General features: G+C 34.9%; 2 protein-coding genes across 3 annotated transcripts; one reads left to right on the top strand and one right to left on the bottom strand.

The window, feature by feature from the left end:
* The first annotated feature begins 22,141 nt into the window (after positions 1 to 22,141).
* On the top strand, positions 22,142 to 23,190 carry LOC130463581 (uncharacterized). The gene is made up of 2 exons (XM_056832750.1): positions 22,142 to 22,319; positions 22,472 to 23,190. The coding sequence occupies exons 1-2, from the start codon at positions 22,142 to 22,144 to the stop codon at positions 23,188 to 23,190; spliced, it is 897 nt and encodes a 298-aa protein (XP_056688728.1).
* Positions 23,191 to 28,116: 4,926 nt separating this feature from the next.
* On the bottom strand, positions 28,117 to 52,976 carry LOC110776310 (serine/threonine-protein kinase 1). 2 transcript variants are annotated; one of them, XM_021980858.2, is made up of 18 exons: positions 52,074 to 52,976; positions 51,632 to 51,720; positions 51,430 to 51,537; positions 51,194 to 51,301; positions 50,835 to 50,925; positions 48,417 to 48,469; positions 44,610 to 44,672; positions 43,896 to 43,940; positions 42,950 to 42,985; positions 41,525 to 41,580; positions 36,903 to 36,984; positions 33,867 to 33,995; positions 33,455 to 33,605; positions 31,745 to 31,862; positions 31,034 to 31,208; positions 28,797 to 28,994; positions 28,589 to 28,677; positions 28,117 to 28,285 (listed from the first exon to the last, which is right to left on the bottom strand). In XM_021980858.2, the coding sequence occupies exons 1-18, from the start codon at positions 52,888 to 52,890 to the stop codon at positions 28,186 to 28,188; spliced, it is 2,508 nt and encodes an 835-aa protein (XP_021836550.1). In that variant the 5' UTR covers positions 52,891 to 52,976; the 3' UTR covers positions 28,117 to 28,185. The 2 variants fall into 2 exon arrangements, with proteins under 2 accessions (XP_021836550.1, XP_021836549.1); XM_021980857.2 differs by having other exon boundaries at positions 33,455 to 33,608; positions 52,074 to 52,973.
* Between the last annotated feature and the right edge of the window lie 19,113 nt (positions 52,977 to 72,089).

Here is a 72,089-nt window from a genome sequence, read left to right as displayed (position 1 = left end):
CTCTTGACCATTAGAACATCCTTATGTTCAGGTTCACCAGGTAAGTTCCCCTCGTCCTGAACCATCATACTATGCAACCTCCCTAATCTAGCATTCTTCTGAAACAAAGTTTTCAGTTGCTGGATTATTGTGTAGGCATCCAGACCATCAAAACGCTTTTGATACTCTGGTTCCATGCAAGCAAGCATCAAACATGTTACTTGCAGAGAGTTATCCTGGAGAGTTTGTTTAGCTCGACATTGAGCTACAGTAGCATTTTCTGGCAGGGGTTCAAGAGGGAGTGGATTTTCAAGAACACTTTCTTTTCCTTCCGCTCTGAGAACAATTCGCATAGCCTTTTCCCATTGTAGGAAGTTGTGTGCATTCAGTTTGTTTTCAATTAGAGGGCACAAGTTAAAAGTAGAGTTGTTGTTTGCACCAGACATGATAACCACAATAAAAGGTAAAGCAAGATTCAATATAATGTTTATCAAAAGTAGCAATTAAACAAATTTAATTAACTACTACCCTTTATTCAAAATTAGAAGTCCCCATTGAATAAAGAATTAACCAAGATCCCCTCCCACTACAATCAAACGGACTTTGGCCCTGCTACTTTAATTTATAGTATTCGAGGTAAGTAAACATTTTACTAATTATAACTGATTATAACTCTTGGTAGACAGGTTAACAACTCTTTGTATTTTCCTATCTCTTAGCTTCAAAACCCAAAACTTTGTCTTTTGATAGTTTTGTTCAGTTAAACCACACATTAACATGTAAGTTTCAAAAACCTACCCTACTATCCCCGGAATTATAAGCAACACCCTGCTTTGGCAGAACCTATTACTCATGATCTAAGGCTTTATAGGTGTTGTATGGAAAAGCACTTAAACTCAATATTATTTTGGGACCTAAGTTTACTATGTTGGTTAATTAAAAGTGAACACATTGCTTTAAATAACCACATACATAAACTCAATAAGCATTTTAAGGCAATATAAAATGCATAAAAATTAAATGTGATCCTAGTATGGCCCCTAAAAAATAAGCTCAAATCTTCTTGGGTTCCTGTTCATCTTTCTTGGATCTCCATTCTTGAATTACTGATTGAACCTTCTTACTCCATCGAGCTTATAATACGAACTTTATAATCTAATTTAAACTTTTAAATTAAATTACAACAATACAGAACGATGCACAGATCGTATTTCAAAATTTACAAGAATACAAAACGATACGCATATCGTATTTTCTATCCTATTTTGGGCCATACTAGTCACTTGCCTGTAACAAAATTTCATATATATTCCATACACGCATATAATGTCAAACTATATTAAACACAAATTATTTACTTATTAACTATTAATAAGCAAATAACATTTCCAAAATAATTATAAAAACTTAAACAATTTAAGTTTAACATTATTTAAGAAACTTTATTATTTTAATTCAATTACTATTTAAATATGGCTAGAATAATCTTATTAGTCAAGAATTTGCATTTATTGGAAACTTATGATTTATGCTCAACATACAAAATATATTTTCAGAGAAGAAAAAAAAAATCAAGTTAATCAAAATTGATATTGGAAATTATTTTATAATTCCAACTTTCATTTTCAATAAAAACAAATTTCCCAAAGCATTCAATAAAGACCATTTCCCAGAAATCTTTTGGAAAATAATCGTTTATTTGATAAAATCTCCATTTTTCCAAATAATGTAACTGCACAAAAATCGCAGCAACAAAGTCGCACAATATTATTTCAGTATTGCACGTGATTTAGGAGATCTGATATTTCCTTTTTTATTATTTTTTTTTAATATAAAGAGAACAGGAAGGCAGGCATGAGACCCGCCCCTGCCTCGCCGTGAAGCACGAAGGCCAAACCCAGTCACGCCGGCCAGCAGCCACCAGGACCGCCGGCCAGCGACCCAAATTTTCCAGTCACGCTGGTCGACCCAGCCACCAGACGAAGCCGGCAGCAAGGCCAACCAGCGCTAGGCCACGGTGGAGCTGCAGTGAGACACAGTAGCCACCTGCATTGCGTCAGCCACCGCAACCCCTGACCTCCGGGAACGCCGCCCCTTCTGCCACCCTAATCTCCCTCCATCGTGGCTCCACCGTTTCAGGTGGGGCCACCCAGCCATGGTGGGTTGTTTTATTTGTAAATTTGTGCAACAATTACCCAAATTTAATTAATCTTTATCCAACTTTTGTTTAATGATTAACAAATTTAATTAGGTGTGATAATCCGAAAATTATGGCAGAAAATTTGAATAAATTAACAAAATTAAAACTGAATTTTAGGTTTGTTAAAAGTTAGATTTCAATTAGAATCTTTATTCAAATTAAATCTAACAAGAATTCAAAATTTAGGGCATAATTATCTCATTTTATTCAAATAATTCAGAAAAATAACAATTATAATCCGAAAAATTCGAATTAAATTATGAGGCGGTTCTATTGAATTTTATTAACAAATAAAATTAAAAATTTTAATTGTTATCCTTAAATTTTATGATTAATCGAATTAAACATAAAAATTAACCAAATTCAATAATTAATATACAAAAATTCCGAAAATTAGTTAAAAATTACCAAAAAATCTCGGCTGTTGTATAAAAATTAGGGGATAATCAGTAGATTTATTTAACAAATTAAAAATCAAATCTTTAATTGTTAACAAATTATTTCCATGATTAATCTTATTAACCATTAAATAATTTAAAATCTGACGAATTTAATTTTAAAAAATCCGAAAATTTTTATGTGATATTAAATGTTAATTTCGACCCTGTGATAAAAATTTCGGAATTTTATAAATTTATTTTGAGCAAAAATTAATTAAATCACGATTTAATGATTCCAATCAATTAATATCATATATTAATTTTGCAAATTCAAGCCATAAATAAATCTTCCCTTAATTGAATCAAAATAATAATGTTGCATACAATCATGATCATAAAATATTATGCAAGAGGCTAAAACTGATACCACTGTAGAAACATATAGATGCATAAAGCGGAATTTCAGGAAACAATTTCCTAACATCTATCACAGGATCTCATGCATAACGATAGTACAGATCAGATTAAGTCGAAAGAATAATCACCTTTGAAGCGTGTTCTCCCGTTCGTATGCAAGCTTCGAAGATCTTAGAGCCCCACTTGTTGCTCCTCTACTCAGTCCACAAGCATGAATTGAATCCCACGTATGCTAGTACGGAAGAGAACGATCACAATTTGTCTCTTGCTTTGTTTGGGATGTACGGCGTTTAGAGAATGACCGTTAGGGTTTTGTGTTTGCTTTTTGTGTCAGATATTCAATGAACGTTGTTACTGAATCCCTGACATTATAACTATTATAATGTTTAGGGCTTTTAAGTTAACACAAAGCCCAACCTTATTTCTCTTAGCAGGCCGGTTGCCATAGGACCTTTTGGGCCCATTCCAATTAGTGCTTATATGTGTGACCTTATAGGATTAATATATTTTAGTTGTAGGTCCAATCAATATTGTCCTACTAATCACATTTATTCTCTAGCAAGCAAATATGATTACTAAAATAATTAATTTATTATCTTCATAATTAATTCCTATTTATATTTAGTAATTGCCGGAAATGTCTAAGGACATAATTCCTTCACACCGTACCTAAACCTCATTCCATCATCACTCTCTCCTCTTCAATCTTCAATTCTCCCAATTTGATTTTTACATACCCCAATTCCTTACCGCATTGATTGATTCTTCTTTGATCCAAATAAATTGGAATTCCAAAGATAATCATGTTCTGGTTTTTGTTTACAATTTCCATTGTTTTTTTGTTATTGATATTTTTGGTGTAGTATAGATATTTGAGTGTTTGATAAATTAAGGTAATTGGGTATGTTCTCTCGTGAAGAATGAAGCGTGCATGGTTATTCGATTATTGAACTTTATGAGCTTAATTAAACATCATGCTCGTAACAATGGCGAAAATGGCAACCCTTGGTGTATCTATTGTGGTGGCCAGAGTTGTGGACAGAGAAAGGGCGCGGTAGTCCGATGGAGGGCTATAGGTCATGAAAGGAGGAGAAATAAAGGGATAGTAAAGGGGAAAGATTTTGGAGGGTCTGAGAAAGGAAGAAGGGAGCAGGGAAAGGAGAGTTTATTAAATAATAAAATAAACATCCAGACCAATAAGGAAGCGGCATGTGACATGTTTAATCTTAACAAAATAAATATGACCTGCTATTGAGGTTGTAGGTAAAATGTACTGTTTTTGGAATATATCCTCTAAATTTTGGATTATTCCAGAATTACGCAAAATTGAGATTTTTTTAGAAGACTAGTCAAATGTTGGCTTACTTTTTTTACAAATTTCCCATAAAAATAAAAGAATTCAAATTCATTTTACCATCTTTTAACGGCAAAGTTAGTAAAACGTACAAAAAATTTAATATTTTTTAGGTGGCAAAACATGATTTTTTTTAGGTGGTAAAACACAAAAAATATCCTTAAATCAACGATAGTAAAAGAAAGGAAATTTTGTGAAACACTACCTTTAAGTTCGGTGGTTTTGTAAATTGCTACCTTATAAAAACTTTTTTTAATTTAACTACCTTATAAGTTTGGTTTATTTGACTAACACTACCATTTGACGTTTTTCGTTAATGTTTTCCGTCGTGTATTTCTTCTATTCTTTTAAATATCTCTTTTCATTTGTCATTTTGTGCATTTACCATATTAAATAACCGTTGTAGTGGAGTCCAAAGACGTAAAACATTAACAAAAAACGGCAAATGGTAGTGTTAGTCAAACATACCAAACTTATAAGGTAGTAAAATATAATTTCCTTTTTAAAAGGTAGCAATTCACAAAACCACCAAACTTAAAGGTAGTGTTTCACCAAATTTCCTAAAAGAAATATGGTACAACAACTTTTAGGAATGTGATGGTCAAAGTATGATGCAATTTAATTGTGCATACGACATTGCCACGCGGTCAAACGATTTAGCTCATAATTGTAAATCATAACTATTTTGGTTATGTGATTTGATTTTTGGTTGGTTGGTGAAATTTGTGTATATTTGATTGAATTTGGTTTGGAACTGGTTTGGAACTGGTGAAATTTATATTTTTAAAATGGCGCTGGTGAATTGATATATAGGGATGTCAATGGGACGGGAAGGATGCGGATATATGTCCCTCCATCCCCATCTCCACCTAAAATTTCCATCCCTATCTCCGCCCCATCACCCATGGTGGGTACAAAATTCATCCTCATCCCCGCCCCAACGGGTACAAACTAAAATCCATCCCCGCCCCACCACCCGCCTGGGTATCCATCCCTGTCTCATCCCCACCCCATATCCGCGTCAATACCCACCTTGTTTTTCTTATTTCGCCAACATTATGGAAAAAAGTAACTTCCATAACAAAAAAAAAATCAAACACATAAAATTAAAATTCTTGCCTTAATTCATAATATCACATACTATAAACCAATCAAAACGCATAAAAAAATTGTTCAACTTTTTTATGTTCTTTAAATTTTCAATTCACGTAGGGAATGATATTCGAATAGGGTTGACGAGTATCAATCGGGGCGGGTGGGGATGGGGCGGGCCGGGCGGGGATGGGGCGGGTCCAACACAAAATCCACACCCGCCCCATCACCCATGGCGGGTATGATTTGTATACCCATCCCCGCCCTATCACCCGTCAAACCTCCCTCCATCCCCGCCTACTTGGGGCGGATGCAGGGCGGGTCTCCTATAAAACCCGACCCACTGACATCCCTATTGATATATATATGCAAAATAAAATTTGCAACATCAGAATTTTGTGCGCAGGTGTTACAAACTAAAACCGCTATCTGACCGCTATCTCAGATAACGATTTTAACAGACCGCTACCTGAGATAACGATTTAACAGCATAATCGGCTAACCGCTATCTAAGATAGTGTTTTCTCAAACTAAAACCGTTATCCGAGATACCGGTTTTTCTTGTATAACCGCAATCTGAGACAGTGGTTTTACTGGTATATCCGCTATCTGAGATAACAGTTTTGCTAGTATAACCGCTATCTGAGATATGATAACGGTATTGCTGGTATAATCGCTATCTGAGATAGTGGTTTCGGTCTGGAAATTTTTTTAAAAAGCGGAATAACTTTCCCCGGTCCTACGTAGACAGTAGTTTGGTAAATAAGTTTCATTCTGATGCAAAATGAGAATAAGTTTTAAAAGAGCCTTACTTCGTAAATCGTTCTTAGTCATCACTCATGTCATGTGTGTGATGTGCTACCCTTTTTTATTTTATAAAAACACTGTTTTTAGTTTTTACATGTATTTATTTGCTTTTAAATTCTGATTTATTTTTTTTATTAATTTTGGTTTCAAAAATACTAAAACGAGCGATTTCCTTCAATATTGCATAAAGATCCAATAATTTCCAAAATACGTTACTTTCTAAGTTAATTCCCACCACATCGTCCACGTCAAAAAGGGAAAAAGATAAGTATTTTTTTTCCGGTTCAGCGTTGAACCGCCATCTCAAATGGCGATTTTGTTTTAAAGCAAGCCGCTATCTCAAATAGCAGTTTATACCATTAAACCGCCATCTGAGATGGCGGTTTGCTTTAAAACAGAACCGCTATCTCACTGTAAGTTTTGATTTAAACTATAAACCGCTATCTGAGATAGCGGTTTACTTATGTCAACCGCTATCTGAGATAGCGGTTTAGTGCCGCTTTGTTAAAAAAAAAAAAAGAACGGTTTTAATGCTGACATGAACGGTATGTTAAGAATTAAGTTAGAAACTGGCGCGTTTTGGGAATTTGACGTTTTTTAAACAAAATCGCTCTATTAAAACAGATCTTTGGGAGTTTGTAAGTACCGAATCGTCGCTTTTTCCTCTCTTTTTTTTCCTCTCATCCCGTATAGTTTTCCCTCATTAATTAGTAGGATTGTTTAAATCAACCTATAATTGTATGATGAGTTTATTAAGTGTTTTGAAGTATCCATTGTGTAAATGGATCATACATTAATTATTGATTTATAAGGATTGATGGATGATTGTGACACATCATTTGAAAAATTCTAGATCTGCCACTGCATATTGTACATAAAATTCCAGAACCGTTGGCCCGTTGCTAATCTAAATTGCTTTGGGGAGTTCCTTTTAAGAAGATAGGGTAAGTATCTTCCCTGAAATGTGACTAATAAAATAACTTCCACTTAATTGCTAACAAAAAGAAATTGATCATAAGATGAATTAACCTCTGTTAACTACTCCAAATATTACATAATGATGTATACAATACTTACTTGGTTTGAAAAATATTTATAAAATCGTAAAGTATTTTCAAACGCATGCCACATCATATATTGCAGAGGACAAACACCCCCACCCAAAAATAAAATATACTTAAAATAAAAGACAATTAAGCTAACCAAATAACTAAACTCATCCAAATTTGCAAACCCTTGATAGATAACCATTTAATTTTATCTTTTCAAAGGCGAAACTCTCGCCTCCATGACTCCGCCGTTTATTTATCTTAAACCATTAAAATAATTCAATTCTTTTTATCTCCATCAACAGGTTTCTGCTTGGAAGTAGCAGAAACGTAACGAGTAATGACATCCACATAATTACCAAGTTCTTCAAGATCCTTGTAATTGACATACAAACCAAGCTTGTCACCACTAGTCCCCGCTTTCTTCAATCCAATTTCACAAAACTTAGGGTAATGTTGAGCCATTCTTGTAAATTTATCAGCGGTTGTGCCGTAGTTGCTTGATTCAAGCCCCACGGCGTACAACCCTCTTAATTCATCGTTCATGTCTAGGAAAAATTTCACACAATTTGACAACGCTTTCTTAACTTCGACTTTAGCTGCATCTTCGCGCATTTCTTTCCTTGCCTTAATAGAGGCCTTAGCATACTCATTTTGAACATGCTTTACCACTTTATCGGAGAATTTGCTTGGTTTCACGTCTTTCTTGTCGCCACCGAGGGATTTGAAGAGGGTGGTGCATTTAGCCACCGCGGAACTGGTTTTGCAAACTTCGTCTATGTTAAATGTTGCACCATGGTTGTCACCTAGGGCGGCACTTGGTGGGGTGGCTTTTGGGACGTTTACGAGGGTTTCGTCGACATTTGCCTTTACATGTTTAGCTATGCAATGGGTGAAAGAGAGGGTAACGAGGAAGATGATTGAAAGAGCTTGGAGCTTCATGTTACGTTTCTAAGGAATTCTTTGATTAATTAATTATGTTTGTATGAAAGAATTGAATAATTTTATACATTCGAAGATTTCTTTATATAATTATGGGATAAGTAAATAACATATGAAGAAGTATGCTAAATTGAGATGTTTATAGAGAAGACCAAGGCTTGCCATCAATATTTTGCCAAAATTAGGAGGATTGTTATGAAAAGAGGATGCTAATGAAATTGGGGACAGCAATTAATTATATTTTAATTTTGCATCTAAGAAAGTTATTGAATCTAGTTTATTTTTAACTCATGAATTGACCCTTCTCAATAGGGACATATGTAAACCAGAATTTCGTAACATCAAGCTTTCCATAGTAAAATCAATTCCTTTAATAGAAAGTCAAGTACTCGATCAGTAGTGATAGCGAAGTACTAGCCGATTAAGATAAAACTAGTACACCAAGTATTCGATCAGTTCTTCCTTCTTCGTTTACAAGATAAAACGTACTACTCCGTTTCATTAAGTTATTTACGCTTAGAAAAATGTGTCTAACAGTCAAAATTTTGACAGTAAATTCTCAATATTTTACCTATCAAAAAATATCATGAGAAATCTGTTAGATTGCCTCGAAATGTATTTTATAAATATCAACTTTTATATTATTTTGTCATACAGAATTGGATATATTAACGGTCAAACATTGCACTGTAGTCCATACAAATAGTAAGTGTAAAGAACTTATTGAAACAGAGGTAGTGCATGTTATCAAACAAACAACATGTTTATAACGTATAGCGCATTTCCGAGGACAGGAATGTGTTGGAAGTCCTAGTGAGAATACAAAATAAAATGAGTGGGGAAAAGTGGAAATGTGAAAAGTCCACATGGAAAAAACACCAACTACTTTCAATGTTTATATTTGGGGACTTGAGGGAAACATTTGTTTAAGAAAGCATGTGAGTGGTATGGGTGGACACACAACACACGTGCGGGCGGGCTGGGCCGTGGGCCGTGGGCCTTGGTTCGCGGTCGTGGGGTGGGTTTTGTGTGCCGGGTTATTCCTTTTAGTCAAAAGTGGGTTTATTTAATTCTAACGGGCAGAAAGAATTAATCAACCACTAATCTCGTAACTGTCCCATTAACCCCCACTAAATGTCGTTTTAACTACCCATTAATTACCCAGTAAATGTTGTAACCTCCCACTACTCCACTACTAGCCGTTTATGGCTGTTGCAGCTCTCCTATAAATACCTCCCTTCATTTTCCATAAACACACAATCACAGAATGTATTATCTGCATTATTCTCTCAAATTCTCAAACACTGTTCTCGTTTTTCTGGGCAAGTATTCTAGTCTCCAATCGAGTCTTGTGAGTGCACACAAGTCTTGATGTCGTGTTAATCCTGGAGGACAACCGCTAGCGTTCTACTGCACTGGGGTAGCGCGGAATTGTCTTTTAAAGCAGTGGTTCGGCCACGGCGCGACAATCGTTCAAATCAGTTACCTCGTTCATCACGATATTGAGATAATTTTATTCTAATTATATTCCAATTATATTATTGTTGCAACATTATTCTTTTATGGTATTAAATTGCTACAGAATGTGCACCCTGGTTCTAATTTCTAAATTGCGCGTATAAGACGAGCATCATCTAATGGCAGCAACCAGTTGTGGAATAGCGCGCATAACAATCTCACCCATCCATCAATCAACATGGCGTATTCTGTAAAGATTTGTAAAGGCTCAAATCTTGGAACATATTATTATTGTCAAGTGTATTTATACAAGGAATATCCTTGGTCAACCAAAGACTCAACGAAACCGGCACATAACTCTTTGGTTTAGGAAATACTCCCTCCGTCCCTTAATACTCGCACCGATTTGACGGATTCGGAGTTTAAGACACTTGAATTGACTTATTAATTTAATGTGTGTTACTTGATAGTTGGGTATTTTTTTATAATATAGTTAGTGGGAATGTGTAAGGAGTGGGGACTGTGAATTTTTAAATGATTATTTGTAAGGAGTTTGGGTGCACTTGTTTTTTTTTTTTTTTTTTGGGTTTTGTTGTTCTGTTCTTTTATGTTTATTAGATATAAATCTTAATGTTCTTTTATGTTTGTTCTTTTTTCAAAAAGTACAGTATTGAAGAGCAAAGGAAGCTTTTACTTGACCAGCAACAAATGATGTTAAATCTTCAAAAACAGCTGAAAGAACAAGAAGAGAGGCTGGATAAACAGAGCAATTCCTCAAAAGAACAAAAAGAGGATGAACCTCAAAGAACATTATAAATAAAGAAAAAGAATATTATAAATACAGAAACGAACATATCATGTAGAACACTTATTTTAACCATGTAAAACAACATTACCAATAAAAAAACGAACAACAATAGAGCATAAAAGAACTAATAAGTAAAGAAAAAGAACATTATAAATAACAGAAAAGAACATATCATGTAGAACACTTATTTTAACCATGTGAAAAAAAAACAACAAAAAAGATAAAAGAACAACAAAAATGGTAAAAGAACAATTTGATCTGAAGTGTGTAATATCAAAAGAACAACAAGCTAAAGCAAAAAAGAACAACAAGCTAAAGCATAAAAGAACAACAAGGTAGAGCAAAAAAGAACAACATGTTCAATAATTATTTTCTGTATTATTACAATCTCTTAATACATATATGAGAACCAATATATAAAAGAACAAAAGATAAGACTAAAAGAACATATAAAATCGAAAAAAGAACATAAATCAAAATCATCAGAAATATATAATCAAGATACATTAATCATCAAAATTATCAAAATATAGAATCAAAATAAATTAATCAAGGTTATTGAGAAATGCAGAAATCGAAATGATCAAAAAAATCAAAAAAAATTGAAATGATGAAAATAATGAACATGGAAATCAAAATCATCATAAATAAATAATTCGTTTTTAAAAAATTGAAAAATTACCTTCACAAATCGGATTATCAGCAGAGGAATTCAAATTTGAAGAAGAAGAATCAATAAAATTTGATATTGAAGTAGAAAAATCAACCAATATCTGAGAATTTTCCATTACTTTCTCTCTCCTCTTCACAGTTTCTCTTTCCTTTCCATAGTTTTTCTCTCTCCTCTTCACAAATTCTGATTCGAAAATTATAAAAATGAAGGTATACATACCAGAAAAATGGAGCGAAAAACAAAAGCGCGACAAAAAAGGGACAGAGCAGTCATTGTTCTTTTTTTTAACAAAAGAACAACGTTTGTTCTTTTTTTATCAAAAAAAGAACGTTTGTTCTTTTCTTCTCCGGATTCAACAAGATATCCGCATTTTATATATGACAGCGTGTCGTTTGGACACCAGTGCACCAAGAGCACCATACACACCCCTGCACAATCGTATTTGCGCCTATCACCGATTCTTTGACCGTAATTTCTTATTATAGTTTATTAGTATAACAAGAAGCATTGAAATTTGAGAGAAAATTACAAATCATCATAAACCAAAAGCCAAGACAACCATTGAGTGAAGAGTAATTCCAATTCTAATTCTAATCAAATATTTGTAAACGCAATTTATTGTGATTGCAATTTCTATATTGACGACATTGTTACTTGTTGTTCAAGGTAGCCATTAAAATGTCAAGATATGATGGTTTGGGACAAATAACTTGCTCCTCTGCTGTAGACGTAGTCGTCTTGATCTCTTGTTTTTCCTGTGGGGGTGGTGGTGAAACAAGAGCAGCCTCACATTCAACAACTAGCTCCTCTGTCTTTATTTCTTGTATCTCTGGCTGCGGTGGTGATACTAAATAATGAAGGTCGACAAGAGTAGGCTGATATGCAGTTATATCGGCATAAGGGAGACATAGTCCCCCACGAATCTCCCTTAATAAATTTCTTGCAGGATCATAAACTACAAATGCCTGAATATCCCGTCCCTTACGATAAGCTTTCGTTTTCCAACAAAATGTTGCATGAATCAAAAGTTCTTTAGTAGGCATGATTCCAAGAAGATGAACAGAAGTGGGTGTCTTTACAAAATCACGGCGAGTAATGGTGAACATCTTACTCCACGACTCAGAGTTTCCATACTCTAACATAAGCCATACATCTAATTCCCAAGCCGGCCTACGTTGAAGTACAATCCCAATTAAGTTGTTGTTGACCCTTCAAAGCCCCCAAACCTAATATGTTTTCATCTTTAGCACCCTCGTGATTTGGCCGCGCCATCTGCTTAAACTTCCCCTCTTCCGAATCAAAGTAAAGAATCTCCTTGTGTGTAATTTGCGGTATTATCTGCTCATAATATTCAAACTTGAGCAACCAGTGAGGCACCCCGCCATTTTCTGTATTAATCGACAGTCCAATGTCGTAACGTCTTTACCTCTACCAGTCCGGAAATTTACAACGGCAACCTGCCTTCTTCTTCTTGATCGATCAGTAGCTAAAACAATACTGTATTCGTCACAAGACGCGTTATAACAGAGCCCTGCAAGCTGTGACCAATCACCCCTTCTATCTGTATACTCGTCCTGATTCGGGTTAATAGTGATGTTTTTATTTGTTATGGGATTCCACAACATAAATGTATTATACCTACAACCTAACTTCAAGGCTACTAACCCATTGAAACTTGAAAGAACCAATTACTTCAGCCCAAATATACATTCTATTGTCATCCCTGCAGCAAATATCCCCACAGTTATAAGGAACATTCAACATTGCGGACGCTGCTTCTGCTTTCGGATTCAACAGATTTCGATGCTTGCCATTGTATACGTAGCCAGATTCTATCATAAGTAATTCATCATCGATAAATTGACGAGTGCGACGAAGATGTGAATAATGTAAATGCATAAATCCAGGATTCGAAATTATGGAATTCCATTCCTTGCTAGCCGTCTTCAGACGAAATATACATTTATATGGTAATCTGTAAAATATTTCTTGCATTATTTCGTTTGGAACATCCGGCAAATTCATCTTTGCGACTTTTTGTGTTTTTGGGTAAGGTTTGTGTTTAGGGATGTCAATGGGGCGGGGCGGATGCGGATGTATGTCCCTCCATCCCCATCCCCACCTAAAATTTCTATCCCCATCTTCGCCCCATCACCCATGGCGGGTACAAAATTCATCCCCATCTCCACCCCAACGGGTACAAACTAAAATCCATCCCCGCCCCACCACCCGCCTGGGTATCCATCCCCGTCTCATCCCCGCCCCATATCCGCGTCAATATCCACCTTGTTTTTCTTATTTCGCCAACATTATGGAAAAAGGTAACTTCCATAACAAAAAAATTCAAACACATAAAATTAAAAGTCTTGCCTTAATTCGTAATATCACATACTACAAACCAATCCAAACGCATTAAAAAAATTGTTCAACATTTTATGTTCTTTAATATTTTCAATTCACGCGGGGAATGATATTCGGATTAGGGTTGACGAGTATCAAGCGGGGCGGGTGGGGATGGGGCGGGTCCAACACAAAATCCACACCCGCCCCATCACCCATGGCGGGTATGATTTTTATACCCATCCCCGCCCCATCACCCGCCAAACCTCCCTCCATCCCCGCCTACTTGGGGCGGATGCGGGGCGGGTCTCCCATAAAACCCGCCCCACTGACATTCCTATTTGTGTTTGTGGTGATAGGATCATAGATTCATAGGATGGCGGCTTGGAGTTTTGCCGTGCAACATTTAAGATGTATATTCTAGGTTTTTGGAAACCATTTTTTATTTCTGGAAATTTTTTAAATGGCCAAAAAATTGACTGTAATCTTTTAGGCTTTATTTGGTTGGGAGAAATTGGAAGGAAAAGAAAAGAAAGGAAAGGTAAGGTAAAATAAGGTTTCCTGTATTTGGTACAAATAATTATATGGGAAGCGGAAGGAAATGAAGGGAATTGGAAAGAAAGCTCCTTTATAAAATTTTCACTTTCCTTTCCTCCTAAAATTGGAGGAATTTGGAAGGAAAGAGAAAATTAAAAGCTGTCATTTATATTTCCTTTCTCTTCCCTTCATTTCTTTCCCTTAAACCAAACACAGGAAATAAAATCTATTTCCCTTCCCTTCTTTTCCTTTCTCTTAATCCCGATCGTACATTTTTAATTCTGAATTTACATCACATGGTTTGGTTGAGTAGGTAATTAAAACAAATAAATATTCCATACCCAATGGTATTTTTATGTCCATAGGTGGTTACCTATCTATATATTACATCCTACGTTCTAACCATTTAAAAAATGGTAACTTTTGTGTAAGACCGCCATACGGAAAGACCACTTTGATTGCTTAACTAATTAGTTTCATTGTTTAACTAATTAGTTCTAGTGCTTAGCTAATTACTTTCATTGGTTAACTAATTGGTTCTAATGCTTAACTAATTGGTTTTATTCCGTAACTTATACAACACCAATGTGGTCTTATATGTAATACCACCTTATATAAAAGTTTGTAAAAAACAAGAAATTCCCAAAATTTTCCTTAAGAATAGTTAAATTACTGCATGACCCTTACATTCCTTCTTGAAAAAAATTCATTTTTAACATTAAAATTACTGCCCTACCCTTAATTACATTTTCCTGTTTTTTTCTCTCATCCATTTTTTCTCTCTCATCGTTTCCCCCGTCTCTTGGGTTTCTTTCTCTTTGCAAAAATGGATTCCCAAAATACTCTTATTTTTGCTTTACCATCAATTCAACAACTTTCTTTGTTTGTTTTTACGGATCAGATTATTGATCTTTGATACTACTCAAGGTAATTACCCTAATTCCTATATATTATATTTTTTGAACAAATAAAATGTTTAATTGTCCCTGCCATGAAATTCCTCTATATTGCTGAACAAGAAGAGAATTGAATTTCATTTCAGTGCGTGTATTGATGCCCTGCACACTCTTTTTTAGTAATTATAGATACTTCTCTTTTGTTTTCTGTCCAATTTGTTAATATTGTCCTATTGAGTAGTTAAACACTTACTCACTTAGACATCCCTTAATTTACACGAATTGAGTTTGATTTATACAAAATGGGTTAATTTACGAGTAATTAATAATACTCCGTAAACAAATTTAATATCATCCGTACGTTGTACGAGTCCAAAGCTAGTTAAATTCTGCAAGGAAATCAAAAGTAGTAGAACAAGAAGATGTTTCTGTCAACCATGGAAATGAAGTTCGTGGTAAAACACGTAGTAGAGGACGCGGACGTGGTAGAACACGCGGACGTGGAAATGAGCGAGATGCTTCTACACGTGGTGAATAATATTTTTTTTAGTTGAAAAAACATTTTGAGTTTTAATGTAGTTAATTGTTTTTTTTTAATTACTCTTCAGAAGTTACAATTAATCTTACTTTTGATATAGTTACTCTTTCTGACTTCAGTAATTATTTGATATATGAGAGTGATTATTTAACATAAAGATTTACTATGAGATCTAAAGTATCTGTGTGATATTGTTGATTTTATTATATAGTATTTGTTTTACAGTTATAATTACCGGTCTTTTCTTAAGATATAATCCCTCCGTATTTATTTAAGGGATACACTTAACTTTTTCGGCCGTATTTATTTAAGAGATACACTTGCCATTGTTAGTAACTTATCAACCCCCACCATCTAATTAAATAGTCTTTCTAATATATTCTATGTCTCACCATCCTATTAAACAAATAATTTTAGAACTACACCCCACCCCCTAAAATGACATAGTCCCCACTTGTTTTACTTATTAAAATATCTACCCAACCCCACTTGTTTTATTACTTTGTTTCATTCAATTCTTCTTCTTAATACACGTGTCAGGCCAAGTAGTTACTCTTTAGATATTCTTTTTTATCCAAATGAAATTATCTTTTTTACATAGTTACGATTCTGAAAATATAGTTACTTTACATAGTATATAGTGACTATCATATATTGAGTATTTTTTATACAGTTACTCTTTCTGATAACATTAACTATATAAAATTCAAAGAATAACTGTAGAATATAAAGAGTTACTACATTATATATAATGGAAAAGTTGATTCTAAAAATACAACTTTTAATTAAGCGATCTGTTTAAAAAGGGCCGACTTTATGAAGAGTTACTATATGATAAACAGTTAATAACTTTGTGTATAAATATTTAAGTAACTATATTCTGATTATAAAAAAAATAAAAAATAAAAATAGTTGTTCTTTTGGTGTCATGGTGTGAACAATTGAATATTTGGTGCATTAGATCCAAATTCTTTGTGTTTCTTTTTCCTTTTTTTTGGTGGCCGCTTGTAATTGTCATATTGACCCTTTACTCTCTGCTTACTTTTCCCTTTAGTATTAGCGCGACTAGGATCAATCATGGTTGTTATTTCAAAATTAGGTGATTCCCCTTCTTGTGTTTCTCGTTGTGCTTCAGCTTTTGCCTTTTCTTGTTCTGCTATCTTTGCAGCTTCTTCTTTGGCCTTCTTTTCTTCTTGCTTTTTTATGATATCGTCAACTACTTTACTATCATTTTTAAAATTCTCCTCGATAAATTTCCTAGCCTTTGCTATCTTATGTCATTTCAAGATTAAGTTATAGTATTTGTCATTTAAAGTTTTAGTGTTAAATAAAAAGTATAAACTGTATTGGTAACTATATGAAAATAAAGTAAACTATATGGAAAGAATAACAATCTGATCATATGTAATCTCCAACCAGTATAATTGTTGATTTCATCTTTCTCTTTTTTTTTTTTATTGTATCAACCCTTTCCCATATTTATTTCTTTGCATATCTAGTCCATCTTAAATGCAAGATTCTCAGACAATGGAAGCATGTGCAATTAACGGTTGAATCTTCAATTTTGAATTGAACTTCTTGCCTTGATCCTGTTAGAATATTAAGGTTGTAATAGAATTTAAAAATTCAACTTTTGTTTCAAGAGAGCAACCAACAGAAAACTCACAAGTGAAAAACATGTCTATTGAGTGAGCTTGAACTAAACAAAAATGACAAGATAACAATACAGTATTGCTTTTTAATTAAATGAAATCAATAGTTAGCCAAATTAAAATTGAGTCAAATTGCAATCGATTTCTTATTAGTATAACAAGAATCATTGAATTCAACAGAAAATTACGAATCATCATAAATCAAAAGCCAAGAAAACCATTGATTGAAGAGTAATTCTAATTCTAATCAAACTTTTCTAAACGATACTTGTTGTGATTGCATTTTGTATATCTGACGAAGACATTGTTACTTGTTCTTCAAGGTACCCATTAAAATGTCAGCATATGATAGTTTGGGACAAACAACTTGGTCCTCTGTCGTCTTGATCACTTGTTTTTCCTGTGGTGAAACAACACATTCAACTACTAGCTCCTTTGTCTTTATCTCTTGTATCTGTGGCTGTGGTGGTGATACAAAATAATGAAGGTCGACAGGACTAGGCTGATATGCAGTTATATTGGCATGAGGGAGACATAGTCCACCCCGAATCTCCCTTAATAAATTTCTAGCAGGATCATAAACAACAAATGCCGACTGAAAATTTGCACAAGTTTTCCTTTTAACATTAAAGGTTGCATGAACCAAAAGTTCTCTAGTATGCATGATTCCAAGAAGATGAACAAAAGTGGGTGTCTTGATAAAATCAAAGCGAGTAATGGTGAACATCTTACTCCACGACTCAGAATTTCCATACTATTAACATAATCATATCCACACATCTAAATCCCATAACGGCTTAGGTTGAAGTACAATCCAAAGTTGTCTTTCCCCTTCAAACTCCCCAACCCTAATATGTTTTCATCTTTATGATATGGCCGGCCTTGCCATCTGCTTAAACTTCCCCGTCCGGAAATCTACAACGGAAACCTGCCTTACTGATTCATCAACATCGTTATAAGTTATAACCATCATAATCCGTATTAGTAGCTAAAACAATACTGTATTCGTCACGAGACGCGTTATAACAGAGCCCTGCAAGCTGTGACCAATCACCCTCTCCATCTGTATACTAGTCCTGATTCGGGTTAATAGTGATGTTTTTATTTGTTATGGGATTCCATAACATATATTTATTATACCAACAATCTAACTTCAAGGCTACTAACCCATTGAAAGAACCAATAACTTCAGGCGGACTATATATTCTACTGTCGTTAATCGTTATCCCTGCAGCAAATACCCCCACAGTTATAAGGAAATTTCAATTCTCCGGAGTCCGGACGCTGATTCTGGTTTTGGGTACAAGAGATTTCGATGCTTGCCATTGTATATTTTGTGTTTGTAGCGAGATTAAATGATTATTTCATCATCGATAAATTTACGAGTGCGACGAAGATGTGAATAATGTAAATGCATAAATCGACGATTGGAAATTATGGAATTCCATTCCTTGCTAGCGGTATTCTCAGTGTATTCCTCAAAATTCTCCTCTTCTTTAATGTCATTTAATTCAAATTGAAGTCCAGTTTCAATGCATTTAATAAACCTGAAGTGCATGAAGGGGTTTAAAATTTTAAATCAAAGGTTTGTTTGAGGGGTTAGTAAAATATATTGCAGGTAAGAATCATCACACGGTTCACAAGGAGTCAAGGAGCAAAATCATTTAACAACAATCAGTACAGAGTTAGGGTCCCTAGGAAGATTGACATTCAATAATTCGGCTAATTAAATAGATGACCCTGGGTCAAAAAAAATGAAAAACTCTAGAGTGAGAAAGTTAGAGAAGATGTTCTCTAGTCACAAAGGCCCCCCGGCACTATTCCTTCTTCTTCACCAAACACCATATTTGACTGCTCCCAAGTGTTTTTTTCTCAATCAAAGCATAGATCTGATCTTTTTTTCAGAAAAAACATACAAAATCAAATCAATTAAAGCACCTAATTACTCTTGTCTTTCCTGGGTTCATGAAACCCACCGTCAACTACCAAAGCTTTCCCAAAAAATTAAATTACCAAATCAAAAGCAAAGCAATACACCTGTCAATTTCTCAAGCAAGGAGCTCGTATTAGAATCGTCCTTCATCAACAGATGCCATCAAAATTACAGGGAGCCTCTCCTATCTTCTCTAACTTTTCTAATTTCCGTTATTTGATCCCGTTAATTTCGCCTAATTGCATGTTTAATTGCAACGTGTCTTTCTCTCCGATCTGTGTAATAGATGATTCATCTAGTTTAATTCGTGTCAATTATAAATTCTGGTTTAATTATATTTACTTGACACGTTTTACTATAGTTTGTAATTTCTGGGATAATATTGGAAATTATATAATACATATGCAGATTTGTAATCTATGTTTGTTTATTGCTCTGCCTGTTTGTTTCTTAAATTCAATCTCTGAAATTCTAATGTCGTCTATCCCAAGTTCAAAATCAACCTATGCTGATTGCATCTCAAAACTTCCGTCTTCCAGTCACCATACTGACCCCAAACTTCCAACGACTAAACTTCTCCCTCTTCCTGATTATGGTCCTGGAAATAACCCCGATGCCCCTGATTCCCCATCCAAGGGGGTTCTGGGAGATCAAGGTAAGGGTACTATTACCTCTACCCATACTGAATCTAATGCTCCAGCTCTCCTCGACCAAATTCCGCCTCCCGGGTCCAGCCCCCCCCCCCCCCCCCCCTCTAGTGAATCATAAACCTAGTCAGCCAACTCCCAATCAAGGGGTAATTCAGAACCTAGAAGCTTGTTGTTTGGTGGGGAAGCCTTTTGGTGACAGTATTCCATATAGTATTGTCCTTTCCAAGCTTCGAAAGGACTGGGCTTTCTTAAAAGGTGAGTTTTCTTAAAAGGACTGGGTAATGGGTGGTTTCTTATTAAATTTTATAATGCTCAAGATAGGGAAGATGTATGGGCTGGGAGACCATGGTTTGTTCAAGGTCTTAATTTCGCTCTTTTTCTATGGGAAAGGGGTTTTAGTCCGTATACTTCAGATATTGAGACCCTTGATCAGTGGATCCGTATTTATTTACTTCCTCTTGAATTTTGGTCTTTTGATTGTCTTGCTGATCTCTTACAGCCTGTTGGTAAGGTCATAAAATTAGATGATATTACTATTTCTCAGACCAAAGCCCGTTATGCAAGAGTTTGTGTTAATATCAATACAAAAAAACCTCTGCCTGGTTCTCTGTGGGTTAATTTGCCAAATAAAGCCTTTGAAGTTCATATTAAGTATGAAGGCATGAATGAAGTATGCCCTCTCTGTGGCGTACCCAATCATTCCCTTGATGCCTGCCCTCGTAGGATCCGTTCTGAGCTTCACCTGATTGTTGAACGTCTCCATGTTAGCAATCTCGATTCTCCTACTGGAGAATCTTCTGCTGATGTTCAAACCCCTTTAGAAGGACGTGGCCGATGGATCAAGGTCACTCCGAAGAAACGATTCAGGAATCCTCCTCCACAAAAATCTGCCACCATCAATCAACCTAGCATTAATATTCCTCGTCATCAACCTCAACATTCTCCTACTGGTACAGTTCCTGATGCTCCTTCTCATTCTGACGTTAATCCCTTTTCAGTCCTTCAAGACCAAGAGCCTAGAGAGATTGCTTCTATTGAAAATCCAGTCCCTCCCATCTTGCACCAAGCTCCTAATCAATAAGACAAATCTCCAGTCATTCAAGATGATACTCTGGAGTCCGATGATGATTTATTATCAGGCTTTTCTACTCCTCCGGTTATGGAATATGGGTCTCACATACCCATAGACTCCGGGGATATGTCAGAAGGTGAACAACTTTTTATGGAAACTCTGGGTATTCAATCTCCTTCAGATTCATCAAAGCGAAGGAGATGTGATGATATGGAGGATTCAGCTGCCTCCAAAAGTAAACGTGTCTGAAGGATATATAATGACTCTTTTTGCTAACACCTTAATATATTATGTCATATGTATATAGTACTCAAAATAAGGCATTATGCTTACTGTGTGGTGCTTTTGAATACATCCTGTTGCTGTCAGGGAATGCATTTCATGAAGATGTTTGGAAAATGTAAATGGTGGATGCAAGTATTAGCTTATTACCTCAACTTAATGTGTCTTATGTATATATTAGTATTATCAAGGCTCTATGATTATTGTATGTTTTGGGATGTAATATGTATTTGTATCTATGGCCTCCAGTATATATACAATTTAGTTTACTACTTTATAGCATATCTTATGTTGAAATTCTGGTTATACTTGTACCTTTTACAATGGTTATATATTTTCTCCTGTTTAGTATATCATACCCCTGATACGTACTTTTGCCTTTGTTTTTGGAGATCCTTTTATGATCAATGTTGGAAAGGCTTAGATATACTTATGTTTGTAAGCTTCTGCATTGTCGTAATTTTTAATTCCACTATGACAATATCTCCTTTGATGAATAAAGTCAGGTTCCATCAAAGGAAGTATGAGGACTGCGTACGCTTACATATATTCATTAAAGGTAAAAAAGAAACTCAGAGAAATGTAAATGCTTATCAGTGTTGTTGTCTTTACTTAAGGATTAGAGTAACTTTATTTCTCTTTTTGCAAAGCCAATTAAAGAACAAAATGAAAACACTCACGCACAAAGCTTTAATGGTTACCTTTTACCAAATTTCTTAATACCTTATTGATATTTATTATAATTCAGTTTTTATGATAACATTGTACAATATTTGCCTTATTATTTTTTAACAACACTTCTCTAATAGACGATATTTGGGAATGGCTATTTGCCTTGCCCGCGTCTTACGATGCTTGACCGGACATTGTAAGTCCATGGCTATCTCAATTCTGTGTTATCGGCAAAGCACTAATATCATTGTGGAAATGATTGGCCAACGACGGATTCTATTTTTATTACTTATAAATAAATGAAAATTATGAGCTGGAATGTTAGGGGTGCAAAAAAATCTCAAACGACTAGTGAATTGTTATTTCTACGAAAGAAACTTAACCCGGATGTATTTTTTGTTCTAGAAACAATGGTTTCATCTGCAAATAGTCAACGTCTATCCAGAGTTTTAGGATATGACAATATCCGAATTGTAAATCCAGAAGGTCATTGTGGTGGAATGTGGGTTTGTTGGAATGAGAAAAACATTGATATTCAAATTGTATCTCTACAACATCGAATAGCTCATTTAGTTATTACTGATAAATGTTCACACTCTACTTTTGCACTTTTGGGCTATATGCGCCAGCTCAAGAGGACGATAAAGTAGAGTTTTGGAATTCGTTTAATTCATTGGTTCAATCTTGTACCATTCCGTGGTGTATTATAGGAGATTTTAATGAACTTTTATGCTTAGCAGATAAGAAAGGTGGATGCCCTTCAACTTTACGACGTTGCCTCAAATTACAACGTTTTGCTCAACTAAATAATGCGAATGACATTCCCCCTATTGGATCGGCATTTTCATGGAAAAAACACATGCGAAATTATATCATATATGAACGTTTAGATAGATGTCTAGCAAATGATACATGGTTACAATTATTCCCTCATGCGGCAATTTCATATGAATATTTCTCGTGTTCAGATCATACTCCGGTATGCTTATACTTGGATAACTCCGGACCACCTAAGCTTTCGTCTTTCAGATTCCAAAATGCTTGGACTTTATATGAAGAGGCTCAAAAGCTAGTTGCCAAAAATTGGGCTTATAAACATTCCGAGTCCAGATTTTTCTGTATTTTTCAGAAATTGTCTCGGCTTAAAACTGACTTAAAAAATTGGCATTCTCGTAAGTATGGGAATATACAACATAAACTTGCATTAAATCAAGATAAATTGAAAAATGTAGAAGTACAACTTCAACTTTACCCGGAAAATCATCATATTGAGCACCATCTTCATCGACTTGTCAAACAACGAGAACGACTTCTCTCGTTTGGCCAAAACTTCTGGGGAAAATATGCTCGTAAGCAATGGTTGACACAAGGTGACCGAGGTTCTCGCTTTTTCCATGAGAAAATGAAAACTCGAAAAAGACGTTCCCAAATTTTTAGATTACAGAATGATCTAAACTAATGGGTAGACTCTCCAGAAGATATATCTAATTTATTCTTTCAAGAATTCTCAACAAGATTCAAATCAGCTCATTCTAATTCAAGAAATATCAATATCCCTTGGATTCAACCTTGTATTTCTGAAGAAGATAATAATAATTTGACACAACCTTTTTTAGATGAGGAAATCAAACACGCCTTTTTTGACATGTCACCTTATAAAGCCCCCGGTTCAGATGGCTATGGACCAAAAATTTTCCAATATTACTGGCCAATTATTGGTCAAGATATATGCAAAGCCATTAGAGGTTTCTTTCATCATAGAATTTTACTACGACAACTTAATCATACGATTATTACTTTGATATCTAAGACAAACAACCCAAATAGGGCACATCAATATAGACCAATTAGTTTATGTACAACCATTTACAAATCTATAGCCAAGATCTTGGTCAATAGAATCAAACCTTTTTTTAAAAAGATAGTAGGTCCGTACCAAAATGCATTTGCTCCGGAACGAGCAATCCAAGATAACATACTAATGGTACAAGAAGTTCTTAATATGTTTAATAAGTCAAAAAATAAGACAGGATGGCTAGCTTTAAAGCTAGACATGGAAAAAGCTTATGATAGGGTAGATTGGGATTTTCTTTGGGCTACTTTACGGGCATTTGGCTTTAATGAAACATTGATTAACTGGATCAAGCCTTGTGTCACCACAGTATCTTACTCTCTGGCAATAAATAATAATACAATGCAAATAATTTCTCCAACAAGAGGATTACGACAAGGGGACCCTCTTTCTCCGGTACTTTTTGTCATTGGTATGGAAGTATTATCTCGGAAACTCTTATTGCACGCTCAAGAAAAAACTAGTGGCATTGGTATCAAAGTCACGCCAAAGGCTCCTATTATTCCTTGCTTACTCTTTGCAGACGACAGCTTATTATTTTGTAATGCTAAATCGACAGCTTGTACGATGCTAAGGGATATTTTAAATGATTTTTCCATTATGTCGGGAAAAATGATAAATTTTCATAAGTCTTCGCTGGTCTTTTCAAAATATGTGAATAACAACAGAAAAAACCAACTAGCTAGCTTTTTTAATATGACTCTGAAATCATTTCTTGGACGTTATTTAGGAGTACTTTTCAACTCAAAGACCTTCACTAGGCATAATTTTCAACATTTAGTAACAAATGCAGAATAATTGGTCCTCAAACATGGTTTCCAAAGCCGGAAAAATAATTTTAATACAGAGTAATCTAGAGGCCATGCCTTCTTATGCAATGACGACATCTCGTCTTCCAAAGAAAATTTCTAATTCTTTGGATCAAATCAATCGTAATTTCTTCTGGAAACAATCTGCTGACAAAAAAAGTATACCTATGATTGCTTGGGATAAATTTGTCTTCCCAAGAATCAAGGAGGTTTAGGTCTCCGCAAAACTGATGCCGTAAATTCAGCTTTTCTGGCAAAATTAGGATGGAAAATAATTTCTGACCCAAACAATTTATGGGTCAAAATTATCCAAGCTAAATATTTACAGAGACAATCTTTTTTTAATTGTAAACCTCAAGCAAAAGATTCTTGGATATGGAAAAAAATTCTACATATACGACCTGTTCTGCTTCAAGGTATACGATGGAAAATTGGTTCCGGATCTCATGTTCTGTTTTGGCTAGATAATTGGTGTTATTTTACAAATTTAATCTCGCTATTAAATTTAGATGCGTCTGTTATAGAAGATTTGAATATTACAGTAGATCATTTCATTACTCCTTCACGGACATGGGATGAACATGCTCTTGCTTTAGTGCTTCCTCCATCCGTAGTTCAAGTCATCAAAGGTATTCCATTACCTGTCACGAACTTATTAGATCAACCATGTTGGGGTCTTTCTAGTAAAGGAAACTTTACTGTTAAATCGGTCACTTGGTTAGCTCATAATGCTATTCCTCATGTTAAATGGGAATACCACTGGATTTGGAAGCTAGATATTTCCCCTAAGTTAAAAAAAAAATTTATGGCAACTTTTGCACAATGGTCTACCTACAAGAGATAACCTAGTATATAGAAGTATTGACATTCCTATTAGTTGCCCTTTCTGCGGCTCTCAAAATGAAACCCAAGATCACATCTTTCTCCGTTGCCCTTCTACTAAAGAATTTTGGGATTCCGCTACAACAATCCGTTGGCTAGGTACGCACCTTCAAGAAACTTCTATTTTTTCTTTTTTCCGAAAGATACGCAATAATGTCAGTCTCCCAATTACGAAAATAATTACTTCCTTCTGGAGCATTTGGAAAATGCGAAATGCATTTATTTTTAAAAACGCCTCATTCTCAGCTGTAGGACTCTATACTAGAGGTTTTAAGATTTTTAACGAATGGAAAACTCGCACTTGTTTCGACTCTTTGGATTCACGCTCAATAAACAATGCTCCTAAAAGTTCTTATCGTTCTATCCAAGTTTCTTGGACGCCACCTGCCCCAGGAACATTCAAACTTAACTTTGACGGCTCTGTTCGCCATAACTCAGGTGCAGCAGGTGTTGTAATTAGAGACCATCTTGGAAACAATATTGCTAGTCGGTCTTTCAATCTGGGGGTTACTCCCCCTTTTCTTGCAGAAGCTATTGCACTTCGCAATGGATTACTACTGGCAATAGAAAACAATATTCGACATATTCTCATTGAGGGAGATAATTTACTTATAATTCAGATTTTGCAACAAAGAGCTCTGTGTCCATGGAAAATACAGCTGCTTATGGATGACATAAAACATCTGCTCTTTAATTTCGATACCCAAAATTTGAGACATGTGTATCGAGAAGTTAACCGCACTGCTGATTACGTAGCATCCATTGGTCATCACATTAATAGTCAATTAGATATTGATCCTTTTGTAGACAATATATTTTCTTATTTTCTTACCTTAGATAAGTTAGGATATAGTCTTGAGAGAAGACTATCCTAACTTCTGTGTACCTTTCCTTTACAAAAAAAAAAAAAAAAAATTTTTAAATAGATGACCCTACCAATTCAACAAATCATCCTTAAATTACAATAATATAACCAGTAATATTATTACCCCGTAATAATAGTCACGTACTACCTCCGTTTCATAATGTTATTTACGGTTATTATTTACACAAATATTATAAAAATTAAGGAAAGAGTTGTAAAAATATGGGTGAATGTAATAAAATATAGATAAAATAAATGAGGGAGTGTAAAAAAAGTGTGTGGATGTAACAACTTCTCAACTCCGTTACACAACCAACCTATAAAAATAATGCACGGAAGTCAACAAGTTTAATTAGTTGGTAAATTCAATTGGGGTACGACAATACGGTAATAAGAGACTTTTTCTATTAAGGCACCGTTTGTTTGGACGGAAAACACATTTTCGGATAATGATTTTCCCGTTTTTCTTATGTTTGTTTTGTTGAGGGTGAAAAACAACTTTTTCTAAGGGAAAATCAACTTTTCTATTGAAAGGAATGAATGCCACATTTTTTCACTTCTATTTCCTTTTCTCTCTTCTCATTCCCACTTCTTTTTTCTTTTTTCTTTTTTTTTAAAAAAAATTGTAAGGAAACAAACAAATGAACAATATTTTCTCCTGATGTTTTCCCTTGAAAATTGTTTTCCATGGAAAATCAAAGGAAAATGATTTCCCATTGAAACAAACGGAGCCTAAATCATCATGCATTTAAAAATCAAGCTCAAATGGCGTTTATACATGAGGAACACAATTGAAAATATTTTAATTTATTTTGAATGGTTAAACAAATAAACGATCAAAATTTTGTCTATAAATTTAACAGTTAGATTCAAATAATGACAATGGCTATCATTTTATGGTAGCCATTAGAAAGAACCCTCTTTATTTCATGGAATGATTTTTGTACATTCGGTGTTACTTTATGAAAAGCTTTTAAAAGGAACCTTCAACAATCAACCGCTTGTTCGGGATTTATCAAATTTGGATTCATTTCCAGTCATTCATTGTAACCGAAAAGCTAATCAAACGGCGGATTTCTTGGAGCAAAAGAAAGCTTTTGTCCTATTATGTGATTATGGTTTTCGTCTTTAATCGCTCCCTCTCCCTCATCATCCGAAAAGATGAGTTATATTTGCCCTCCAAAGGGATTAACCTGGTTGTTTTTCCTTTAAAAAGAAAATCAACCGCCTACCTGAAATGCGTAAAAAGGAGCTGCACTAGTTCTTGCTGCAGTACATAAACAAACAACCAAAATAAAATAGAAACAATGGGCCATAGATTCAGGACCTCGTCAACTGCTTCTGCTGTATACAAAATTCTACTGTAGACCTGCAATCTATTGTCAAGATTATCCTTTGTAGAGTTGTTTGTCGTGGTTCTGATGTAATGTGAACTTTTCTGTTTGAGTTGACGCAGGACAATGTAACATTTTCACTTGCACATTATCCAGTTCTGTCCTTGAACCAATTATATGTCAGTTCAGTGATGATTGAGGCTGAACTTGGTAGGGAGGATCATGTGTTCAATCCCCCGCAACAACAATTGGGAGGGGACTGGAACCTAACCACTCAGAACTCTCCCCAAATCCGAATTAGACCTAAGGGTGAACCGTGCAGTACACCCAAAAAAAGGTGGACAAAGATTCATAGTGATGCAGTGTGTGTTAAGCTAGGTTTCTGGTAGTGTGGAAGATTAGGTGGTACGTTGCTTATGGTGTACCCCTTTCTTGTAAAAAAAATTAAGTTCTTTAATTGGCCAAAAGAAGAAAATCTACATTTTGGCGTCAAGAAACAAATTCCTTCTTCCCGCGCCTATAAGAGTCAGCCAGCTCCATTAGCAGTTCAAGGGCTGAACAACCTCTTGGACTTGCGGGAATTACAGTTTATTTTACTATAGACGCCATAATAAAAACAAAATGATGGGAAAATAGAAGCAGAGACAGAAAACACAACTTTTCTTTTGACAGAAAAACACACAATAAAAGAATCACAGTGTGGTACAAAAGCCTAAAGGCGCAGAATGGTTCTCAGAGTATCACTTAAATTTTGAATAGTCTGTTGTTCTTGCGCTACTTGCAGATCTTGAAGTGGCATCTCTTCATAGCACCTATTTCAAATTAGACAGAATTAGACAACCCAGATGTTGAGACCTTTTAACATTTTATTTCACAGAATAAAATACCTGTTTCTAAAGACAATTTTAGCATACGAAGGTCACAGTCAACAGATTCCAAAGAAAAGTCTGTTAATGCCATATCAAATGATGGGAAACTGATTTTGGCACACCACTTTGTTGATTTTGCCCACTTCTATGTTAGTGAAGCACAATTTCCTGGCTCTCATAGTGGATGTGCCAATTCACTTCCCTGAATGAAGTGAAAACATACAAAAAATAACTACAGTAACTTACATTTTGTGATAAGCCAGAGCTTGAGCCAAATTCATAAGGGTGGGACTAGAGGTAAGTCTCTGATAAACACTTGGAGGAAGGGCCATCGGCTGCTCATGGAAAGATTGGGGCACCAAGGAAAAGAAAACTAGAGTTAATATAACATATTGAACCTACAGGATAATAAATCACATAACACAGCACATAAAACAGACTAAAACATTGAAACCTCATTTTGTCCCCTCCTCTTCTTTGACTGAGCATCTCCAGCAAAAAGTTCTTGCAATGCTTCCGCAGCCACCGTGCCACTATTTTCTTTTTGCTTGCCTCCAAATAAATTATCAGATAAGAGTGCAATTGGTGATATATCAGTTGCCCTCAAAAAAGGAATAGGCACTGTATTTCCGGCTGCATAGATCGACCAAAGCTACAACGATATTGAAATTCAGATAAGCCGACAACGTAGTTTGGTGTATTTGGCAACAGATTAAAAGATAAAAAAGAACTACTTCCTCTGTTTGTTTTTTCTCGCAACGTTGGTAACTTTCAAGCATGCCAATTCACAACTTTGATCATTAATATCTTAAATTTTCTTCAAGCAAAATTATAAAAAGTCAGTATTTTGAAAATACACTTTGAGACAAATATCACGGTCGCACATGACTATGTTTTATCTGACATATAAATCACCGACAATAGTCAAAGTAGAATATGTGAACAGGATAAAACGTCCAAACATTGCCGAATATTAAAAAACATAGGAAGTAACAAGTCAAAAAGTCACATTCTCATAGACCTTTCTTATGTTGAATAACTAATCAAATCCAGTAAATTCATCATATAGAGGCACTCTGTTACCAAATGAGGGGGAAAAAAGCAGCATAGTGACAGTATTGTTTTTCCTATAACTACAAAGATGAAAGAAGAGAAACGAGTCCCTGCTAAAACTGGTCCAATGACTCCTATGAGAAAAAAAAAAAAAAAAATCATTTTGTCAGAAACTTCAATTTTTTATTTTTTTGTTATTCTATAATCTTTCATTCTTTCCAAGGATTCAAGGTGGAAAATTGCTTTTATTCTGGGCCTTTGGCAGTGGAAGGATTGGAATGGAGTGATCTAATTCAAATCAAAGATTATGTCCCCTACTTCGATTTTTAGTAGTTTCATCTTTGATTTTAAAATAACTGAATTTGTGATGCTCTATCTCGCTGGAAGGCTCCGAAACTAGGCCTTCTCAAACTGAACTCTGATGGTGCTTGGAAAGATTTAAGTGAAGCTGGTGTAATCAGGTGAGGACAACGGTGATTGGTACATTGGGTACTCAAGCAAATACAATGTTGTTCTCCTCTAGCTGCTGAACTTTTGTTTTAAGGGAAGGAATGTCCATTGCAAAGGAATTCAAGGTTCCCTATCTAGAGGTGGAAAGAGATGCTAAATCTCTGACGATCATGCTTGATACAGATGGTAGTAATCCTCACCATGAACTCGCTGCAGCCATTAATGATATTGCCTACCTTCTCCAAAGAAGGACTGGATTGTGGTTTTTTAGCATATCCCAAAAGAGCGTAACCTAGTGGCTCATCAACTTGCAAGCTATGCTTTGTCAATGACAGTCGGACAGCAGACTATTTTTCTGTTCCTGATTGTGGGTGGCCTATGCTACGGATTTGGAGTTTATTGCTGCACCTTCCTCTTAACTCTCTTTCAGTGACTTGGTGTTCTGACTTGTTTTTCATCAGTTTTTGTTGGGGTTCAGAGGAGGATTTTGGTGTATTATACACCCCTTTGCTGTGTTATTGATCTTTTTACCCCTTGTTAATATCCATTCATGCACTGCATTTTGGATCATCTAATGTAATGAACTACTAATTATATGTTAATATAAGCTCTTCTTGTTTGCGTTAAAAAAAATATGTTCGTTTTTTTGGTTTGATGAACAATCTCAAGCAACTTTTACTTTTTCCTCCCTCAGATTCTGCAGAACTTTACCGTCCTCATAGATGACTTACTATATTTCCATTAAATTTCTGTTAGCCGGGTCTATTTCTTTAAAAGTTTTGTTTTCTCATTGTAATTTAAGTTAACAGAATGCACCTCTTCTACTATCGGCTTACTAATATGCATAGGATTGTTGAAACAAGTATAATGAACATTCTGCAACTTCACTTTGAACATAAGCCCAGAGAACTAGAGGACAATATCCTGAAGCTAATTACTGGGACACAGATCCAAAAAATCCAAATAATCCGGGGTCAAAGCATGCACTAAAAACCCATAACATGACATTCACAAATTCAGCAGTAGCACAATGAGGATTTTTCAGATCAAATAGAAAAGCACCGAGCACATCGACCAAATTAAGAACCACCTATGCTAGATGAAAGAACAACAAGGACATTGTACAACTGATAAAATGTTATTGTAATGTAATGCATGAATTAAAGAAGAGAGACAAACTAAAAGCACCTTGTCTTGCGCTGAAAAGGTTTTGCGACTAACAGTTTCACTCTTAGATGTTTTGTTTGCCATAAGGTTCCTTACAGGCACGGTTGATGCGATGGTTTCTCGATTGAATCCACTAACAGCAATGAATTCTTTCGCATGCATATTTGTTGCATCATTAGTAAATACTTTATCCCCCCTGAAAAAAAAAATCAACAAGTAGGTACAAAGTTTTGATAAAACAAAGAAAAACCCCAGAAACTTCATTGAGCAAGGGAACACCTAAAGTAAATGTTAACTGCGACAAAAGGTGAATTCTTCATACTTTTTACACTAGCGTACCCAATATAAGATTAATCGAAAAAAATAGGAAACTATTTCTCCTACGGAAGACGGTAATTAATCAACAAACTGAGGAAAAAGGGGGGGGGGGGGGGGATGTTATGGTTCTTCAGAGACGAATTCCAGCATTTGAAGTTTTGAACAATGTTTTAAAACTTTGCTGCTAGCTAGAAACATCAATTTCTCATGAGTCATTTACATTGGTCAAAAAGGTTACAACACATGGGAATAAAGCGCGCATATCAGGTTATTAAATACACGAAAATACAATTTACAAAGATGAATATAGCATAATCTGTTCTTTTTCAAGCCTCGACTTAACCCACAAACACGCATTTTTTTTCCCAACATGGCAGAAGAAAGGTATCAATTTGCTTTGAAAAATGTAAATACCTTAGATCAGTTAATATATCTGCTTTAACACTCAGTGAGGAAACTTCAGGACTCCCATAAAATGATGAAGATGTCTTCTCTTCATTCCCCCCATGGACTACAAAAGTCCCAAAATCACCTGCAGAGAGAGAATCACAAATGGCATTTGCCAAAACATCACTATCCGCAGCTGAAGAGTCAAAGCTTTAAAAGGACCAAATAAACTGTAAGACAGACATCACAGCTAGTTCCATCAAGTCTTGTGTCAACTGGAGCAAAAACAGATTGCTTTTATCATCATAGCCACAAAGTACATACTAGAATAGATATATGGAATGCCGCTAAAAAAGAATCAGGCATGATTCAAGTCCTCTACTTCGTTTTTGGACAAATAGAAGCTTTTTTAAAAATTTGGGAATATCTGTACCTAGGCTATGTTCACCTTATTTCACTTATTCATGTATCTCCTCATCTCTATTCTATAAGTAACTTTCGAGGAGTTAGTTGATTATTTGAAATGTCAAAATTACCTTTATCCTTTTATCTTTAAATTATTTAAATAATGATACAAGCAAAATAGAACAAAAATCACCATATTTGATATGTACAAGAGTATGTCAATTGATTAGGCCTCAAATAAAGGAAAAAATTTAAATAACATTCAAATATAACAAAATTTAATAAGAAACAAAATTTTACATTCACAAAGACAATTTACGCAAGCAACGCGTGCATACTCTACTAGTTTTCACAACAATTATTACATTTTTATATTATACTTCTTCCGTTCCTTAAACATGGCACCATGGTTGACTTTTACGCCTCCAACACATTATTTTGACTTTTAGGCTCTGTTTTGTACAACATATTTTGACTTACTTCAGACAAAATAAGTTCAGATAAGTTTAGTTAAGTCAGGTAATATAAGTTCAGAAAAAATAAGTTTTTTTCAAACACTTTTACACACAAATAAGTTTATTTCAGACAAAATAAAATAAAATAAGTTTTCTTCAACCATTTTTCACACAAATAAGTTTATTTCAGACAAAATAAAATAAAATAAGTTTTCTTCAACCATTTTTCACACAAATAAGTTTATTTCAGACAAAATAAAATAAAATAAGTTTAGATAAGTTCAGACAAAATAAGTCGAATAGAACAGATTCTTAATATCTCAAACTATATACAAGTAAAAATTATAAAAAGTTGATATTAAGAAAATATATATATCGATATGAATCTAACATGATCCCACATAACTTTTCTTACGTGTGAATCACAAAAGATGGTCAAAGTCGTTGTGTGGACAGTGTAAAAATCCAAATGGTGCGATATTTAGGAAACAGAGGAAGTAAATTTTTTTATAATCGGCATTGATGAGAAATTACAGTGAGAAGATTTGAATACCTTGTTTTATGCCTATATTTTTTGTAGTATATAATTTTTAGTCATATTTATTTTACTAGGTGAAGTGTGGTTGCCGGCTTTGCTGACTTTTCTTTGTTTTATGTTTGTTTTTATTGATCTCCCCTGGATTGAACCTGCAACTATCTATTTATTTATGAACTTTTGCTACTAAGTAAAGTTTAGAACCTAGTTTAAAGTTATATTGATGTTATACTTTGGATGGTGATGTTATAATTATGCACAGATGAAAGAAGGCAGATGGGTACTTCGAACGGAAGTATGGAACTAAAAACCAAAGATCAAGCAATAAATGTTACACGGTACCTTCTCCATCCAGTTCCTCATCCTGAAGAGCTTGCTCCTTTGCTGACCCCGCAACCTTGGATATCTCATTTTTATTCGTCAGCGCAACGTTGATAGGCTTTGACGGAACTGTGTCACCAAAGTCGTGATTCACTTTTTGCACCTCCATCTGCTGCTATTTTGCAAGGAGTATGAAAAAAAATAGGGATGAGATAATAATATATTCCTATTTTATATTCCATCTTGTGCCTACCGTCTCTTGATTTTAAACATTATCAACGCACAATAACACATTTTAAGTCATTGGTGGATGGTAGTTTTAAGCAGGAAATATATGTTGCTAAATAAGATAAAACACAAAAAACTACAAAGGATTTTTACACGATCGACGGCAGAAAAAACTATAAGAAACAAAGGACTTTTACTCACATACCCCTGCCAACAAGGTTCCATCAGTAAGACTTTGCGCTTGAAGTACCATGGATTCCCTGATTTGTCTAGACTTCTCAATCTTTGGCAACATTGCAAAAGCTCCTCCTTTGCATCTATCAATGAATTTATGCTGCATTTAATAAATAAAAGCAACAAAAAATATTAGTCACCAAAAAGCTTACCGACTAACCCTATAATCACCTAACAATTCCTTCTAGCCTAACATCTCTTCCCCTGTGCATCTATCAATGAATTTATAAACACTAATTTCCCCTCAAGGATTAATTTCATTCAAATCTCCAATACAGCACATTCGAACCCCAAGAAGAATTGCATGAAAAAAAAATTAAGCAGAATATAGCAAGAAAGAAAGAATCTTGCAAAGTTGATAGAGTGTAAACAGAGAGAAAATTTAGGAAATTTTGTTATAAACCACCTTATATAAACTTTTTTGTGAAAAGAAACCAGTTTCAAAATAAAAAATTGTCAAAGACCACCTTATGCCGGATTCCGACATTTGACCTCATTTTCCGGCATTGACCACCCACGTGTGTCACACGTGACTCACTTCTTTCCTATTTTATTCTTTTTCTCGGCCAACCCAGTCACCCTAAATGATTTTTCCAGGCCATTGATAGAATCAAGATGAGACCCGGAAAGAAGAAGGGCCGGTGGTGGGAATTGGGGAAAGTCGGGCCAATCGAGTGTCTTTATTCAAGCGAGGGTAGAAAAGAAGAACGAAACGAAGTGAGAGGCCGAAGGGACGGGGCTACTACCGGCTGGAAAGGCTTGGCTCAACATTGGATTTTCAGAATTGCAACAATGGCCTCACATACCTGAGAGCCACATCTCCAATTCCCAATGTTACCATGTCATTGGTTACATTTTTGGAAGCAATTGTTTGTTGAATTAACTTGTAATTGGAAGAAGAAGAGTATAACCAGAAGATGGTGATTGTTGAATCTTCGTGCAACGGGTAACGCTAATACGAACTCCTCACAAAAGATTCCGGCAAAAGTTCAACTCCATCGGTCTTTCTAAAACTTGAATTTTCTCTCTCCTAACCCCGCCAAGAGCACAACAAGAACAGAGGGAGAAAATTTTGGATTGAAAAAGTTAATTAAATTTAATTAAATAGAGTTAAACTAAAGAATCAAAGCAGGTTGGTTGAAGTGGAAAAGTGTCACGGGGTTCCTATGTGATCCAATGTGATCCAGGCATGCCCCGAAGATTGAAAGGAAAATTCTACCGCACGGCAATTCGACCGGCTTTGTTATACGGCATAGAATGTTGGGCAGTGAAATATTGTCACGTGCATAAGATGAATGTGGCAGAGGTGTACGTTGGATGTGTGGTCACACAAGAAAGAATCGATTAAGGAATGAGATTATTAGGAAGAAAGTAAGGGTTGCACCGATTGAGTTTAAGATCATGGAAAATCGTTTAAGATGGTTTGGACATGTATGAAGAAGATCAAGTGATGCCCTGGTTAGGAGGCTAGAAGGGTGGCAAAGTGATAGGATTGGAAGGGGTAGGGGAAGTACTAAGAAAACTTGGAGGAAGGTGATTGAGCACAATATGAGCCTCTTAGGATTGAGGAAAATATGGAGTTGGATAGGACAAAGTGGAGGGAGAGAATATACGTTGATGACGTTATTTGACTTATACATCTTCCATTTTGACTCTCTTAGTTTACTTTTTGCGTTTTGCAAACCTTTTTATTTTTGTTTTATTTTTAAAAGCTCACATTTATAAGCTATTTTCAAATAAACTTATTGTATTTATTTTTAATTTTCTTGTTTTAAACCTTACTTATTTTCCCTTATAATAATTTTCTGTAATATATATATATATATATATATATATATATATATATATATATATATATATATATATATATATATATATATATATATATATATATATATATATATATATCTTATTTTACTTTCACTTTCCCGCTCTTCCTTGTTTATTCTTTTAACTTCTCGTTCCTAACTTGTTTGATTGGTCACATTGACGATCTCCTATGTCGATTCATGTTAGCCGACCCTAAATCATTTTGGGACTAAGGCTTTGTTGTTGTTGTAGAGTTAAACTAAATTTTAAATTTGGAAATGAATTGGGAACTTCAATTGAATTAAATAAAAAAGGAGAATTGCATGATGATTTAGAGAGAGCAGGGGAAAGGAGAAGAAGAAGTAGGTCTTTTACTTTTCTCCTTAATTTTGTGGTAGATTGAAAATTAGGTGGAGCAATTATGAGATTTGAAGAAGAAATCCAAGCGTTGCTATGTTGAATTAGGGAAGCAAAAAGAGCAGACGGAGTGAGAACGGAAAATGGAGGGTAAAGGGGGGAAAAAGAAAAAATAGGAGAAGAAGACGATCACGCGTGTTCCACGTGTGTGGTCAACCTGAAAAGTACAGTCAAATGCCGGAATGCCGGAATCTGGCATAAGGTGGTCTTTCACACACAAAAAAATAGAAACAGGTTTCTTCCCAAAAAGAAATTTATACAAGGTGGTTTCTCACAAATTTCAACTTTTAAAATGTGGTTTTTGACAAATTTTCCATAAATAAATCATTGGTAGAGGTAAACTAGATAGAACCCGTGTTTTTACTTAGAAAATTCACCATTTGTTGTTTCACTCTTTTAGCAATAATATCAGATATATATTTAAGGATAATCATGCTGTAAATTTCAATAGAAAAAAAAAAACTAATAGACACCTCTACAGAGTATGCTATCACAGGGAGAGGTAAATAAGCGTAATCATTCTTGAACATTTAGAAAACCAAGTAGTGGACAAATAACTTTATACTTGTATAAAAAATAACATATGGTGCACCTGATTGAAAGTCAAACATAAATAAAGGCTTGAAAGTTGCAGCAAGAAGCTTACACTAGTTGGTTTATAATGGGAAGAAATTCACAGTTATACACAGGCAGAAGAAACGGAAGGAAGCATGAGAAAAGAGGATCAAATAAGATATCATCTGCAATTGATTGCTTTAAGCCAGCACATATTTATAGATACCTTCAGCATTTCAGGTGCAGTCGGACGCAGACGGGGTTCCTTGGTTAGACATTTAGCCACGAAATCATGAAATATTAGAGACCTGTTGCAGCATAGAAAAATTAATGAAAAATATTAAAACGATAGAAGTACCTGATACTCCTCCGCAGACCATTCCTTATTGTCTGCCGACAGACCAAACATAACTATTCTTATATCATATCTGATATGCCAGTGTATATAGTATGCACCCAATATCCAGCCATCAAGTATATAAAACATAACGTTAAAAGATTTGAAAGGTTTTTGATAAAAAAATGCAAAAGAATTTCACATCTCAATCAAAAAGAGTAATGAAATAATGAAAAGATCTTCCAAATAATATACAACGTAATTCGTATTAAATATAACATTTAGGTTACGAGTTGACTTATTTCCTTATATACTGCATTCTCTTCTTTTATATTAGAAAAAATTATTTTAAATAATCCTACATTTGGACGATTTTCCGATAATAATCCAACTTTTGGATTATTTTTTAATAATCTAACCTTTACACCCCATTATCTTTTATTGTACCCAACAGGTCACCTACCACCTACCCACTATAACAGGTTACCTTTACAAGTGTATTAAATATACGACGTAATTCGTATTAAATATAACATTTAGGTTACGAGTTGACTTATTTCCTTACATACTACTACCTCCGTTTCGCAATAAATGCATCATTTCTTTTTTCACGTATCCCAACATGCTTCTTTGAACATTAATATCTCTAATTACGTGTAAGTAAAAATTATAAAAAAATTGATATTTGGAATTCTCACATTGATACGTATTTAACAAGATCTCACTTTACTATATTTGTTTTTACATTATGTGAAAGAATAATTGTCAAAGTTAGTTAATGAATAGTGTCCAAAAGAGAAACGATGCATCTATTGCGGAACGGAGGAAGTACATTCTCTTCTTTTTATATTAGAAAAGATTATTTTAAATAATCCTACATTTGGACGATTTTCCGTTAATAATCCAACCTTTGGATTATTTTTTAATAATCTAACCTTTACACCCCATTATCTTTTATTGTACCCAACAGGTCACCTACCCACTATAACAGGTTACCTTTACAAGTGTCATGCAACCATTCGTTGCTATTTATTTAAATTAATTATAATTTTTCTTTTTTTCTTTTTTCCCTTCTTCCTTCTAGTTTATCCTTCCTCCTACCTCCCACGGTGGCAGACACCCGCTCCTCCACTATTATCTCCTTCCTCCATTGCCCAACTGCCACCCTTACTCAAATATCTTCCTGGTGATTGTAGTGGCACCAAAGTGCATTTTATGAGGTCCTTAAAGTCCCCTGCTTCAGACTTTGGGGATAGGCATAACCACAACTCATTTGCCAAAGTAGGGGTTCAAGCGCCAAAAACAACATCGGCTAGTGCCGTCGATCTCAGTGAGTCAGTGCCTTCATTTCCCTCTTTTCCAAAGTCCAGTCTTCAAATGGATGAGAGTGATTCCCGTATCGAAGAATTAGATTCCACCACCATTATCATCATTGTCAATTTTTCATCGAAATCATAACGTTAAAAACTAATTAGAAGTACAACAACCATTTAATCGGAATTGGACCCATTTTTCGAGTTTCACATACCTCAAATTGTGACTGTTTCCTGCATTTCAACATTCAATGTTCATTAATTAACTTCCCCAAAAAATAAAATTAACCCAGTTTTTGTGAGCAGTAACAAGTAGAGGGGAAATGAAGAAACCTTCGCGAGTCGTAGAATAATGAGGGGAATCCAAGCCAACCAAGATGTCGCCTTCGACGAAGAGGGATTGTTTTGTAACTTTTCAGCCTTTGATACGTTAAATGGTCTTCTTTTACCACCAGTCATTTGAAAACTCGCAAGTTTAGAAATACAAAACCAGAGGTGATCGATTTCTGGGTTCTCCTATCTCTTTCCTCTCTCCCGTGGTTAGTGTTTCTAGGGTAGGGAATGGGTTTTGAAGGCGAGGGTGGTTTTTCTGGTGGGGCTGGTAGGAAGGTCCTATGGAGGTGGAAAAGAGGAGGGGAAAAAACGGGAAAAGAAAAAGTTAGACCTGTTTAGCCGGTTTTCGGTCATTTGGGTTCAACGGAAGTTAATGAGGTATAAAGGTTAGATTATTAAATAATAATCCAAAGGTTGGATTATTAGCAGGAAATCGTCAAAAGGTTGGATTATTTAATGTAATTTTCCCTTTATATTATTAAACCATTGTAATAGGAAAATAATGTAGTAAATATCGTAAGAGGGGTAGCATATAAAAGAATAATCAACTTGTAACTTTGATGTTATAATTTAATACTCCCTCACATTCAATAAAGGGGTGTTCTATTTTTTTTCTACCCGTTTCTACTTTATTCTATTTTGTTATACATGTTTTGCCATCTTACCCCTTTCCCCACAATAATTACGTCTTTCCATCATCACTCTCCTACTTTACTCACTATTACTCATTATTTTACTAGTTCTTTCTTACTTTTTTCACCTTTTTCTTACACACACTCACCTCTCCTAGCAACACGAGTCTCTACAGGATACATCAAAAAAAAAAAAAAAAAACCCGAGGGAGTAAATATTTAGATTCAATAGAAAAGTTGTTTCAATGAGAAAAAAATCCACCGTCATGTGATAGTCTTGCCTCTACCTGGCGTCTCTTGCTTAGTGTAATAATAATATAGATGATAATTTTTGTCCAACATCACCTGTGGGATTGGGATAATTTGTACCTAGAAACCTACAACTAATGGCTAATACTACTCCCTCGGTTTCCTAATGCTCGTAACACTTGTGTTTGTACGTTTCAGGAATGTTTGTGGGTTGCACACGGAAGTGAATAAATCAATGTGCAACTGGGGTTAAAGCTGACATTTTAATTGTTTATGTGATAGAGAAATAATAAAGAACCGGTGCAAATAGAGTAAAAAGGAAAGAAACAATAAAAAGTTAGTGGTCTCATGCCAAAAGATGAAGTGTTTCAAGTTTTCAGAAACGGCCGAATTAGGCAAGTGTTGCTAAGTATTCAAAAACAAAGGGAGTATATGTTTGGTTAAATGTTTGAAAGTTAAACCCACACTTTGACATAAAGAAGAAGAAAAATCCTCCACGTTTTGTCAAAAATATCGATTTTTTCACTCCTTCCCCAGGTTCCATTTCCATTTACCGATCTGATTTCTTCCTCATGGGCTATGGTGCTATCTCTATCTCTATCTCCTCCTCTTCCTCCCCATAAAGAAGATGATCAACACAGAAACTAAAACTGGTAATTCGGCAATTCCCACTAGCCAGAAAAAGAAAACTTAGCCATCTCCAAGCCGACAAAATGTACGAATGGCCAAAATTCAAACTCATCCTCATTCTATGAATCAACGAACACCCGAAACCTTTTTGGGCTGATAGTCATAAATCATAATAGATGAAGAGAGGGTGACATGAAAACGGAAACATTGTGGATTTAGAACTTCTTTACTTGGGTAAAAAACCCATACTGGTACGCAAACATCAAGTATAGGTTTTGTTGATTCTAAACATTAAGTACAGATTTTATATGATTCTAAACCCCTAGTACATCACTTAGTTAATTAATATACAAATATACTAATTTATCAATTGGTACGCAAAATGATAGCAAAGTTTAAATGTTGTTTGATCCATTTCATAACAAGTTGTTTCTCTTCATTGCTACCTTCATGTTGTGAGTCTAGTGAAACCATACACGAAGAGCGCATACATATAGGCGTTCTTCATTCCATATGGTTCCCATTTGTGTTTTTTATAGTAGCTCGCATATGATCAGTAACTCAACCAATCATGTGGAAAAATTATCAACTTCCCATTTTCATGTAATCATCAGTATTTTATAAGAACACCAAGAAAAAAGGGAAGTTTCTAACTGTATTACAATCAGCCTTACATAAAGTAATACTCCCTTTGTCTCTTTTTTGTTCTTTACGTTTGGTATTTTGCACGCGTTTTACCGACTAATTAATGTGCATTGAGATTCCTCTATTTTTTTATTTAAACAAGCCAAATTACGTTTATTTATAATGTTTTCACTTTTATCAAAAATCTGATACGGGAAAATGAGAAAAATTTATTGTCCCAATGGAAATGCGTGAGAGATTAAATGACCCAATGAATTCAATTGGTTAAAATAATAATTGGACACAGATTTTAATAGTATATAAAGCATTTATGTGATAATATAAAAGGAAATGTAAAGAACATTTTGGGACACCCAAAAAGGAAAACGTAAAGAACAAATAGAGACGGGGGGAGTAGTATGCAGTGTAAACTGGAAATAGGAGGCATAGTCATACAAACTAGCTTCTTTGACAACAAAATAAAACAAGTAATAATAACCTTGAAACTACTTTCTTCTAAAGACAAAGCAACATTCTCCATAATTAAGTCTACAACTCTACATGCGTAAACAAGAAAACATACATTTGTTGAGAGATGACGGAAGCAAGAGAGAGGGTAACATAAGGGTGGAGTGATAAATAAAGAACTGTGTAGCATAGAACTGTTATGTGACAAGTCCAGCAATAAAAAAAGGGTTAAATAGAGGGCCACAAAAATCAAATATCATACCATTTTTCTTTATCCTCAAGCATTGGAGCAGGCTCAATAGATATCATGAACAGAACCTATTACATCAAAGAGAAAATTAGACAATAGAAAGTAGTAAATATAAATAGTAAACTAAGGCACTACATTAAAAGATTACTCCTCTGTCCCTAAAAGATTGCCGCATTTGACTTTCACGGTCTCCAAGACACGACTTAAAATGCAAATATCTCTAATTTTAAAAGAATCTAACAAGATCCCACATGACTATATTATTTTCTATAGGGTAATAAGAATTCATGGTCAAAGTTTTCAAAGTTTGACCCTAAAATTGCAATGGGGCAATCTTTTAGGGACAGGGAGTAGATACTAACAACATAACATAAATAGCAAATTTGGAACTACAAGGGTTGGTTATTGGGAGCTTTTGACAGCTGTCAAGCAAAGTGGCTATTATCTCTGTCTCTTTTTAGAAGTGTAGCACTTACTTTCTTGCAAAAGATATGTACTCTTCAAACTACTGAGTTAAATACAAATGGAAGAGCACCATAAATAATTACAACTTTAATCAGCTAAACAATATGGTTCTGGTAACGGCTTCATGTTCGCACCTTCTCCACTCCAACCTTAGTAAGAGTGTGAGACATAGGTTTATGTATTGGTGTAAGTGGTTGGTCAGGTCATGTAAAAGAGATATTTCTATCCTCTATGTTCGAACCCAACCAAGTGATATGATCGGGGACAGATTAAGCAGTGAGCGCGTGTGGAAACAAAGCGGCAGCGGAAAGGAACGCAGTGTTGGGAATCTGAGAGTTTGCGGTTGTGCAATATGTAGGTGATCGATTTCTATTTGTAGGGGAAAAAGTAAAAATCCGTTCCTTCCACCTGGTAAATAGATCTGTAGAAAACCTGGAAAAGAGGGTGAGAGAATGCGGATTTCTTGGTATGGATGCCGATTCTACATGGAAGAAACCTGCAACTGTTTTAGAACAAAGAACAAAACTTCGTAGCATCACATTTTTACTCTAGCGTGAGAATTTTTGTATGACAAAACCATGCACTTCATCTGGGAATCGTTCTCGCAGTGTGCAACCCCCCAAAAAAGAAATTGAACGGTGCTTGATGAAAAATATTTGTCTTTAGCCCCTTGAAATGTTTGGGAGGTTCTTTGGAAACCTTAATACTCATGGATCTTAAACTTCCATTTGCAAATCTCACATTGTTACCAAATTTTAATCAAGTAAAAGTTTATACTCCGTATACACATGCCAGCATAACATATATTTGGGGTTATCGATCAACCAAAATTAACCACTGAAAGTCAGAACTAGAAAACATAATATGCAGCAACACCAAATATTGCAATAAGAAAAAAGAATGCATGGAACATGGATAAAGCTAATGTTCACGAAATAGGAACGTTGAGGAACCATCAGTGATTGCACTAACCCGCATTGGATGCACGTCTGATCTGGGAGGAAGTCCCTGAAACAAAAATAAGTAAATTAGCCTATGTAAATTTGATTATCCATAACCCCTTAAACGTAGGGATGTCATGATTGAACTAAAGGTGTTTCTCGAGCTTACTATAAGTACGCTACTCAACTTGCTTTTCATTAATATGTTGTGCATTTCAAGGATTGCAAGATAGACAAGGAACTTAGCAGAAGGAAAAGCAAGAGTCACAGACGTGAAAATCAAGTGGGGTTGTAACAACAGTTTGCTCTCTTCACTCTATTCTATAAGTCAAATTCCATCTCATTTCTGCTACTTCTTCCTATTCTCTCAGTTTATCACAATCTTTTCTAACTTTTCAGAGTAATTAGTTGTCTGGCTACTCAATAAATTGGGGGCCTGCGACAGTTTTATGATGTAACTGTGTTTATTTCTCCTTCTTGGCTCCATTTACAGTCCATTTAAACATTGTACCGTACTTGTCTTTCCACAAATGCTCATTCTTCTAAGTGAAAGCAGAAAAGGTGTTTCAAAAGTTCTTTGACTGAGATTAAAAAAAAAAATCAAAAAGAAAAAACGAAATCTTAAGTACATGCTTTTAGTGAACTTCAATCCAGAAAATATCACCTCTACCGGTCTAAAATATAAGTATTTCCACTTTTCCAGTCAACTTTTCAAGATCCATATTTAAGTCTACAAGTCCACAATATGTAAGGCCCATAAGATGTCATTTACAGATGATACAATATAATATTCTTTACCAATGCAACTTTAAACAACTCATCTCTTAATACATTTGAAAATGACCAAAATGAAATATTTTGAGTAAGAGTAATTTCTACTTTTCTTTTTCACAGTACATAAACAGAATACTGAAAATAAGACGGTTTCCATCAAGGAAAAAGGAGAGGAGATACAACTGTCAGACAAAGGGAAATACCTCTGCCATCTCTATAGCAGATACTCCAAGAGCCCAGACATCCACCTAAAAGGACAGTAAGTAGAATATGTATGTCAATTTCAACCACTTCTGTGAAATTATTCAAAGGATACAATACAGAACTTGAGGAACTTATATCTCGCCAAGTTGCAGATTTATAGTACTTCTAAACTGCCTTAAAGCTTATCTTTTTCTATTTATCATATCTAAATAATTTACTGCTAGGCCCTTTGCTCACAAATTAGTTGCAATAACAGTTATCACAGAAAAATGACACTTGACAATAGGACTAACAATAAACGTTTAAATAAAACCATAAAAAGAAGTGTAGATAGATACAATGTAAGTCCTGCATGAAATCCGTGCAGTAGTAAAAAAAACCAGAGACGGCAAAGAAATTTTTGGATGAAAACAAAAAAAAGAAAGAAACAAGCAAATTAGACATAAAACTATCTTTTAATTCCACATTAGTCAAGCCAGAAACAATCCTCCAAATTCTTAGAGACCATAGAACAGACACTTAGACTCAGTGGGGAATTAGTCGAACTTCAATTCTGAAAACTGAAAAGTTTAAAGGGGGGAAAATTAAGCCAAGTCTAAAAATATGGAATTCAATGTATAGCTGTAACAATAATGCATTTATAGATTAAAAAAAGTAGCAGTATAAAATTGAAAAAAGGAACAAAATCCGAAGGAAAACATTCAAACAAGTACCTTTCCATCGTATCGACTTTCTTGAATAACTTCCGGAGCCATCCAATGTGGAGTACCAATGAACTGTAAGATAAGTATAAAAAATAAATAAATAAAGGAGACCAGGGTAACAGAAATTCAGACAAATACCATCAGTGGAATTGGACATTTCAAATTCATTTGCTTACCTTTGGGAATAAGCAAGAAATGATAACAAACAAGATACCTAATCTCAAATGAGGAAAAGATACAATACCACGTTTTCATTCCACTACAAAACCATCTTGCTTTTTCTATTCGACAAATAGGGATGATATATCTTACTTTTTACTCAAGATACATAAAACGGAAGAGAATTTCAAAAGAGCACTCTTGCAGTTCCTGTCGCACATAAGGCACGTAGAAATGCAGATCTAAAGACTAAAGAGGCCTACATAAGACTTAATAAAGGGGAAAAGAAGAATGTAGGGCTTAATCAATTCACTAAGATAAAAGTTGAACCAATGTTACATGGAACGGGATTCGATAAACAACAGGGTATGGAAAAGTATACGTGAATCGCCACCTTAGATGGATTGGAAATGATGTGTACGGAGTATGAATAATATTTTTTATATTATACAAGTACTACCTCCGTTCCTGAAAGTTCTTTACGCCATGGAATATGTGTCCAAAGTATAAAAACTTTGACGGTAAATTTTTAACTATTATATACATCAAAACGTTATCATGTAAGATCTTGTTATACTGGTCTCAATTATGTATTTTGAGAATATCAACTTTTTATAATTTTTTCACATAAGGAATTGGATAAAATAGTGGTAAATATTGCATTGGAGTCCGTGCAAATAGTAAATGTAAAGAACTTTAAGGAACGGAGGTTGTATGTATCAAGTACAGTACTTCCCAAAAGAATTTATGAACAGTAATGTGTTATGACAATAAATACTGGGGAAAATGAGGAAAGAAACGAAATGAAGGTTTTCCCCGGATCTTTCCAACTTAGGAAGGTTTGGTTTTATAAAAAGAAATGGATTCATTTAGTGGATTCAGTTAAAAAGTAACTGATTTTACCAGAGCACAGAAGGATAAAAAGCTGTCCTTCCTGTGTGAACTTACCGAGAGAACAAGGATAGCAAAAGAATAAAGATTCATTTTCTTTTAAGAAAGGTGATTCTCATTGAGTGTGTTAGTCATGAGGGGTAGAAAAAAATCTCAAGGTTCAGCTCTTGGGTGCTAAAATTGGAGAATAGCTTCATCTCCATTTTAGTAATTAAAAAAGTTGCCACTTGGCAGGACAGGAGATGAAATTTTCCAGATAAACCAGAACCTAATAGTGGTGGATTCTATTGGGGTTTTGATGAAGGGTAGAGATGGCTTCGTTGGGCAAAACAAGCGAGGGAGCATAAGGTTCGTATCATGGCTACTGCGCTCGAAGGCTGCACGCACAGGCATCCACGACAGCCAGCAGCTAGTTTAGCAGGAACAATCGAAGGAATTTCCCCAGCAGCTGCACCCGCAATAGTACTTCGCTGCACCAGTAGGCTCGGCTTTGAAGCTCGCAGCCAGTCTTTCCTCGCACTCGTTTGATTGACGACGTGGCTTATGCTTGACCGTCAGATTAGCTTGTTGCCCTAACACTATATTTACTGATTGTAAGCCTTGTATTAGGGTTTAGGTGAGTGAAAGAGAGCAAAGATGTAGTCTACTAGTCTCTTGTGAATCTCAGACACTTAAGGTTTAGGTAAGAGAGAGAGAGAGAGAGAGAGAGAGAGAGAGAGAGAGAGAGAGAGAGAGAGTTTGATGGGGAAGCTTTCATGGCTTGTTGAAAGCTTCTAAATTTTCTGTTCATCATCATGTTCTTCACAGTAATTGGTGAGTTTTCTCCCGGCACTCAGGTTCCTACAGTAAATTTCCCTGTCTTCGTTTCATACTTGGTTTGCTTTCTTAATTGTTCTTCATATTGTTAATCGATGCTTAAACACAAACTAGTTGGCACATGGTGTTCGGCTAATTGTCCCCGTCAGATTCCACTCAGGGCTGTAAAAACATCTACCACAGCACCTTTGGTTGGAGTACCCACTACTACCCAGCAACACTTTACTAGAGAATCATCAGTGGCTGACTGATTGGCAAGTGTAGCAGCTTCAAACAAGCATTAGGGAGCACCTGTTCAGGTGTTGACTAAAGAAAACATCTCATGACCACTAAATGCTACATTGTCACAAACGCACTGGAATTTAATTAAAATAAGAACGGAAAGAAGAAAGATCAGAAATCAACATTTTGAAACATATCTACAAGGAGGTAATAAACAACACAGAGCCAAACCGAATATTATTTTAAATTGTTTCTTACCACCTAAAAAAATAGAAGAAAAAAAATTTACTGCCTAAAAAACTGTAACTTGTACTCTACCACCTAATAAAAATTTAAAACTTGTTTTTTACCACCTAAAATTGGAAAAATAGATGAAAATGTTATGTGGTAATATTTCTGACATGTTCTCTTCTTCCACTATTTAATGTATTTAACTCTCTTCTCTTCCTCTGCTTCCTTATCTTCAATGATTCACATAATTTTTCACCACCATTAATTCACAAAATTGACAAAATTCAATAACAGTAAAGAGAGAAGGGTGAAAGAGTTAAGGAAAATTGAATTAGGTAGCCAGTGGTAAAAAAACTGAAACTTGTATTTTTACTATCATCTATTTTTTAGTTTTTTACCACCAGCCACACAAAGTTTCAGCGGTAGAAAACTAAAACTTGTATGTTACCATCATCTATTTTTTCGTTTTTAGGTGGGAAAAAACAAGTTATAATTTTTTTCAGGTGGTAAAATACAAGTTTTAGTTTTTTTAGGTGGTAAAAAACAATTTTTCGATTTTTGTAGGTGGTAAAAAACAATTTATCCATTATTTTATGTTGTTCTGCCTTAATATTCCAGCATCATCATTCAAGCTCTACATCCTAAATATCAGCTTGTACTGCCTTCTCTTCCTCTTCTCTTTTTTAAAAACAGGAACAGGCTGGTTAACTCCTACTGAAGATAGACATGTTTGCTCACAATCTAGATAGAAGCTGAATATTAATAGACGAAAGATAAAGAAATAAGAATAAATATGCCTAGCTGTGGAGCTTGCTACTATTTATTTGGATAGGATAGCAGTAACGGGAGGGGAGGGGAGGGGGGGGGGGGGGGGGGGGGGTTGGCGTGTTGCTTGCTCGTTGCCAAAGGTTAAGGTCTATGTTTCACAAAATATATTCTAAAACATAAATTTGATCTTATTAAAAAGAGACATTGTCCTAATTGAATTCTGAAAAAATGGAATTTTCACCCATAAAAAAACTCTTTTGAATTTGTTGATCAAAATATGTTGTGCAACAATTTTATTAGTTTTATATTTTTTTGGAAATGAATAGATCTAATAAGTTTATTTATAAACTTTTTAGTACGTAAGATATGGATCTTATTCTAAAGTAGTTTCCAAGCTATTTCTACCGGTATGACAATAGTAAATTTGAATTGTCTATCAAAAGTTAGGATCAATTTACTTGAGTTCATTATCTGGGGTGGTTTAACCGAAACCAACATTGTTTTTTTTTCTTAATCTTAAAGCCTTTTTGCTATCATCTTCTATTATTTTCTTAATATAATTCATCTTTCACATGGCATGTTTATGTGGCACTTTCTGCGTTCTTAAAAAGTTCCTCCTTTATGTAGAGGGTTAGATTATATCTCAAGGTGGAACACTGATGATGAATCAACAAGGAACCATTTAAAGACCAAATAATACTCCTGTTACTTGAAAGAATGTAAGCTTGCCGTATTGCGCTTAGACATGGTTCTTGTCAGCTGTGCTGCCACACCAAAATCACCTGCACAAGATAGAGAGAATGTGTTAGCAAATACAGGTACAGTATATTATCATCAACATAAAAAAGGTTATTTCGTTTGATAATAGGGAGCCCAGCCCATGTTCTGAGGTCATGCGTAACAGCATAGCCACAGACATGTTTACATGTGATGGGAACAGAGAATCTAGTGTAAGGCTTAGGAGTCATTAAAGTCTATTTTCTTCTTTGTTAACTATAGCTCCAAACCTTGAGACACTGAAGACCAAACAGAAAAAAGGGCAAAGAGCAAATCGAGAATATTTAGTTCCCTCTTCGGATAAAGCTCTTCGCTAAAAGTAGAAGAAAGGACTTTAAACCTAAACCTTGGCCACTTTGTTTCGCTGATATATTAAACCAGACTGATAAGTTTTAAAGGCTGCGCAATCATTCACATCAAATAAACTTTAAAGTACAATTAAAACCAAAATCCTAGTGCTAAGTTGCAGAGATTAAAGGGCATGCCATATTGCCAGCACTCTCAAAGCACATTATTAAATCCATAAATCTTTTTCAATTGCCTTTATTTATTTAAACCCATGCCGGTAGGCAGCAGGCCTGAAAATGCATAAGCTGGTTTCTACTTTCTAACGAGAAATATCCCCCGCCCTGGCATTTCTGGCAACCTATTTTTTCCAAGAAAATGGTTACAAAATCAGGGGAGAAGGTGAATCAAGATATGGAGAGCTTTGTGATAAAATCCCAGGGAAATTTAGTCAACAACTCAACAAACTATTTCATATGGAAAAGATATGTTGACAAATGGTAATTACATTAGTAAATAAAAGTTGATTAGCTAATTTGGCCAAGCATCTCGTGTTTCCTACCAGACTTCCCTCCTCCCTTACACCCTAGCTTGCTACTGTGAGTCATGTCCCTTCAAGCAGCATAAGATACAAAATCCTAAACCACATTTTTACAAAGTTATGTGTCTAACACTATGACATGCCTGCATGCCATATGAAGAATAGATGTAAAATAGCTAGCAATATGTTTCTGTAAAATTTCTTTAGTTACCAGACTTAACACGGGTCAAAAAAGAAAAGGATTTGGTAAATATAGTGGTTTCATTTCAATGAATACTGCAACTTCCTAAAAATGGCAACCTGATGAAAAAGACCCTGAAGCAAATTTACTAGAGTATCAAGTATATTAGGTTGAAACATTCTAGATTCCGTTCTTGCATAACAGGCTGGTGACTGGTGAAGCATTCCTTTCTAAGTTAACTTCAAAATAGGTTAACATATACAAACTTAAGATGCAATAATTCACTTATCAGGTAAACATGAATTCAAATTACATCCAGCATTCATCAAGGCTATGCGGACAAGGGGGGAGGGACTTCTTCTCAGCAGCAAGTCTAGCTAATTGAAACATATTACCAAAGCATCAAATGCAAACAGCACAATAAAACCCCAAGATTTTAAAACAGTAAGAATGCTGAGAAGTGTGGTGACTATGGTCTTAAAGCAATATTAAGGAAGGGACAAACAGCGGAGAGAAAAGGCACAAAGCGCACAAATTAGATCCCGTAAATATTAGGTGATGCAATCACAGAGTTACCGAGTTTATATTTTCCATCCAAAGAGGAAATTCCCCTAAACTAGCAAAACTGCAAAAACAGCAGCTAGTTCTAACAATTATAATTAAAAAATAATTAAAATAAACTTGTCCAATAGAAGCAATAGTCTTAATAGACTAGCTGAAAAGTGGCAAAAGATAAGCCAAACAAAATCAGTAAAAAATACAAGGTAACTAGTAGATCGTATACAGCTCCAGCATGTTCTAGACCAATCGCCAAATCATTAAGGAGCATGTCAGTCTGGGACTTAATGCAAAGTTGGAAATAATCTCTCTGTTCTTTCAGGGCAACATTGCATACATCCAAACACCCAACCGCCGACCCATCCCAAGGCCAAGAGCTCATTTAGAAGCATTAGGGTAATGTTAATGTTGTATAATCTTAGGAGCTAGTTTTTGAAGGAACAACTAGAAAGACAGAGGGAAGAGACGGGGCGCGAGAAAGATTAGGCATTCAGGTCTACAGACGACAAAGTATGTGAGACAGACATTTAACGTGGCGGACTATAGGGAAAAATCCTACTTTTCACGGTACTGGGAAGGGATTACAGAAAGTAGCTTGGAACCTATGAACCCTACTGCTAAATTCTGGTCAGAGGCAACCCTAATATTAAGGGCATAGGCTCAAAAAAAAAAGTTAAGAACTCTTATCATACGAAATTATAATTTGAGCTTTTAGGAATGAGAAAAGAAACATGAGATCCTAAGTTTTGTCACCTCTAGAACATATATATGGAATTGACAATTAAGTGAAATGAAAGGTATATACCCAACTTCACCTCTCCTTGTTCTGTCAGTAATATATTACCACCCTTAATATCTCGGTGAACCTTGAAGATTGAATGCAAATAAGCTAAACCCTACAACCAATGAGACAATAACCATAGTCAATAAGCAAACAAACTTGTATTCACAAAAGAATATTTGAAAGCCTACAAATAGTAAAGATGCAATTTTCTTTTGCTATGTCTTTAAGTTCCTAAGAAAATATCAAGTTACACAAAGGGATAACGCAGTTCTTGAAAATCATTGAACTTCTTCCTAAAGCCTTCAACTTTGAAATATAGGCCCAAATCTTGCACAGTGGCTTTTCAATTGGAAGCCATACTAATTTTGATGTCATGATACCTTTAATGCCTCCCTACAAATGTAGGCAATTTGAATTTCACATAAAGGGTCTTCAGTAACATTCATCAAATCAGCAACACTTCCGCCCCCACAGTACTCCATCACTATCTGCCATAACACTTCGGTATCAATAATCACAGATAAAAAATTCACATATGCAACTCGAAAAGGCATACATAGATACAGTTCAAAAGTTACTTAATATTTCTAAACTAAACTACACATCAAAAACCTACCCAGAGATACTCTTCTCCTTGGTAGCTACCAAGGTATCGAACGACATTTGGATGACTACACTGCTGTAACATTTCAATCTCACCGCGTATCTCCTCGTAACCCTCCTCCTACACACCAATGACAAAGACAATCTCAAAGAAATTTCCCATGAAACAATAAAAATAAATAAAAATTGAGTCTCGTCAAAACAATGAAACACACCCCTTCACTCAATGATATAACTTTAATCGCAACTAACTCTGAAGTCTTCAAATCTCTAGCTTTATAAACAGCCCCATACGAACCTTTCCCTGCATTAGACAAAGGCATAATGAAAACATCAGAACGGATAAATCGAACAAACATATTGCTACTAATTTCAAATCATTCCAAACACACAAGAACTCAGCCGTTGGCCCCAAAGTACCAATTGACATTACCATTTTCCATATCTTTCAATATAGTGCATAATATATCCAACATAATTTTAACATCTAATTTCCAAACGTCAGAAAATGTCAACAGTAGCTATCATCAATCAAGTTTGATTAACTTACTCAAAAACAATCAATTATCAAAGCAAATTACTTGAAAAATGAAAACATATCCTTTTCTAACGTCAAAATACCAACATCTCTTAAACATGCTCATCAACAATTAATACCTAATTCATGAAGCAACTCATACTTTGTGCAAGGATCTTCCCTAGCAATACAATCAGGAATGGAACTCGAAGACATTTTACTTTGCAACTGCCTCATTTGACCAGTAATATCCTCCGACTGGCCCGAACCAGCACCAGCACTCCTCTTATTCCTCCCGCCAAACCCTAACTCTCCTGCTGCCTTCATACTCGCAACCGCTCTACTCATTGAGGAACCATCATCACCACCACTAGTCTTCCTCACCATGGTTCCAGAAACATCCTCACTCTCTTTCTCCCTCCTCTTTTTCGCCGTCTTTTGCACCACAAAAGTTTGGAACTCTCCTCCTTCCTCATCCTCATCCTCCTCTTCCTCCTCCTCATCATCATCATAATCATCATCTCTCCCCTTTTTCACCACAAAAGTACCAAAATCGCCATTATCATCATCGTCGTCGTCATCATTCAATTCGACTGTCCTAGAACTGAATTTAGGTTTAGACGAAGATGAAAAAACAGGATTACGAGATCTTCTCACAGAATGAGGAGCTTCTGGAGGTGAAGTTGAACGATGATGACGCTGATCAGGCTTGATGATAAAAGTGCCGGAAATATCGTCCGAAGTTTCGGCGTCGAAATCGAAGGATCCGGCGCCGCCGAAGTCCTTAGGAAGGCGCTTGAGGAGAGGAGGGAGAGAGTCGTCGTCGATGTCATCGCCGGAGAGTTGCTCGACGGCATCGGTGTCGTTGTATCCGAAGGTGGAGTATATGCTGTCGGAAGGTTTCGCCGGAACTGTTGGTGTGGGGGGTTTCCGGCCACGGCGAGGGGAGAAATTCATGGTTTACCGGAGAGAGAAGGGGGAAAGAAGAGAGCAGAGAGTGTATCAACTGTTTTTTCTAATGACATTTTTACCCCGTTAGTTTGGTAAACGGATTTTAAGTGGGTTTTTTCATTGGGTTTTGTTATTCCGTTAGTAGGAAGGAGCGATTTCTTTCAATATTGCAGAGATTCAATAATTTCAAAATACGTTACTTTCTAAGTTAATTCCCATCATACCGTCCACGTCAGCAAGGGAGAAAGAAAAATATATTTTTTTTCCGGTTCAGCAATGACCGCCATCTGAGATGGCGGTTTTGTTTTAAAGAAAAAAAAATTGCACTTTATGTAATCTGATAATAACACCATCAAACAAAACAAATATAACCTTCATCAAACAAACGAAAACCGCAACAGGTGATTTTCATTCAATCAATAAGATGCTTCCAATCCCCTTGTGGTTTCCAATCAAACGAAAACCCCTTGTGGTTTTCATTCAATCTTCATCAAACAAACGAAAACCCCTTGTGGTTTTCATTCAATCAAACGAAAACACATCTCCCTTCCAATACTTGTATCAATTTTTCATTCAATTATCAATTAATTACATAAATAAAATTTTAAAATGAATTAGGGATTTACCTGGTTGCAGCCACCGCAACAGGTGGTTATGCGGCAGACGAGTAGCGTCGGTGGGTGACTGGTCTGGCCGCGACGTCGGTGGGTGATTGGTCAGGCAATCCGGGATTTGACGGCCGGCGATTGAGAGGCAGGGTGGGGGGCAGCGCTGTTCGCAACAACATGGAAGGAGATGTGTTTTTCTGTTATTTTGAAATCAATAAGAACGCTCTAACCCCTGACTTGATTTTGGTGTGTTATTTCAACCGCTATCTTGAAATAGCGGTTCATTAAATACATAAGCCGCTATTTCAGGTAGCGGTTTAGCCCTATAAACCGTTGTTTGAGATAGCGGTTTACTGTAAATTTTATATAAAAAAATAGACCGACTTTTTTTTTGCTGACGTGGACGGTATGGTGGGAATTAACTTAGAAAGTAACGTATTTTGGGAATTATTGGATCTTTATGCAATATTGAAGGAAATCGCTCAGTAAGAAGTACAATTAGCGATTTCTTTTGATATTGTTTAAAAAACGTTAAATTCCCAAAGTACGTCACTTTATACCATATTTTTCACTATATTATTTACGTCAGTATTAAAATCGGTTTTTTTTTTTAATCAATCGGTACTAAATCGCCAACTGAAATAGCGGTTGACCTGACTAAATCGCTATTTCAATTAGCAGTTTAGATTTCAGCCATTTTCTAGCTGCAAACTGGAAACAGCAAGTTGTGAGATATGATGCATACAAAACCGCCAACTCAAATGGTGGTTTTGTTTTAAAGCAAACCGCCATTTGAGTTGGCGGTTCAATGGATTGAACCGCCAACTCAAATGGCGGTTTGCTTTAAAACAAAACCACCATTTGAGTTGGCGGTTTTGTGCTAAACAGGAAAAAAAATTACTTTTCTTTCTTCCATGCTGACGTGGATGTTAGGGTGGGAAATATAATTACCCTTTAAAAATCCAAAAATTGCCATTTAATATTTCAATAATGCCAATAATAACCTTACAAATCCTTCTTCAAAAAATTCAGAATTTTCTTAAAAATAATGTGTGTACGGATTTACCCTTGTAAACCTTGCAATTACGATTTCACCCTCTAATCATCACACTCTGTCTCCTATTCTGTTATCCACCCCTTCAACCACTCATTTTCTCTCTCCTTCAATTCTTGTTGGATGGACGACATTATAAATTTCTTAAACTATTTCCAATATAAATTTCTTATAGTAGCAACATTATAAATTTCTTAGACTAATTCCAAATAAAGTTTCTTAAAGCAACATCATTATAAGTTTCTTACACTAATTCCAATATACGTGGACAATTATGCTATGTAATTATTTTTTTATTTTGTTTGCAATGTAATTATTATTAACAACGTTTAAAACCACAATTTTAATCTACATATCAATACCTATCATAGATATTTGTAGATACTCCCTCCGTATTTATTTAAGGGATACACTTGTCTTTTCCGACCGTATTTATTTAAGAGATACTCCTACACTTGCTATTTTTAGTAACTTATTAACCCAACCATCTAATTAAATAATACATCTAATTTACCCTATGACCCACCATTCTATTAAACAAATAATTTCATAAACCCACCCCACCTCCCACCCTCCAAGATGACACGGTCCCCACTTGTTTAATTATTAAAATATCTATCCAACCCCACTTGCTTTATTATTTTATTTCATTCAATTCTTCTCTTTAATACCCGTGCCCGACCAAATGTATCTCTTAAATAAATACGGAGGGAGTAGTTGTTTCTCGAATCCAATTATTTATCATATTTGATGTACATATCATAAATGTTTATCATAAATATATTATCAATTACATGATTATATCATTATTCATATATTTAATTTCGTTCTGTTATATTAAAGGACTGAGTTCGTATGTGTTTTATGCTTTTAGGCCTTTTTGCTAAAAATATATTTAGGTACCGTGTTGCTTTATTTAAAATCATTTAATATTAATTAATGAGTTAGGACTATGACTTTTTAAAGGAACATGAAAAATCACAATGATAAATGTTCCTCGGTTATATTGTATCCACCGCCCGTCTCAATTTAGAGTGTCTATTTATCATGTCACGTAGTTTTAGGTAAACTTTTATAGTGTGATTATCAAATATTATTTTATTTAAAATGTAGGTAGAATAAATGACACTGAGGTATTTTCTTAATTGAACGAGAGAGGGTATGAGGCTATAGATTTTAGTAGTGCAGGCTTGCCACAAATAGAAAGGGGCATAGTAAATTGAAACTGGTGAAAAAGGAAAGTGGACACTCTAAATTGGGAATCTTTCATCTACTTTATGTATCCATGTCCATCATTAAAAGATATACGAAGTAGTGCATTTCCTCCCTAAACCTATTATGAAAATTGCTAGCATATTTATTATTCCTAAACTTTTATATAACAGGAGACCGCGCGCGTAGCGCGCGGCCAAACAATACTAGTGTTATAAAGTGACGTATTTTGGGAATTTAATGTTCTTTAAGCAATATTGAAGGAAATCTCTCAAATACAATGTCCTCATAGCGAAGAGATGTAACTTCGTGTGGTGGCATATCGAAATACACCTTTATTATTTGTTCACCAACTTTATTACCCTCATGATAATGAAAAATACGAAAAATTACATCCTAATAAAATGATTAATATACGACAATTATTGAGAATATGGTAGCATTTACCCCCTTAATAGTCTGCATTTTTAATGACTTCAATACATGCTTGATTATCTATCTAAAGAGTTAGCTTTTGAATTTCTATGTTGATGGTCATCTCAAGCCCAATTTCAACTCCTAGTAATTCTGCTCGATAAGCAGTATACACACCAAAAATTTGCCTCAAAGCCCTTGAGAAAAACTCCCTTGCTATCACGTAATACAAAAATTGGGGTATGAACGTATTTACATATTTTGGTGTATGAATGTATCTTACGTGTAGTACATGAGTCTAACTTAGGTTGGCTCAAATATAATGAACATTTACTTCTTTATTGTACAAGTATAGGGTAAGAATGGCAATGGATCAAACTCGGGTCGGGTGTATGATAGGCTAAATCGCACTCCTATTAAAGATAAACCTAACGTTCACCAACTAAAAATATAGCAAGGGAAGTAGGGATCGTATCCACAGGGAAACAATGTTCTTTCTACTATTAATCGACAAGTCTAGACTATTGGTAACAAGAAAATGATTTTGAGTTGAGTAATTAAACTACGACAATAATTAAACGATGGGAAAATCAAATAATAAAAGGCCTAGGGCATAGGTTCACCAATGAACAATAATCTAGGATGATAAATAATCACTTAATAGTCAATAAAGCAATTAATCAGACTAGCATGCTCTCTCGAATCGATACTAATCATAGACTTGGGAGTAACAGGCTCTCGCGCGCAATTATTAAACTCAATTATACCTATTGAAACAAGCCTAAACATCAAATTGCATCTCTCGAATCTTAACTTGATATTGCTAGACTTATTCAATTAAACCTGCGCAAATCCAATCGCATAGTATATGAAATCAATCGATCAATAGGAAATCAACCAACAATGCCAACAATTAACAATAACCAATCATCCCTTCATATTAGTTCATGGATTCCCAAAACCCTAGATTAAGACTACTCACGCATGATTGAATTAAATAAAATAACAATATTTAATGAAAGCATGATTTAAAGCAATTAATAAAACAAATGAATGAATGGAAATTGAATAATAAAGATTAGGAATGAATTAATACTAATTGAAGAACGAGGAAATAATCGAAAGATTGAAACTTGAATTAAAATTGAAAATAAGCGTTTAACAAAGTTTGAGAGAATAAAAACTAAGTAAAAGCTCTAATACTAGGAAATAATTAAGATGATCAATACAAAAACTAAGGGCTTATATTTATAGTCTTGCCCAAAAACAAAGTAAAAAACGAAAATAAACTTAAGAATCCGCGCCCAAGGTTGTCGTCGCCCGATCAGGCATTAGGCCGCCCGATCGAGCGAACAACTCGTAACCCGTTACCCGCCCAATCGGGCAGCCATTTGTCTGATCGGGCGCGCGTACAAAATGTACGATCTTCAAAACATATCTCCTTCGTTATTCGTCGAAATTAGACGAGTGACCACTTGTTGGAAATCTCTTGAAGTCTAGAATCCAAGCCAATTGGAATCACTACATTTGGAGTTGTAGAACTTGAGTTATGATTAAAATAGTGGACTCCAGTCATTTTTCTACTTCTTTCGTTATTCTCTTTGCTTCAAAACTATTCCAACTCAATGTTCGTGCTCTCTAAAGTACATCATCTCTTGCAGTACGTGGTTCAAATGAGTAGGAAATGCATTCAAATATGTCAATCCCTACAATGATAAACCTGAAACTACAAACACACTACAAGGAGCACATTAGTATTAAAAATGGCTCCGAATAGCTCATTTGAGATCGAAAAGTACTAAGGGACGGGGGTAAAAACACTATAAAATATGAACATATCAATGTAGCAAGATCCAAATTCGATCCATTTACTAATTGGACCCTTTATTTGGATCTCAATCCACCCCAAGTCTGATTCGATTACCCTTACAAGAGGTTCGAATCCGATCTGATCCAACAGACCTCCAACAAAATTTGAATGCTCTCTATAACGTTTTTCTTTAAATTTCCTGTTAAATTCATTTGATCTCAATCCCTTACTCGTACAACACCTTAAATACATGTCAATGTCATAGAACTTTATTGTTTACTATCGTAACTTATTTTTGATTGACAATTTGATATCTATAACTAATTACAATATTTGCTGTTTGTATTCATCATGGTTGTGTGATGAGAGAAATTGACTTTCACTAATAAAGGAAGGTGTCTTCTTTTTGGATATCCGTCTAATATACAATATATTTATGGCATTTCAACTAAATTTCACAAACATAACCAACATCGAAAAGAAAAGCATTAAAATGTTGATGTTTTCCATCAAGATTAACCCAAAGGTCCTGAATCAAACCATTACAATACATGAAAGGGAAACGAATAATTAAAACTAGAGAAGAACCAAGATTACAACACTAGTGAACTAAAGTGTTCTTGAATTAGTGTAAAATGAAAAATAAACAGATCACAACTCATCTCTATTATATAAGGGAACGCCCGAGGTGGCGTTAAAAAAGCGATTGACAATTCTACCCTTTATTTAAATCAAAAAAATTGAAAAAATAATTAGGTAATCAATTTAAAAGATGATTATCATTGCCATAAAATATAAAAACTAGGAAAGTATATTAATAACAAGGGTAAAAAGTAATTAACCAATTAATTAAGTATTATTATCCCCTTACAAAAAGAAGTATTGTTATGCTTGCATTTTTTAATTAAAAGCACACAATGCGTGCATAGAACATTAGTAAGTATATAATATACGAAGTAATTGAGATCTCGATCAAACCCAAAAACATACAAGAAGTTGAACACAAATTATAATATCAAACAAAATATTTTATTACTTACGTAGTATTTGTTTTAAGGAAATTTGGTGAAACACTACCTTTAATTTTGGTGGTTTTGTGAATTGTTACATTTTAAAAAGAAAATTATATTTTACTACCTTATAAGTTTGGTTTATTTGACTAACACTACAACAATTATTTAATATGGAAAATGGAAAAAAGACAAATGAACAAATGTTATTTAAAAGAATAGAAGAAATACACGATGAAAAACATAAATAAAAAAAGTCAAATGGTAGTGTTAATCAAACAACCAAACTTATAAGGTAGTTAAATTTTAAAAAGTTTATTAAAAAGTAGCAATTCACAAAACCACCAAACTTAAAGGTAACGTTACACAAAATTTCCTTGTTTTAAATATAAAGATTTTTTATACATTTTTAATTACATGTTATAAAACCAATTGCATGTTGGTTCAGTGGTGAACTTGGTAGGGAGAACCCTGTGTTCGATCCGCCGCAACAACAATTGGGAGGGGACTAGAACCTATCCACCCAGAACTCGCCCCGAATCCGGACTATCCCTAAGAGTGAATCAGGTGCTAACACCAAAAAAATAATATAAATTCTAAAGAGTTAATTGCTTCTGTATCTGAAATTGAACAAAAAAAATTACGGAGCATGTGAATTTTGTTTCAACTTTAATATTGCGTAAATAGTACAATTAATGACGGTTATAATTATCGAATTTAGTTGTTAAAATAGTATAGAGTTCTATATTAATTTTTTATACAATCTTTTTCATATTTGATTGATTTTTTAAATTATTTGTATTCTAATTATATAAGTACAAATTAGTAGACTACTCCGTATATGCAGTTAAATTTTTATAGTAGATTAATTTTTTTATAAAAAAGATAATCTTATATTGTTAGATTTGTTACTATAAAAAAATGTAGTTTACAAAATATTCTCCATGTATATAACGAAATCTTAAAGTTAACAAAATAATTACACACAATTTACAAATTATACGTAATAGATATTTTTATAAGTATATATGTAAATCTCAACCATATTTTTTGGGAAGGTAACCACAAATTACGTGATATTATTGGTATTTGAAAAATTTGTTGCTTTAATTTTTTTTATTAAACTTAATTATCTGTCATCATCACATTGATTTTATCTCTTATAATATAGGAAGATTTTGCAATAGCTACAATAAAATGGTAGCCACCATATAAATGAATCTCATCCTTTTATTTTGTTGACTCATCAGAACCGTTGATTATGCTGACTTTTTAGTTTTTATTTTTTAATTAAAATTAGTTTTTCAATAAAAATAAAAGTATTAAAAATACCCCACTTTCACGCTCCAATCATCTACGTTCCGGAAAAGCAGTTTCTCTCTGTGACAAGAAAAATGAACAATTATGTTTTTACAAAAACATATCACCCCATATCAGATATGTTTTTACAAAAACGTATCACCCTACACAACGACAAAATAGAAATATTACCAATCCGTGATTAGTACATGAAATTTAACTCATAAAAAAATACGGAAGAAGTACGCAACAAGGGATAAATTATGGAAACCCAAAGAGAGGGAGTGGTTTTAAGGTACACATTGAAACAAAGATCCTAGACAAAGCCTACGTACATTGACACATTACATCGGACGTTCGTACTGCACAGAAGCACGACTCTATTTGCAACATTAACAAGAAGAAGATGCAATTTTCATAACATTATTACGACAACAATGATAGTAAATCCCCCTGATTTGTTAATTAATACTAAATAACATGCTCATTCATTCATCTATAAGCTATCACTTGAAGAGGCCTTTAGCCTTGTCCATCAAACTTTCTTCCTTAGGAGGTTCGGGCTTGACGACATCTCCAGCCTTTTCAAGAGCATCTCCGACGTGTGTCTTGGTGGTTTCCGCCATTTCTCCGGCAGTTTTGCTTATCTTATCGGTGTCAATCTTGTCGGTCTGCTCGGTGACGTTGGTCTTCACCGTCTCCGCTGCGTTCTTGGCGCCGTCCATGGATTATTACAAACTTAGCAAGATAGATATTACAATATGGAATAGAAGAGTAGTTTTTGTAGGAAGTAGTACGTTTTTGCAGTATGGAAATGGCGGGGATTTATAGGGGTGGACTACTGGACTGTGGAGTGGATGTATGACTCACTCACATAATACCTTTTTTTGGTGATATTCATCAAAGTTTACGGTGGTGTTCAATTTCGGGCCCATCGTCATGGGAGGTGAAGTCTTTTTACACGTAAAGCCATTGCCGACATAAACCAATATAATAGTACTAAATATCTTCCTACTACTTCCTGTTTAGTTAATCATGTTACTTACCTAAGGTACCGATGACTTTTTATAATAACATTACAATATTATTTTTCGGAAAATAATTTTTGGGTTAGTAATTTAACATGAATGTATAAGTTTAAGGTTGTAATTGACAAATTAGAAATTTGAGGTTATAATTTGTAAATAAGGAACTTTTTAAGTTGTATTTGCCAAATTTGTCAATTATTAACTAGGTTATTAGTGGCTTTTCAAATTACTATCTGCATTATTAAAAGTTGTCAATTACTATCTACGTATTTAATTATTCTTATCTATTACTACCTAGGCAATATTTCGGTCAAAATAGTCACTAATCGATCATATCATAATCAACTGTTAATTATACTTAAATTAATTAATTATTTTAATTAATTAAAATAAAATATTAAAGTATGATTTACGGTTTATTAAGAAAATTTCTATATTTTTTTTAAAAAAGAATTAATTAGTGAAATTTTAAAAAATTATAATTTTTTTATTTAAACAAAATAAATTAGTTAATCAAAATAATTAAATCATGATCAATCAACGGTTGATTATGATATAATTTAGTGACTAATTGGTCGAATTGAAATATGAGTTAAGGTATTAATTGAAAACAATAACTAAACTATAAGTAATAATTGACAACTTTTAACAAGTTAGGTAGTAATTTGTAACTCGCTAAAGACCTAGGTATTAATTTGCAAATTTCCTATAAAAAACAATAGAAGAGATAAAAAAATGGACCAATTGTTTTTTACCATCTAAAAAATCAAAAATTTGTTTTTACCACCTAAAAAATTAAAACTTGTATTTTACCACCTAAAAAAAATTAAAACTTGTTTTTTACCTCCTGAAAACAGAAAAAAATATGAAATCGTTATGTGGGGTTACTAATTCAATTTTCTTCCGATTTTATACACTCCCTCTGCTATTTTCTTTAACTCCTTTACCCTTCTCTCTTCATTTCCATTGAATTTTATTAATTTTGTGAATTAATGAGAGAAAAAAGCATGTGAATTCATAAAAAGAATGAAGCAGGGGAAGAAATTGGAGTTAAATACATGAAATCGTGGAAGAAGAGAAAATGTTAGATATATTACCGTTATTGTGTCCCTCCACAAAACAGATTCATCTATTTTTCCATTTTTAGGTGGTAAAAAAGAAATAGATAATTGTATATTTTCTGGAGGAGGATAGCAGTATGTGAGCAAGGTGTAGAGGATGAATAATTAACACTTTTTATTACTCCCTCCGTTTCTTATTGTTGTATCCGTTTCTATTTTAAGCGTTTCATATTGTTGTATCCATTTAGAATCTATTATATTTTTGGACATACATTTTATCCTAAAATACCCTATACATTTCTATCTAATTACCAAAATACCTAAAGATTCTACCCATATTCCCACCTAATTCCCACCCCCAATAATATTTAATTCTTTTCCCTTCCCCATATACCCACTCTCTCACCTTCTTTATCACCCATCATTATCACTCCCCTCTCTTACCTTATTTCTTTATTATTTTCTCACTCCTTTATTTATTATAATCTCTTACACCCAATCATTACACTTATACCAATACAAACCAAGATTCCAATTTTCTTAAAAACCACCCCAGATTCCAAATGGATACATAAAAAAGAAATGGAGGGAGTATTAATTATTAATTATTAATTATTAATTATTAATTATTAATTATTAATTATTAATTATTAATTATTAATTATTAATTATTAATTATTAATTATTAATTATTAATTATTAATTATTAATTATTAATTATTAATTATTAATTATTAATTATTAATTATTAATTATTAATTATTAATTATTAATTATTAATTATTAATTATTAATTATTAATTATTAATTATTAATTATTAATTATTAATTATTAATTATTAATTATTAATTATTAATTATTAATTATTAATTATTAATTATTAATTATTAATTATTAATTATTAATTATTAATTATTAATTATTAATTATTAATTATTAATTATTAATTATTAATTATTAATTATTAATTATTAATTATTAATTATTAATTATTAATTTTTTTATTTTTTTTTATTATTCATTATTCATTATTCATTATCTATTATTTATTATTTATTTCGGTAATATATTATGTTAAGTTGAGTTAAATTAAGTTTAGTTCAGGAGCATTCAGTTTAGTTCAGTTCAGGAGCATTCAGTTCAGTTCAGCTCTAAAGAACAGGGCCTTAGTTCTATATGCAGTTGGTAGTTTCTTGCAATTAAATCATGCCGTCACCAAATTGCACTTTGCCTTCAAAAAAAAAAAAATGGATTTTGCAGTTCAGTAGAAATTAAAATAACTGAATTCCCCTAGTTTTTTTGTCAACAAATCTAACGGACTAGATTAAGTCTACAAAATTCAAGGGTCCTGATTTATATCAATTACAATGGCTACCAATTTTGTGTAGTCATTGAAAAGTCTTCCATTTTAATAATAGATAATTAATGATATGGAAGGTCAATGCATTGATAAATATGAAAGTTAAAGTGGTATAAGCTGGGGAAATATTAATTGAGAATAATTGAAAAACTTAATTAAAAAAAAATTATATAATTGATTTTTCCTATGGTATAAAAAATGTTGAAAAAGAAGTCAGTAAATATTCTCTACTGTTTGATCATCTGGTAAAATTATGGGCGGCGGTGGAGAAATAAAACTAGGCTGATATGTAATTAAGCTCGGAAACTCCATATTTTGATTCAACAAGACTACAAACCTCATGTTTGTCTTAATTTGCAGGATCATAAACCCGAATTTCCTCTTTCCTGTCAAAACTGAAAAAACTCCCGGATGTAACATAAATCGCAACTTGACGATTTGGCAATTGGCATCATCAGTCCAATAAGTTCCACATATTTTATAGATCTTGTAACATTTGTAATCGGAATAATAAACATATTAGTCCATGACTCCGATTTGCCATACTCTTTCATAACCCACACCTCCAAATAACCGGATAAGGACTCATCTTTGTGTTGGAGCACGATCCCAAGCTGTTGTTGACCATTAAAAGCACCCAACCCAAGTACGGTTTTTTCCTCAACACCAATATGATTTTGGCCGTACCATCGACCTAAACGTCTCCGTTTCGATATCAAAGTAAATAATCTCTTTCTGTGCGAAGGGAATCACGAAATCATAAAAGTATAAAACTCAATAAACCAGTGAGGTACACGGTACACCACACACAACTTCTCCTACTCCGTTCCTTGACACGTTAAAGATCCTGAACCCTCCTTGTACATTCCTAGAGTTACCATTCTTCAAATTAACAACAAAAGCCGAAAACGTCTCGTAACCCACTCCGTACTCCAAATTAGTAGGCGATCCCGGCGGACTCTGATAGTTTTCAGCTAATACAGCACTATACTCGCCGCGAGACACGTTGTAGCATAATCCGTACAGATGAACACCATAGCCGTCGTAGAATTCATGACTCGGAAAGTCGTTTGGATAGATGAAGCTATGTTGTTCTGTTAAAGGATTCCATACCATAAACTTGTCGAATTCATTCGAACAAAGTAATGCTATCAAGCCATTGTAAGAACCAATCAGGGTAGGCTTAGGGTATCCTTTACAGGATTCATCATCGTAACATTGGGGATATTGATATTGATATTGATATTGATATTGTAATTGTAATTGGGTATTTGATGTTTCTATATTCACTAAATTTTCATAACTAACGCTGACTATTTTTAAATCATCAGAATCATTATTATAATATATGAGTTGATCACCTGATAATTGACGATGCTTCTTAATGAATTTAGGATCTGAGATTATGGAATTCCAATCCTTGCAAACTGACTTGAAACGAACGGTGGATTTTACGGGCACCTTGTAGAATATTTCTTGTAACACATCCGTCGGAAGAAATGGAGCCATAACCTCTTCTTCTTCCGCCTCGATCTCTTTTTTTTTCTTTTCTGTGAATTTTGGTTGCAGAGTTAGATGGATGCTTCCTTCTAGGGTTTCACTACTTTCACGCTAATTATATAGGGTTCTAGACTTCTAGGACATTAGAAACAATGAAATAGTAACGATATAAGGAAGGCCCACTTGCGTGTTTACAAACCTAAGCCCTATTTAGTATTTACTGTCATACTCCGTACCTCTTATACAATGATTTTTGTAGTTTGATCTTGCATGCTGTCGTGTGAATGTTTTCTGCGAGTATTTTATTGTTATTTCTGATCTGATCTGATCTGGTCTAATTTTTCTGATCTGATATATGGTATGATTTTTCTGATCTGATATATGGTATAATTTTTCTGATCTAATCTAATAAGCAATAAGAATAAGGTTAAGATAACAAAGTCTTAATTAGTGATAATAATTAACCATTAATAATGTATATTAATAGGTGAAACTCTAAGATTTAAGTCAAGCCCCCCACAACACATACATCACCCCAAAGATCTAGTAAACTCCGCAAAGTGAACGCGTTTTAAGCCATGCGTTTACCTTAGTTCTCATGGAAGCTCTAGGAAACCGCCCAAGTTTCCATGGAAGATGGCGAGTCTTCACAACCACGTAGGTGAATCCCTTGTGCTTCTCAATAGCACAAAACATCTCTTAGGATTCATTAAGAGTTTAAACAAACTCAACCTCCACATAAATTACAACGGTGGATTTCTCAAATGCTTAGCTAGAGCACCTACCACGTAAGTATAAATCCATTAAGAATTCCAACGAATTCAACCTACACTAAGCATTACAAACACAAACTGCCATAGGAATGGAATATTAGTAATGCTTATCATATTCACTTCATGGGCTTAAGCCCCATTCCCCTCGACGAGTCAAGAACTTGGTTCCTTGCCAACCCCTTAGTCAAAGGATCCGCCAAATTTCTTTCGGACCTTACATAGTTCAATGCAATCACTCCATTTTTGAGTAGTTGCCTCACCGAACTATGTCTAAGGCGTATGTGCCTCTTCTTACCATTATAGTTGCTATTATTAGCCACACCAATTGCCGCTTGAGAATCACAATGCAAGGATACCGAGGAAGTTCTCTCCCCCCACAATGGGATATCGGCTAGGAGGCTCCTTAACCAATCCGCTTCTTGACCTGCCAACTCAAGAGCAATGAATTCAGATTCCATGGTGGAGCGGGCTAAACATGGTTGTTTCGAGGACTTCCATGAAATAGCACCTCCACCCAACATAAACACATAACCACTAGTAGAAACCACTTCATCATTATCGGACACCCAATTAGCATCACAATAACCTTCCAAAACATTAGGAAAGCGATTAAAATGCAAACATACCTCCATGGTACCCCTTAGGTACCCAAGTAATCGATGAAGTGCTTTCCAATGTTCACTACTAGGATTGTGAGTATATCGACTTAATCTACTTACCGCATAGGCAATGTCGGGACGTGTGCAATTCATCAAAAACATTACACTTCCTATTACCTTGGCATATTGCTCTTGAGATACGCTTGAACCCTTATTCTTTGTAAGCTTTACACTTGCATCATAAGGAGTCTTGCATGGCTCCACATCATAGCAATCGAACTTCTTCAAGATTTTCTCCACATAGTGAGATTGACTCATTGAGAACCCATCCTTGGATTTGGTCAAACGAATACCAAGGATCACATCGGCTTCACCTAAGTCCTTCATTTCAAACTTAGTAGACAAAAAATCTTTAGTGTAATTCACAACCTCAAGGTTAGTGCCCATAATAAGCATGTCATCAACATAGAGACAAATAATAACACAAGAGGAATCAAACACTTTAGAATACACACAAGAGTCCGAAGAATTAGTCACAAAGCCATCACTCCTAAGAGTACAATCAAACTTTTCATACCATTGCTTAGGAGCTTGTTTCAAACCATACAAAGACTTTTTAAGTCTACACACCTTATGCTCTTGACCCTTAACTACAAAGCCTTCCGGTTGAGTCATGTAAATTTCCTCATCAAGATCACCATTAAGAAAGGCCGTTTTAACATCCATTTGATGGACCACTAAGTCATGAATTGCCGCTAAAGCAACCAAAGTCCTAATGGTAGCAATCTTAGTCACAGGTGAGTAGGTATCAAAAAAGTCAATTCCCTCTTTTTGAGTGAAACCTCTAATAACAAGTCTAGCCTTAAACTTATCAATAGAGCCATCGGGTTTCTTCTTCTTAGTAAAGATCCATTTATTACTTATGGGTTTAGACCCCTTAGGCAAATCACATAAGTCCCAAGTATGATTAGACATGATTGAATCTAATTCACTTTTAATGGCCTCTTTCCAAAAACTAACATCTATGGATTTCATAGCTTCACTATAAGTCTTTGGGTCTTCTTCTAAGAGAAACAAAGAAACAACAATTTCACTCAAATAATCCACATCAAAGTCTTCTACAAGAAAAACGGTCAAGAAATCTGGTCCAAAGGTAGTCTCTACTCTAAGCCTTTTACTCTTCCTAGGTTGGACTTCTTCCACTATAGTGGGAGGAGGAGGAACACTAGGACTAGGCAAAGAAACATCCAAAGGCACATCAACACTTGACTCATGCACATGAGAAGACAAAGAGGATTTCAACGGGAAAATATGCTCAAAGAAAACTGCATCCCTAGATTCACAAATAGAATGATCACTCAAAAGCATGAATCTATATGCGGCACTATTATGAGCATAACCAATGAACACACAATCAAAAGTTTTAGACCCAATGGTGGTTTTCTTAAAATCTGGAAAAGCAACCTTTGCTAAGCACCCCCACACTTTCAAAATACTCATGTTAGGACTATAACCCTTCCAAAGCTCATAGGGTGTCTTATCCAACTTCTTATGGGGCACTCTATTGAGTACATAACAAGCGGATAAAACCGCCTCCCCCCACATGTTGTTGGATAATCCGGAACTTAGAAGCATGGCATTCATAGTCTCTTTTAAAGATTTGTTTTTCCTTTCGGCAATACCATTTTGTTGTGGGGTGTAAGGAGAACTTAGCTCATGGATAATTCCATTGGTTTCACAAAATTCTTTTAAAGACCATTTTCCATATTCACCACCTCTATCGGTTCTAACTCTTTTGATTTTAAGGTCAAGTTGATTTTCAACCTCGGCTTTATACTTTAAAAATGCACTTTCGGCCTCATCCTTAGTTTTCAAAAGATATACTTTAGTAAACCTTGAAAAGTCATCAACAAAAGTTATGTAGTAATTTTTCCCTCCTCTACTAGTAGTGCAATTTTTAAAGTCCGCTAAATCCGAGTGAATCAACTCTAACAATTTAGTACTTCTCGTTGTCACTTGCTTAAAAGGTTTCTTAGTATGTTTGGCCTCAACACAAATAGGACATTTAGAGGCTTTGTCAATTTTATCAAAAGAAATTAAGTTCATGTTTTTTAACTTTTCCATGTAAGAAACATTTAAATGTCCTAATCGATTGTGCCAAACATCCATAGACTCAACGATGTAAGCAAAAGAAGAAGTACTTTCATTATTGTTCAAAACATTCAACACAAACAAGCCTTCACTAAGGTAGCCTTTCCCAACAAAGTCTCCATTCTTAGAGATAACAATCTTATCCGCCTCAAAGACAAGTTTTAGGCCGGCTTTGTTGAGAAGGGCACCCGAAACAAGATTCCTCCTTAGGGAGGGAACATACAAGACATTATTCAAAAACAAAGTTTTTCCGGAAGTGAGTTTAAGGTGGACCTTTCTGTTAGGTTATGATACATATGACAATTCATAAATCATGCGGAAAAAACCATAAACCCAGGAAAACATATTATTTACACATAATCATTTAGCATAGATTAGATGCATACTCTTTGTTGCGTGCCTTCCCTAGCTGCGCCCGAACCGAACAAGAACAAGTCTTTAGGACTCCAAGTGTCGTCCCTCCGTAGATAGTCCACAGCACGTCCGGATCCGCCTTAAGATTGACCAACTAGAATCGCCCTTAAGGTACTAGAAAATTTCGGCAATTTGAGCAAGATGTGTGTTTGAATTTTCTCTCAAAAACTCACTTTGAATACTTTGAAACTTGTGTTATAAATTGTGAGCCCTAGCCTCATATTTATAGCGGTATGGAAAGGGAATCGAAATCCTATTCAGATACAAATTAATTAAACCTAGAATCCTACAAGAACTCTAATTTAATTAATTTATCAAATAGAATTAGGAATTTAATCATTAACCGAACTCTGCATGTTTTAGGAAACGTGCACGAACACAAACACTTGCACACACACGCACGACAGCCACGATGGGCTTCATGCGTGCGCGCGAGCAGCAGCCCGCTCAGCGCCCGCGCGCGCTGCGCGCTGCGCGCGCTGTGCGCGCTGTGCGCTGTGCGCGCTGCGCGCAGCCTGCTGGGCCTGGCCTTGCTGTTTGTGCGGCGCGCTTGGCTTGCTGGGCGATGGCCTGGCTTCGTGCTGGGCCTCGTCCGGCAGGCCTCGTCCGATGCTTATTCGTACGATGCGCTTCCGATTAAATTTTCCGATTCCGGAATTTATTTCCGATACGAACAATATTTAATATTTCCGATTCCGGAATTAATTTCCGTTTCGAACAAATATTTAATATTTCCGTTTCCGGAATTATTTTCCGATTCCGGTAATATTTCCGATTCTGACAATATTTCCGTTTCCGGCAATATTTCCGATTCTGGCAATATTTCCATTTCCGATAATATTTTCCGATACGTACCATGTTTCCGTTTCCGGCAACATCTACGACTTGGATAATATTTATATTTCCGATACGATCCATATTTCCGTTTCCGGCAATATCATCGTTTCCGGAGTATTCATTTCTTGCCTGTGACGATCTTAGCTCCCACTGAAACCAAGATCCGTCGGTTCCGAATATTCATAGATAGAGTATCTAATGCCATTAGATACTTGATCCGTTTACGTACTATTTGTGTGACCCTACGGGTTCAGTCAAGAGTAAGCTGTGGATTAATATCATTAATTCCACTTGAACTGAAGCGGCCTCTAGCTAGGCATTCAGCTCACTTGATCTCACTGAATTATTAACTTGTTAATTAATACTGAACCGCATTTATTAGACTTAACATAGAATGCATACTTGGACCAAGGGCATTATTTCCTTCAGTCTCCCACTTGTCCTTAGGGACAAGTGTGCATTTCCTAATTCCTTTGTCGCTCGATGCTTGCTCTTGAACATAAGGTAAGAGTTGTCATCCTTATTATGTCCAGAGGTGTTCCTCGGTTTCAGAGTTCAACTGATCAAATAAACAGATAATCATAGCCTATGATTCATCCGAGCACGGCCATGCATTTCACAGTTTCTAGCTCTCCGAGTGGCCTTGTACAACTTTTAAGCATCTCATCCCGATTTATGGGAGGACAATCCCAATCTTGCGATCTTGAGATTAGACTTCGTTTGATAGGTGATTACCTGATCGTTGCCTTTATAGCCTCCTTTTACGGTGCGACGGTTGGTCAACGTCAAAGCAACCAGTTCTCAAACAAGTAATCTCAAATCACTCAGGTATTGAGGATTTAGTGTCTAATAATTTAATGAAATTTACTTATGACAGACTTTCATCTCTTACAGTAAAGTTTCATAGGTCTTGTCCGATACTAGTCTTTCCAAAGTAAGTATCTATGCAAATGATTATGACATTGCCATGTCCACATAGTTCAAGAAACAGAACTACTAGTCATCTTGCATTCTAATCGTCTAACGTTTTCTATGCGTCCAATTTTATAGAAAACTCCGATTAGGGACCATTTTCAACCTTTGACATTCAAGTTCACTTGATAGACATTTCTTAGTCACAGGACTGGTCCTGACAGTCTATCTTGAATATATCGTCAAATTGAAGGGACTCATCATTTAATAAACCACAAATTAAATGGAAAAATGAATTCTTTTCATTTATTGTGAATGATTAACCAATAATGTTTTACAAAGATTTAAACTCTAAAACTTTAAAACATTAAAAAGAGACATCAAAGCCATTCTCCAATATGCTTGATTCCCATAGCTGCAGTGTGCGAGTTGTGCTTCGCTTGCGGCAGAGGTTTAGTTAATGGATCTGATATGTTGTCATCAGTTCCAATTTTGCTTATCTCGACTTCTTTTCTTTCAACGAACTCTCGTAGAAGGTGAAATCTACGAAGTACATGCTTGACTCTTTGGTGGTGTCTAGGCTCTTTTGCCTGTGCAATAGCTCTGTTATTATCACAATACAGGGCTATTGGTCCTTTAATGGAGGGGACTACACCAAGTTCTCCTATGAACTTCCTTAGCCATATAGCTTCCTTTGCTGCTTCATGTGCAGCAATGTACTCCGCTTCAGTTGTAGAATCCGCAATGGTGCTTTGCTTAGCACTTTTCCAGCTTACTGCTCCTCCGTTGAGGCAGAAGACAAACCCAGACTGTGATCTGAAATCATCTTTGTCGGTTTGGAAACTTGCGTCCGTATAGCCTTTAACAATTAATTCATCATCTCCACCATAGACCAGGAAGTCATCTTTGTGCCTTTTCAGGTACTTCAGAATGTTCTTGGCAGCAGTCCAATGCGCCTCTCCTGGGTCTGACTGGTATCTGCTCGTAGCACTGAGTGCGTACGCAACATCCGGGCGTGTACATATCATAGCATACATTATTGAACCAATCAATGATGCATATGGAATCCCATTCATTCGTCTACGCTCATCAAGTGTTTTTGGGCACTGAGTCTTGCTTAGAGTCATTCCATGAGACATGGGTAGGTAGCCTCGCTTGGAGT

Source organism: Spinacia oleracea, chromosome 6 (genome assembly GCF_020520425.1).
Source record: "Spinacia oleracea cultivar Varoflay chromosome 6, BTI_SOV_V1, whole genome shotgun sequence".
Classification (NCBI taxonomy): domain Eukaryota; kingdom Viridiplantae; phylum Streptophyta; class Magnoliopsida; order Caryophyllales; family Amaranthaceae; genus Spinacia; species Spinacia oleracea.
This window is presented reverse-complemented; position numbering and strand designations above follow the sequence as displayed.

Bases quoted from the DNA above. Each gene is read 5' to 3' on its own strand.
- LOC110776310 (XM_021980857.2), bottom strand. From the start codon at position 52,890: ATGAATTTCTCCCCTCGCCGTGGCCGGAAACCCCCCACACCAACAGTT. The intron at 51,302-51,429 runs GTAGGTTTTTGA...GTGTTATGGCAG, and splicing joins AAGGAGAAGAGTATCTCTGG to ATAGTGATGGAGTACTGTGG. The intron at 41,581-42,949 runs GTTAGTGCAATC...TTGATGTAATAG, and splicing joins CAGACGTGCATCCAATGCGG to GTTCTGTTCATGATATCTAT.
- LOC130463581 (XM_056832750.1), top strand. From the start codon at position 22,142: ATGGTTTCATCTGCAAATAGTCAACGTCTATCCAGAGTTTTAGGATAT. The intron at 22,320-22,471 runs GTTCACACTCTA...TATGCTTAGCAG, and splicing joins TTTAGTTATTACTGATAAAT to ATAAGAAAGGTGGATGCCCT.